The sequence below is a fragment of the Cucumis melo genome, chromosome 6 (genome assembly GCF_025177605.1).
Source record: "Cucumis melo cultivar AY chromosome 6, USDA_Cmelo_AY_1.0, whole genome shotgun sequence".
Lineage (NCBI taxonomy): Eukaryota > Viridiplantae > Streptophyta > Magnoliopsida > Cucurbitales > Cucurbitaceae > Cucumis > Cucumis melo.
In genome coordinates, this window is record NC_066862.1 from 21923449 (window position 1) to 21995537 (window position 72089).

Sequence of the window (72089 nt, forward strand, 5' to 3'; positions counted from 1 at the left end):
TTTTGAAAAAAAAAATCGTTTAGATTTCGGTAGCCAAATCTAAACGATCGTGTAACCAAATCTAAACGACCGTGTAACCAAATTTAAACGATTGTGTAAGTCAATCAATTAAACGATCGTGTAACCAAATTAAACGATAGAATTGGAAAAACAAATCTAAACGATCGTGTGCCAAACAATAGTCAAATCTAAACGATCGTGTACAAAATATATTACGCGCATTGTTGATGGGGTATTTTTGGTATTTTTCATGGCGAGCATGTGGGTTTTTTACGTTTTTAGAATTGTTCTATACAGTGTAAATATTTTGCTGTTTTATTATATTTTTGAAAAAACTTTCTATTTAAAACTAAAATTGGGTTAAAGAGTGATCATAAAAGATAAAATAAAATATTTAAAAGGAGGAATAAAATCAAGAGACGTTTGTAAAAATAGCAAAAGAATTTATAATAGTAGCTAGCATCGATGTCACTACATTTTTTAAATTACAAAAATAGAAAATTTAAAAACGGATAACTCTCTAATAATACTTTGATAAGCATCTAATAGTGATTATTTGTGATATTTGTAATAGGAAGAAAAGGGATAGTATATAAGGTGTTTATTTCATTTGTTTTAGCAATATATGTTGAGGAGGTGCCACCCCGCGGTGTTAATTCCAGCTTTGGTGCAGTGTCAATTTGGTACTAACATTAACTTTTGTTTTTGTTAATTTTTTCTTTTTATTGTAAAAAAGAAAATGATAGAAAAAACGGTTTCATCGTTTCTTTTTCCAACACTTACATTTTCAAAGTTCAAACCCACATGTTCTCATAGATTCCATGAATCTATCCTTCAAACTTATTTTCCTCATTTTTTAATTCAAACTTTGTATATACTAAATATATTTCAAAACTATTTAAAAATTTAAATCCAAATACTAAATACTAAATTATATTGTTTACTAAAATAAAAATTTAAATATATGAAAATAACAAAATTAAGTAGTACATTTTATCAACTCACTTTACTCCTCCCTTCTTCTCTTGTTTGACAAGTATCATTTTCACACTTCTAGAATCAATTCCAACGACCATTTTTACGAACCCAAGTCTGAGCTCTGATGATAATTCTGACAATCAATTCTGATAGTCAATTTCGAGCTTCGACTATTAATTCAATGACAACCATCATGACCAATTTCGACAACCAATTCCAGATTCATCGAGAATCACTCTAATGACAACTTTGGCGACCAATTTCGATGACCCAATCACCAGCTCACAAAATTACTTCAGGACAACTTTGACGACCAATTCCAACAATCAATTATCGTCTCCGACAATCATTTTGATGAAAACTTCAGTGACCAATTTCAACAACCAATTATGGACTCCAATAATCATTCTGATGACGCATTCGACAACCACCTTTGCATAGTCAGCTCTTATGATGAATTACTAACGCCAACATCCCTTTTTGACAACAACGCCTCTATGCGACTAACTCTAATGGCCAATTTTAGTCTCTATTAGATCTATTCCTAACAGAACCATCAAACATTTTTTTTTTATATAGAAATACTATAAGATCAACATTAGACGAGGAGGCCTGCCTCAATTATATCAAATGATAACTCAATTTATAAGCACTCTTTACTTTGAAAATCTCCTTTTCTTTTCATCTAGCTATAAATATGGTTGTCTATATATATATATATTTGAAACTTTTAAGAAAACAGCCGTAGAATTTCATAAAAATCATTTACCAAATAAATAAAAAATATAATACTTTCTAGGCAAGTTTTAAATCACCCTTATTTGTAAATTATCCTAACTGATATATTATTTTCTTTTTATTGCACATAAACCTACATCCCTTCATTTTTATAAATTATATAAATCAAATATTTTTATCAATCAAATATTTTACTAACTTTTATATTTTATATGTAATTATTTTATTTTTGTGCTATATATTTTATCATTTTTATTTGGATGCCATTTTATGCAAATGGTCCACAAAACATATCCCGCGGCACTAGGGATATCGACGTGGCGATGATGAGTCTTCCCTCACGTGTCAAGTTTGGAGTGTCGCGACGCTCTAGGGTAGCACCATGAGGCAATGGACTTTACACAGAATCTAACTATTATATTCTATAGTTCTGCACATAGCATCGTTGGGCGCTACAGACAAAAGCTAATAAGCTCCAATCTAACTTTGAATTGCTCAAAACCTACAAAATAACTAATTAGGAACGTAAAATCAAGGAACAAAACTCGAATTAAGTGGAATATGACAACGTATTTCCAAATCTTTCAATGTGATTGAAAAAGCTACATGTTTATTAATTACTACCTAATTTTAAGATATCATAGTGTATTTCACAACACACTAGTAGTGCCACCACAAATCTTGATTGAAACCTGCAAAAGAATTTACATCACCATGGTTATGAAATCGACAAATAAAAATACAAAAACGTAAAATAAAGAATAGATTTACGTGGTTCACTAACAGTGTTAGCTATATCCACGAAGCATAGAAAGTAATTTTATTAGAGAGAATATTATAGAATACCATAATGATGGTAGTTGTAGGGTTAGAGATAAGAGCTTATATATAATGTACTTTTCCATACTTGATGAACAAGACCACGTACTTGGTCGTTCAAAGAGTTGTGTAGCAAATTCAAGGCATTCCAACAAGTGTGATGTCTATTAGAGTACACTCTGATGTCTAAGTTTAGTACATGAAAATGTAATTTGACTGAAGACATGACATATTGCTACCCATTAAAGTGATGGAATGAGACTATCCATAAAATCTATAGTCAGACATCCATTTAGGACGTGCAATGTTAAATGTGCTAGTAGAGGTATGATTGTCAAAATTGTTGGGTTTTAGTTAGTGAGTTTGCCTCAACCATTCTTATTCATGTGAAACTAAGGGACTTGACTAGACCAACTCACGATATGAGGTCACATCTTTCCTTTGTAGGACACATGGACTCTTGTTGGACCTGGAGATGCCCATGAGTCTGTATACATTCCAAACATACTTCTACACATAAATTGATGAGTGAGAACAAATCTAGTAATTTTACGAAAATTTATCTTTTTAATCCAAAAGTTTTAAAAAATATATATGTTTGATCTTTGAGTTTTAAAAATATACCTTTTCGTCTCTAAATTTTTTAAAATAGATTTAAAAGTTTACTTTATAATTTTATTTAATAATCATATGATTCTTAGAAATTAGTCTAAAAATCATATTATGTCTAAAACTACTATTTTCTAATTTTAAATAACATATAATTATTTTGAAAAAATCAAACAAAAAAAATTTAAAGACCTTTTAAACTTATTTTTAAGAACTAGTGGACTAAAAATAGTACATTTTAAAAAACTCTATGACTAAATAGGTCTATGCTTATAAACATAAGACTAAAAATGAACATCTTTAACACTTAGGAACCAAACACAGGTATTCATCAAAACTTTAGGTCTAAAAAGATAATTTTTCTAAAAAATTTACAAGGGTTTCAATTTAGGAACCATGTTTTCAAAAATTGCTCACTAGTTTTTGTTTTCAAATTAAGTTTTCATGTTTTCAATTTGAAATTATATCTAAATTCCAAATTTTAAATTTAAATTTCAATCGTTTTCGGTTTTCAAAATTTAACTTAAATTTTTGAAATAATTTTGGAAAAGTAATAATCAAAGAAAAAAAATCAAGATAAAAAAGGAAACTTTTGTAAATGTAACAAAATACCAAACTATTTATGGTCCATGTAATAAAGCCCATAAAGTTAGTCATTTTTTAAATATTCCATGTTTGTCCTTCCATCTTTCTTCTCCTCCTCGCAATGAAATTGTCTTTCTCTTGCGATTTCTTTCATCTTCCTCTTGCGATTTCTTTCATATTCCTCTTGCAATTTCTTTCATCATCTTTCTTCTTTCTTCTTCTTTTTTTTTTTCGATTTGTTTCCATCATTTTTCTTATTTTTCAATTATTTATTTACGTCCTTTAATCTATCTTCCTTATTTTCCTCTTCTTTTTTCGATTTCTTTTCATTGTCTTTCTACTTTTTCTCTTTTTTTTTTCACTGCGATTTTTTTCTATCATCTTTCTTCTTTTCCTATTTTTTTACGTCGTTTACATTTGGTTAACCAAATCTAAATGACTGTGTACAAAAAAAATAGCAAAATCTAAAAGATCGTGTATAAAGAATCTTGAAGAAGATCATTTATATTGGAGTAGTCAAACATAAACGATCGTGTAAAAAAACAAAAAATTATATATAAAGAATATTGAAAAAAATCATTTAGATTGGAGTAGCCAAATGTAAACGATTTTTATCAATTTTATACTTTTGAAAAGATCCCAAATAAAAAGCAGTGTTTGTTAACTTAGTTTAGAAAAAAAGAAAAGAAATTGGAAATCCTTATTTGGATAAGTATTGGTTTTTGGTTTGGGTAAAACAAAATTTAAAAACCTTACATCTGCTCATAATTAGTTTTTTATATATATTTTTTATCTCCTACAACTACAAGCTTTTTCTTAAATATATATAAAAAATTAAGGTTACTTATAATTTTTGTAGTTTGTTTTTCTCCAATATATTTAAAAATAAACTCCAATTTTGAAAAGAGAAAAAAGATTGAAAAAGAAAGTATTTTTTGGAAAAAAAAAAGTTAAAAAAAAAAAAAGAAAAAGAAAAAACAAAAAAGGGTGTAATTAGATGTAATTGTGAATAGTTAAGAAATAGGATGGAAAATATGTATAGGTAGGTGTAGACAAATTTTAGAAGATAGAGTGAAGACCAAGGGAAAGTCGCAAACTTATTTATTTAAGCTTGGAAAATGTTGATTCATACATAGCCTCACAAAATCTTATATCATAATGTTTTTTTTTTCTTTTTTCTTTACACATAGATGCACTAATAATAAATTATATATAAGTATACTGCACCTAATAGTCTTATAATGCCACGTCGTATACTTATATCACTCTAAACCTTTCAAACTAATTACCAATCAAAAATCGTCTAATTTCTTTCATAAATAAATAAAAACAATTTATGTATTTCAAGATGATGTTTTGTTAATTTTCATACAAATAACCCATCATACTTCTTTTTTTTTTTTTTTTTTTTTTTTTTTTTTTTTTTTTATAAATATTTCCAATTTATCCTTTTCTTTATTGTTCTTTTTCTATTTCTTTTTACGATTTTTTTTCATCTTCTTTTTTTCTGTAATTTATTTAGATATTTCTATTTTCCTTTCCTTTCCATCTTTTTTCTTCTACAATTTTTCTTTTCCTTTCTATCGTTTTTCTCTTATTCTGCAATTTTTCTTTTATTTTTTTTCAATCAGTTATTTGGTTTAAGATCGTGTATCAAATATAAAAGACATATTTTTTTAATTTTTTTTCAAATGATCGTATACAAAATGTAGTCAAATCTAAACGATCAATGTACGAAATATAAACGTGAGTCATATCTTTTTGAAATAAAACGTTTAGATTTGGCTACCGAAATTTAATACCAAATCTAAACACTCAGCATGCCAATTAATCAAAGGGCAGTTTTGGTATTTTTTTTATTATGGACTTGTGTGAGCATGTTTTATATTTTTCATTATAGGCCTATGGACTTTTGACATATTCGAAATTGTTCTATATAGTGTAAATATTCCCCCGTTTTGTTAGATATCTTAGAAAACCTCATGTTATTATTTGTATTTTTTTTAAGAAAAATTATAATTATAACTCTAAACATGGGTTTTATCAATCTTATTAAATTATCCTCAAATTTAAATAGGGGTTTTTTAAAAAATATAACAAAGCGGCAAAATATTTACGCTGTATAGAACAATTCTGAAAACGTAAAAATCTCACAGACCCATCGTAAAAAATACAAAAAATACCCTATCAACCACGCCGTTAACAATGTGCGCATAATATATTTGGTACACAATCGTTTATATTTGACTATTGTTTGGTACATGATCGTTTAGAATTTCTATAGAAAATAATGTTCCCATTAATCTTACAATGGTCAATCTTATATCGTCCATTATTTTATAAATTATTTATATTATAAGAAAATAACTTTATAAGGTAATTATAGAAAATATCAATGGCATAAATGGTAGAAAAAACAAAGTTGCACCTTCTTTTCTTTCTTCCATAGATAATTATTTTAAATGGACTTATTGCTATAAATATTTACAAACTATATGACAAAATATCACGGTTAATTGTTGATGAACAATAACAATTTATTATATATTTGTAAATATTTTGATTTATTTTACTATATTTGAAAACCAACTTCTTTTAATCTAAGAATAAAATTACAATACCCATATAATGTTGAGGTGCATATTGATATATAGACTTATGAAATTAATTTGACTTTTGGAATAAAATAACGTTGTTTTTCAAACATAAAAAATTCTACTAAAATATTTTTTATTGAATAGAGTAAAATGTCATAATATATAAAAAATATATTAAGATTAACTATAATAATTTATTATCTATAACTATTAACATATAGATAGTCGTCTATTATGATTATCATTAACTAATAATATAATACTCTATTATATTTATAAATATTTTTAATAATTTGAACATTGGAAGGTAAAAAAAAAGATGCAATTTAATAAGGTTTTACTATTTCTTTTGATAAATGGACTTCATATTAAAATTGCTTTGAAAAATGTGCCCGTACACATCCAACACCTCGCATCCTCAAGCTAATAAATCAATTACTTCTTTTTTTTTTATTTATTTATTTATTTATTTTTAACATGAGAAAAAGAAAAGTGGTTTAGTTTATGCATAATACTCTGTCATATTCTAAATGTTATATATGGAATCAAGAGTTATAATAACATAATATATTAAAAAATTAAAATTCCTTTCTTTTTCCCATATATTTAATATTTGAATTTGTTTAGTATATATATGATGACTTTCCAGGTACATTAGTACAAATTAATATAATACAAAAGAAAAGTTTAGGATTTAAGGATTACAATAGTTAATCAATTGTAATTGCAAAGAGATTCAAATATGTAATAATTTGTGGGATATCTAAGAAAAGTTTCTTACATAAATATGATACAAAATCTTTATCCCATATAAAATATTTGCGTTTTTGTATGAATATAAATTTAGGCTCTCCTGGATTCATTGACCGCAGTTCAACTATTTTAGTCTTCTTTCATATTTCTTATCAACTCGTACACACTAAGATCACCAGTAGATCTTCAGTAATTTGTCATCACAAAGAAGGTAATTGATGTACCTTCGAAACATTCTTCCGAAAGAATGCTTCCAAATTGAATGATCAGTGATGCCACCACAAACCTAGCTTAGAGCTTCAATATATAGCTATTCTATCTGTAACGACCCAACTTTTCGGACTAAGCTGAGGTCACTACCAAACACCAAAACTCGACCATTCAACATAAAATTTAAAACGGACCAGTTACGATTCATTAAAACATTAAAAATCTTACAAAAGACAGTTTCGGGCCCTATTTTAAATAATCAAAAAGTCACAAAATAAAATATCAAGTCACCAGTTCAAAATCACAAGTCAAAATATTCTGACAAAATACATAGCGGAAGCGATAAGAAAACCAGACGCGTCCATATGGCCTTCACGCATCCTTCCTGCCTCTCGTCGGTCTGCCCCTCGCTGTACCCCTACCTGAAAAGTTAAAGAAGAAAAAGGGTGAGTATAAACATACCCAGTAAGGGACCCACTACTGGGCCCGTTAGGGGACAACAGTTAACTTCCTATTCGGGGGTACCCTACATAACAGTCTAGTGCTCCCGAAGGATGCACACATCAGTCTAGTGCTCCCGAAGGATGCACACATCAGTCTAGTGCTCCCGAAGGATGCACATATCAGTCTAGTGCTCCCGAAGGATGCACATATCAGTCTAGTGCTCCCGAAGGATGCACATATCAGTCTAGTGCTCCCGAAGGATGCACATATCAGTCTAGTCCTCCCGAAGGACGCACATATCAGTCTAGTGCTCCCGAAGGACGCACATATCAGTCTAGTGCTCCGGAAGGACGCACATATCAGTCTAGTGCTCCCGAAGAAGGCACATATCAGTCTAGTGCTCCCGAAGGATGCACATATCAGTCTGGTGCTCCCGAAAGACGCACATATCAGTCTAGTGCTCCCGAAAGACGCACATATCTGTAAGGCACACTACCCCATAGATGAAGCTAACCGTTACCCCTCAGTCCAAACTAAACTGTCTACATCAGTCACATCCCAACGGCATTCATATCACAGTCCCGCCATAGGCTTTGTCAGTCAGATAGTATAGGTTTAAACATCTACACCCTCAGTTGCTATATGCATTACCGATTCGCACACCAATAGGGAAAACCCTAGGTCCAATCGACTAACCAACCAAAACCGGACTCACTGTCCATCCCCGTCCAAATTCCATGAACCACATCCAGACCAGTGTTTTACTACATACTGAACCGTAACTTCAAGGTCCATCAACATAAAATCTCAATCCACAACTCGCAGTCACAGTATATTTACATCAGACAAATATAATAACAGTACTTAACAGTCAACACGCATACAGTTATTCAGTACAGTCACTAACGCGTAATCCCCTGTGGATTACTACGTTTCCAGCCTGGACTCGGGTCCAGTAGTAGGAAAACCCTTACCTGATACTCGGTTATGCCCCTCGATCGAAATCCACGCTCGACAGATCCACCTAACGAAACACGAAAGTTTTAGTTGATGACTTTAGTAGAAGTCGTTTAGAAAAGGTCGGAAGCGACATCCGTTGACTTACCCAAGGAAAGGAAGCTATCTCCAACTAGGCCTGCCGCGGAACCCGAGAACTTAAGCGTCAACTCTGTACTACCTTCAAGGGAGAAAAGTAGGGCCATAACTTAATCCAACATTCAAACTCGAATCGGACGAGGTAACATTAGGGAATTCATCAAAACAATCCTTACCGAAGACTCACCGTGAACCGAAGTGGAGGAAGGAAGGCTTAGGTGGCTCGGCTCGGCTCGGCTTGGACTCGGCTCGGCTCGGCTCGACTCGGCTCGGCTCGGCTCGGCTTAACTCGGCTTGGTTCTCGGCTCGGCTCGGCTCGGCTCGGCTTGGTTCTCGGCTCGGCTCGGCTCGGCTCGGTTCGGCTTGGTTCGGCTCGCGGCTCGGCTCACTCGGCTCGCGGCTCGGCTCACTCGGCTCGCGGCTCAGCTCACTCGGCTCGCGGCTCGCTCGGCTCGGCTCGCTCGGCTCGGCTCACGCGGTTCGCTCGGCTCGGCTCGCTCGGCTCAGATTGGAAGCGGTTTCGGGTCGGGTCAGCTTGGAACCGGGTCGGGTCTTTGCAGCGCGAAACGGGCAACCACACGCGACGGATTTCGGCGTTCGACGACCGGGATGGAACGCAGCTTGTCCGACGACTGGCCCTACTTCCACGCGGCGGAGAGCGACGGCGGATACGGTCTGACGGAGGGTGCACGGCGGCGTTTGGTTGTTTGAACCCGAGAGGAGATCCGAAATGGATGGTCGCGGCGGCTGCTCGTTTTTCGGAGACGGAGACGACGACGGAGGAAGAGATGAAGGCGGACACGGACGGAAGGAGAAAAGAATGAGGAGGAAGAGATGGGCTGTGTGCGAACGGGCGGCGGTGGTCAGGCGAAGGATGGAGGAAGAAGAGAAAGTGGATGGGCGGCGCGCGGTGGAGAGGAAGAAACGGAAGAGAAGAAGAAAATTTGGGGGGGGGGGGCGGCGCGAATTAGGGTTTTTAAAAAAAATTTATTATATATATATATATATATAATTCTTAATAATTATATAATATTAATAATTTAAATTAAATAATAATATATATATTAAAATATTAAATATAAATAATAATAATAATAATAAAGTAATAATAATAATATATTAATAATATTAATATTAAATAAATAATAATTTATTATTATGTAATAATAATGTTTATTGTTTTAGAAATAATAATATTTCTATAATATTAATTAATAATAATAATTATAATATTAATATTATAACAAATAAAATAAATATTAATAATAATAATATAATTAATATTATATTATTATTATATCAACTTGCACTTTACATAAAACGAGAAAAATTTTACCTTAAATTTTCGGAGCGTTACATTCTTCCCTCCTTAGGGAACTTTCGTCCTCGAAAGTTTTATTTCTCGAACAGTTCGGGATAACGGGATCTCATGTCGTCTTCACGCTCCCATGTAGCCTCTTCTACCCGGTGATTCCGCCATAAGACTTTAACTAGGAGAATTTGTTTATTTCTCAACGTCTTCACCTCTCTAGCAAGCACCTCAACAGGTTGTTCAACATAGCTCAAGTTTTCATCAATCTCTAGTGGCTCGTAATCCACTACATGGGATGGATCTGGCACGTACTTCCTCAACATAGAAACGTGAAACACATCATGGACTGTCGAGAGTGATAGAGGCAACGCCAAACGATAAGCTACAGGGCCAATCCGCTCCAGAATCTCAAACGGCCAAACAAAACGGGGACTCAACTTTCCCTTCCTTTCAAAAAGCAAGACACCTTTCATAGGTGCTACCTTTAAGAATACCTTATCCCCTATCTCAAACTCAAGGTCCTTCCGCCTCACATCTGCATAACTCTTCTGTCTACTCTGAGCGGTATGCATGCGTGATCTAATCTTCTGAATCGCTTCGTTAGTAGACTGAACTAACTCAGGACCCATCAATCTCTGTTCACCTACCTCACCCCAGCAAACCGGGGATCTACAACATCTGCCGTACAGGGCCTCAAACGGTGCCATGCCAATAGTAGCCTGATAACTGTTATTATAAGCAAATTCCATCAAATGTAAGTGGGAGTCCCAGCTACCTGGAAATTCCAATGCACACGCTCGCAACATATCCTCTAAAACCTGGTTCAGACGCTCAGTCTGACCGTCAGTCTGTGGATGGAAAGCCGTACTAAAGTCCAACCTCGTGCCCATAGCAGTCTGCAAACCCTTCCAAAATTTGGAAGTGAAACGGGCATCTCTATCAGAAACAATCGACACTGGCACTCCGTGTAATCTCACTATCTCAGACATGTACAACTGTGCCCACTTACTAGCAGTATAGGTGGATTTACCCGGAACGAAGTGCGCTGATTTAGTAAGTCTGTCCACCACAACCCAAATCACTGTAAATCCCCTCAGAGTTCTCGGTAGCCCTGTAATGAAATCCATGGACACGTTCTCCCACTTCCATTCCGGTATGCTCAAGGGTTGTAATAAACCCACTGGTTTCTGCCTTGGTGCCTTAACCTGCTGACACACCAAGCATTTACTAACAAATTCTGCTACTTCTCTCTTCATGTTACGCCACCAATAAACCCGCTTGAGGTCCTGGTACATCTTCGTACTACCTGGGTGCATAGAAAATGGGGAATTGTGAGCCTCAGCTAATAATTCTGTCTTAACCGCACTATCTGACGGAACACAGAGGCGTCTCTCAAACAACAGTCCACCATCAGAGGATAGCGAGAATTCAGCCGTTTGCCCTGCCTCTGCTAGGCCGCGTTTCTCAACCAGATAAGGATCGTTACTCTGAGCATCAATGATCCTCTGCCTCAAAGTCGGCTGTACCGTCAACTGGGCTAACTGCATAGTAACTGCCCCCACTGACACTGCAATCTCAGCCCGCTCGAGATCCCGATGCAATGGGGCCTGCCGGGTAATAAGTGCTGCTGAATGTGACACCTTCCTACTAAGAGCATCAGCTACCATATTTGCCTTGCCTGGATGATACAGTATCTCACAATCGTAATCCTTCACTAACTCAAGCCACCTTCGCTGTCTCATATTCAATTCTTTCTGAGTAAAGAAGTATTTCAAGCTCTTATGATCTGTGAATATCTGTATCTTTTCACCATATAGATAATGTCTCCATATTTTCAAAGCAAAAACCACTGCTGCCAACTCTAGATCATGTGTAGGGTAGTTCTGCTCATGACTCTTCAACTGACGAGACGCATAAGCGACCACCTTACCCTGCTGCATCAAAACGCAACCTAAACCTTTCTTGGAAGCATCACTATAAATCACAAAACTGCCAGAACCATCCGGTACAGTAAGAACCGGTGCGGTAACTAGCTTCTGTTTAAGGGTCTGGAAACTGTCTTCACATGCCTTGCTCCAAACAAAAGGAACTCCCTTTCTGGTCAACTGAGTAAGAGGAGTAGCTATACGAGAAAAGTTCTCCACAAACCGTCGATAATAGCCTGCTAAACCCAGAAAGCTACGAACCTCACTGACTGTGGAAGGTCGGGTCCAACCGGTGACTGCCTCTATCTTAGCTGGATCCACAGAGACTCCAGCCTTAGAAACCACGTGGCCCAGAAAGGACACCTGCTTCAGCCAAAACTCGCATTTCGAGAACTTTGCATACAATTTATTATCCCGAAGTGTTTGCAAAACCATACGTAAATGCTCCTCGTGTTCGGCCTCCGTCTTGGAGTATATCAAGATATCGTCGATAAACACGATCACAAAAGTATCTAGGAACTCCCTAAACACTCTGTTCATCAAGTCCATAAATACTGCCGGAGCATTCGTCAAACCAAAAGACATCACAATAAACTCGTAGTGTCCATATCTGGAACGAAATGCTGTCTTCGGTACATCCTCATCCTTAATCCTCAGCTGATGGTATCCCGACCGAAGATCAATCTTAGAGAACACTGTGGCTCCCTGTAACTGGTCAAATAGATCGTCAATCCTGGGCAAGGGATATCTGTTCTTCACGGTTACCTTATTCAACTCCCTATAGTCAATGCATAGACGCATCGATCCGTCCTTCTTCTTAACGAATAAGACTGGCGCACCCCAAGGTGACACGCTCGGTCGAATGAATCCCTTATCAAGCAATTCCTGGAACTGTACCTTCAGTTCTTTCAATTCTGCGGGGGCCATTCTGTAAGGGGCTCTGGATATAGAAACCGTGCCCGGCTCCAACTCTATGGCAAACTCAACCTCCCTGTGCGGAGGTAACCCTGGAAGTTCCTCAGGAAAAACGTCCGGATAGTCCCTCACCACCGGTTCTGACGACAGGGATACATCGACCTCTCTAGTATCCACCACGCTTGCTAAGATACCCCAAGTACCCTGACTGAGCAGTTTACTGGCCCTGATGGCTGAGATTACCTGAGGCAACGACTTTGACCCTCCTCCCTTAAATTTAAAACTGGCCATCGAGGGAGGGTTAAACGTTACCTCCTTACGTGAACAATCTATGCTGGCGTGGTAAGCGGCCAACCAATCCATACCCAGGATTACATCAAAGTCCAGCATATCCAGAACTATCAGCGTTACTTCAATCACATGGCCTGCTATCTCAATCTGGCATGCCTTCACCTTTTCTTTCGACAACATACATTCCCCGGAAGGAGTAGATACTGACAGAACATGGTGTAAGGGCTCTACCTCTAAGCGGGCATGCGACACAAATGCGGAAGAGATAAAAGAATGTGACGAACCCGAATCAAACAAAACTAAGGCGTAATGCCCCAACACTGGGAGCGTACCTGTCACTACTGTGCCTGCCTTCTCAGCCTCAGTCCTGTTGGTAGCAAAGACTCTACCCTGATGTGGAGCACCTGCTCCCTGATTCTGCGCGATCCCCGTGAGTCTCAACGGGCATCTATCAGCTGTATGACCCTCTTGCCTGCACTTAAAGCAGGTCATGGTCCCGAATAAGCAACGGCCCAGATGGTGCTTCCCACAAGTGGTACACAACGGCTTTCCTCTAGCAGCCTCCCCTGCCTCAAAAGGTTTCTGCTGGAAGCTGCGAAACTCACCACCTGGTCTGAAATTCCGCTGTGGCACTGGAACAGGTTGCTGCTCAGCCTTCCTCTTCTGTCCCGATGTCGAACCTCTACCAGCGGTCTTAGACGAGTTGGCCCTCTCCTGTAAACTGAGATCCACTGCCAGGCGCAGTGCATCGGCATGAGTAGCGGGTCTGAAAGCTCGGACCAAACCCTGAATGTCCAGTCGGAGGCCTCTAACAAACTTATCAGCTCTGGCCGCCTCGGTCGCTATCATCTCGGGAGCGAAGCAGGATAACATGTCAAACTCCGCATCATACTGCTCCACTGTCATGTCACCCTGCTCTAAATTCAGAAACTCCTGCCGCTTGGCATCTCTCAAACTAGCGGAGAAGAATTTCGCATAGAAACTCTCCTTGAACTGCTGCCACGTGATCTGACTCACATCACCACCTAGCATTCTCTCTGTAGTCTCCCACCATGCAGTACCTCTGTCAGTCAACATAAAAACAGCACACTGAACCTTCTGATCCTCAGGGCATTTCATGTAACGGAATATGGTTTCCAAGGACGATAACCACATCTGAGCCCTGGTGGGGTCCTCCAAAGACCCATCGAACGTCGTGGGATTATACTTCCTGAAATCCCTCAGATGCTTAGCCTCTGCTGACAACTGATCCGGCACAAACTGGGGCGCAACTGGTACCGGAGCTGGAGCTGGAGCTGGAACTGGTGCTGGAGCTGGCGCTGGAGCTGGCGCCGGAGTTGGCGAGGCAGGCTTCTGCTGCTCCCGCATCTGCATAATCAAATCTCTAAACCTCTGCTCCATAGCGGCTAGGTCCGCATGAGTAACTGGCGCAACCGGGTCAGGGGCTTGGGCTACAGGCTGCACCTCAGGCTGAACGCGTCCTGCTCCCCTTCCTCGGCCTCCTCGGCCACCCCTACGTGCACCTCTCCTTGGTGGCATTCCCCTAACAACCACCAAACGATTCCTTTAGTCATAAATGGTAATTGAATTTGCAGTTTAACTTAGGTAAGGTAATGCGTGTAGAGTTATACATATACTTTCATGAGAGCGTACCTGACGAGCGGCAAGGATCGTTTCAGCCATAGGCACACAAAACACAGACTCACATTATAAGTCAGTCTACAGAACCTAAAACTTAGGCTCTGATACCAACTGTAACGACCCAACTTTCCGGACTAAGCTGAGGTCACTACCAAACACCAAAACTCGACCATTCAACATAAAATTTAAAACGGACCAGTTACGATTCATTAAAACATTAAAAATCTTACAAAAGACAGTTTCGGGCCCTATTTTAAATAATCAAAAAGTCACAAAATAAAATATCAAGTCACCAGTTCAAAATCACAAGTCAAAATATTCTGACAAAATACATAGCGGAAGCGATAAGAAAACCAGACGCGTCCATATGGCCTTCACGCATCCTTCCTGCCTCTCGTCGGTCTGCCCCTCGCTGTACCCCTACCTGAAAAGTTAAAGAAGAAAAAGGGTGAGTATAAACATACCCAGTAAGGGACCCACTACTGGGCCCGTTAGGGGACAACAGTTAACTTCCTATTTGGGGGTACCCTACATAACAGTCTAGTGCTCCCGAAGGATGCACACATCAGTCTAGTGCTCCCGAAGGATGCACAGATCAGTCTAGTGCTCCCGAAGGATGCACATATCAGTCTAGTGCTCCCGAAGGGTGCACATATCAGTCTAGTACTCCCGAAGGGTGCACATATCAGTCTAGTGCTCCCGAAGGACGCACATATCAGTCTAGTGCTCCCGAAGGACGCACATATCAGTCTGGTGCTCCCGAAGGACGCACATATCAGTCTGGTGCTCCCGAAGGACGCACATATCAGTCTAGTGCTCCCGAAGGACGCACATATCTGTAAGGCACACTACCCCATAGATGAAGCTAACCGTTACCCCTCAGTCCAAACTAAACTGTCTACATCAGTCACATCCGAACGGCATTCATATCACAGTCCCGCCATAGGCTTTGTCAGTCAGATAGTATAGGTTTAAACATCTACACCCTCAGTTGCTATATGCATTACCGATTCGCACACCAATAGGGAAAACCCTAGGTCCAATCGACTAACCAACCAAAACCGGACTCACTGTCCATCCCCGTCCAAATTCCATGAACCACATCCAGACCAGTGTTTTACTACATACTGAACCGTAACTTCAAGGTCCATCAACATAAAATCTCAATCCACAACTCGCAGTCACAGTATATTTACATCAGACAAATATAATAACAGTACTTAACAGTCAACACGCATACAGTTATTCAGTACAGTCACTAACGCGTAATCCCCTGTGGATTACTACGTTTTCAGCCTGGACTCGGGTCCAGTAGTAGGAAAACCCTTACCTGATACTCGGTTATGCCCCTCGATCGAAATCCACGCTCGACAGATCCACCTAACGAAACACGAAAGTTTTAGTTGATGACTTTAGTAGAAGTCGTTTAGAAAAGGTCGGAAGCGACATCCGTTGACTTACCCAAGGAAAGGAAGCTATCTCCAACTAGGCCTGCCGCGGAACCCGAGAACTTAAGCGTCAACTCTGTACTACCTTCAAGGGAGAAAAGTAGGGCCATAACTTAATCCAACATTCAAACTCGAATCGGACGAGGTAACATTAGGGAATTCATCAAAACAATCCTTACCGAAGACTCACCGTGAACCGAAGTGGAGGAAGGAAGGCTTAGGTGGCTCGGCTCGGCTCGGCTTGGACTCGGCTCGGCTCGGCTCGACTCGGCTCGGCTCGGCTCGGCTTAACTCGGCTTGGTTCTCGGCTCGGCTCGGCTCGGCTCGGCTCGGCTCGGTTCGGCTTGGTTCGGCTCGCGGCTCGGCTCACTCGGCTCGCGGCTCGGCTCACTCGGCTCGCGGCTCGCTCGGCTCGGCTCGGCTCGCTCGGCTCGGCTCACGCGGTTCGCTCGGCTCGGCTCGCTCGGCTCGGATTGGAAGCGGTTTCGGGTCGGGTCAGCTTGGAACCGGGTCGGGTCTTTGCAGCGCGAAACGGGCAACCACACGCGATGGATTTCGGCGTTCGACGACCGGGATGGAACGCAGCTTGTCCGACGACTGGCCCTACTTCCACGCGGCGGAGGGCGACGGCGGATACGGTCTGACGGAGGGTGCACGGCGGGGTTTGGTTGTTTGAACCCGAGAGGAGATCCGAAATGGATGGTCGCGGCGGCTGCTCGTTTTTCGGAGACGGAGACGACGACGGAGGAAGAGATGAAGGCGGACACGGACGGAAGGAGAAAAGAATGAGGAGGAAGAGATGGGCTGTGTGCGAACGGGCGGCGGTGGTCGGGCGAAGGATGGAGGAAGAAGAGAAAATGGATGGGCGGCGCGCGGTGGAGAGGAAGAAATGGAAGAGAAGAAGAAAATTTGGGGGGGGGGGGCGGCGCGAATTAGGGTTTTTTAAAAAAAATTTATTATATATATATATATATATATATAATTCTTAATAATTATATAATATTAATAATTTAAATTAAATAATAATATATATATTAAATATAAATAATAATAATAATAATAAAGTAATAATAATAATATATTAATAATATTAATATTAAATAAATAATAATTTATTATTATGTAATAATAATGTTTATTGTTTTAGAAATAATAATATTTCTATAATATTAATTAATAATAATAATTATAATATTAATATTATAACAAATAAAATAAATATTAATAATAATAATATAATTAATATTATATTATTATTATATCAACTTGCACTTTACATAAAACGAGAAAAATTTTACCTTAAATTTTCGGAGCGTTACACTATCCAATCTTTGAGATCTTCTTAAAAGATATAGATAAAAGATTCTTACTTATGAAGAAGATCTTTTATCTTTTAAAACAAATATCTTTTTAACCTCTTTATTAAATAATCCTTAAATAATAAAAAGAATCTCATATTCTTATTTATGAGTAAGACATTTTATCTTTCAAAATAAATATCTTTTTAACTTCTTTTTCAAATAATCCTTAAATAATAAAAAGAATCTCGTTAATTTTTTTTGATAAAAAACTCAACAAACTCCTCCTTTTTGTCAAAAAGAGAAGAATTTTTTTTTTTTATGTTCAACTAGATGCCCCCATAATAAATATCATCAATAGGAAGCCAAAGTATAGATATAAAATCATCTTGAGACGCAAAGACTTCCAGAGGCATATATCAACAAGAACTCAACAAGAGCTATCAAATTGACTCTAGTCAAAACTAAAGCCATTGCAAAAGTCAAAGCATACATCACTAGAAGCATCAAAACATAGGGCACATCACAGAGACAAAATATACTGCTTTTTTGACCCAAAACAGAATAAGCACGTGTACCACAAACTTCTTAATTCATTAAAAAACAAAATCTGCACAAAACTCTTCTCCCTTTTTAAACATAAAAAAATGTCTACTCTTGAGACTGATCAGCTACATTGGAAGCATGCCACAAAGGAAACCAGTTTGTAATGTCAATCTTATGGAGTATGACCTTATTTAACACTAAGGGATACAACAAAAATCTCATTCACCAGACAAACTAACAATGTTCCTCGAGATAAGATAGAAGCCAATTCATCATTAGATAAATGCGAAGTTTGAAAGCTTGCCACCACAGTGATCCCTAGAAATCCATGATACTCAAACATGAATGATATTCATCTGATACATTCACTTCATCAACAATGCGTCTGATATTCTTTAAATAAATGATATGAATGATTATTATTAGACACTTAGTGATAGCAATTATCAATCTGTTTGGTGGCACTCGTAAGAACATTGTTATTAATATCACTCACAATGCATTCTTCCTTCCTAAAATTAATAGCATAGCCTTGATCACATAGTTGACTAACACTAATCAGATTAGCCTTGAGCCCTTCAACATATTTAACATCTTTCAGACATGGGAAATCTTGTTTTACAATATTTTCTTTTGCTACAATTCTGTGTTTTGCACCATCTCCAAACATAACATTTCCATATGAACATTCTATTAACTCAGAGAAGAAAGGTTGATTTCTTGTCATATGTCTAGTAAACCCACTATCAAAATACCATGCGTCTATTGAGGACTGAATCGTTGTAAAAGCAATACTACACTTTTCTGATTGCTTTACTCTCCAAACCTTATAACTTCTCTTTCCATTTTGATTAAAGGAATTAGATTTATGCTTCTGTGGACGATAACTACTCTTCCGATGATGAAGTCTGTCTCTCTATAACGAATAATAGAAAGGTCTAATATGACCTCTCTTACGAGTAATGGCAAACCCGGCTAGTTACTTTTGATGAAGAGCTAACAACCTTAGTTTCAACTGGTTGATCAGTATTTACACCTACAATAGTAGGAACAAATTTTTAGTTTGACTGGTTCTTTTTTTAGATGAGTCAAAACCAAGACCACATTTGTTTGAACTAGACTATCCTGAATTCAATATTTGATATAGATTTACAGTTCCTGAATTTAACATTTTGACTGACTTCATAGTTTGATCATACTCTGTCTGGATCTCCCTCAATTTTTGTTTTAAGGAAGATATAACTGATAATAGCCGTTCATTTTCTTCCATAAGATTCTGTATTTTTTCTTTCCACACTACTCTAGTTTCTGAATCTTCTTTCCATTTAATCTTCAATTGTTTAAAGGACAGGTTGTCTTCACTTTCTTCTTTAGAATCTTCAACTTCATCTGTAGATAAAATACTAATAAAGGATTTAGTACATTCACCTTCTTCATCACTTTCGTCTGTATCATCATCAAATAATGTAGCACTAAAACTTTTCTTCTTTCTTCTCATAAAATTATGATATCCACTTGATGATGACCTACCTTTAACATTCTATGCACTTTAAAGATCTGTCTACTTTGACACCAATTTTAACAATATCCTTCCAATAAGCATTAATTGTGTTATCTAAAACTGGATGACGAGTTGTTGACCCCTTTCCTAATCGACGCCAATAAAGACTCAATGAATCAGTGTCAATCCGCTCTAATACCAATTGAAAAACGGTGTGAGATAATCAAAAGTCTTTTAGTTAATTCTGAAGTAAATAACAATCGAAATAGTTCAGTAAACAACAGAAGAAAAATAACACAGAGAACTTTGGTAACCCAAATTCGGTGAATACCACGTACGTCTGGGGAGCTGCACACAGCTCAAATAAGAATTAATATTAAGATTCACAATAATCAATATAAATTAATACTATAAGGAACATGCTTCTTATGTATATGACTATCTTTAAGTACAATATTAACTTAAAGGATTCAAGCTCCCCAAATTTTATGGATGAATCTTCTTGAAGATAAACTCAGGCTCCCCCTGAATTCTTTAATCGAAGTTCAACTATTTTAGTCTTCTTTCATATTTCTTATCAACTCGTACATAGTAAGATCACTAGTAGATCTTAAGTAATTTGTCATCACAAAGAAGTTAATTGATGTACCTTCGAAATCTTTCTCTAAAAAGAATGCTTGCAAATTACACTGAATGTTTAGTGATGCCCACCACGAACCAAACATAGAGCTTCAATATATAGTCACTCTATCAAATCTTCGAGATCTTCTTAAAAGATATAGATAAAAGATTCCTACTTATGAGGAAGATCTTTTATCTTTTAAAACGAATATTTTTTTAACCTCTTTATTAAATAATCCTATTTATGAGGAAGATTTTTTATCTTTCAAAACAAATATCTTTTCAACCTCTTTTTTAAATAATCTTTAAATAATAAAAAAAATCTCATTAATTCTTTTTGACAAAATTCTCAACATTGTAGATTATATAAAATCAATTTTAATTTTTTTTTTCATGAAGAGCATGTTTGTTCATACTTTTCTTTCTTCTTTTATGGAGATGTTTTTCACATGATAGTGAATAGATTTAACGATGTTGCATTCATGGTTATTAAAAACAAAGAGGAAAAGGAAAAGAAGTTACAATGATAATTGGTGCAGTCTCAAGAAAACTGAAAAAAAAAAAAAGATTAGGAACCATTATTAGTTTGGAAATCAATATCGTTAAGACTTCTAGGTCCGAAATATTTGTTGATTATTATATTTAAAATATATTGCATGTGACTTTGAGGCAGCAGACTTTATCGGTTACATGTTTGTTGGGATTTTTGTTTTGGAATATTTAAAGTATTTCAAAAGATATGGCTATTAAGATTTTCCTCGTGTGTTTACTGCATGAACAAAATATATATACGGATAGTTGAAAATTTGGTGGTGGTTGTTGCAAAAATTATCCCGTAACACAGGTGAAGGCAGCAACACAGTACTGCATGCAAGTGTACCTGGGAATGATTCAAAATATGAAATTGTATTGAAATTGATTGTCGAATATAGGCAATTCTCAATTCTTATAAAGATTAGGTACAACACAATCTAATGTACAGACCCTGGTTGGATGATTGATGAGATAGTAGATCAAGGGGGAGATCTTCATCGTTAACTTACTTAATCAAGAAGTAGTGATTAAATGCGAGATTTTGGTTCGGTTTAGAACAATTAGAGACTTAATTATAACCAGTTAGTGGGCTTTCTAACAAGAGTAATTTTGTATAGAGTGAGGAACATATTGTAAACTCTGTATTGTTAATCATAAGATTGCTTATGATGTATATCTGTTAGTAATAAAATCTCCTATCTCGGGTCAAGTACCACCTCAGACATAGACGCAGTATCATTAAACTGGATTAATAAACCTATGTAAACTATATGTGCTTATTGTTGAATCTAATGTAGTTGAGCGTGTGTTTCACCTATCTACAGACACAGTTGTTGACTGTTTCATCATTTTTCAAATATGGAAAGTAACAAGTATTGCTTTTGAAAATTGAGATTTGCTCGGTTTAAATAGAGAGTTGATTATTGAGGAAATTCATGAAATGATATATAGGGTTTCATCACTTTTAATTTATGTGATTGTGCATGATCTGAGCCCAAAATCTAAATCTTCAAATTTAAAAAACACAATTTTATTTTTGGAGTGGGTTCTCATAATTTAAAAAGAACCACTATTAAAATTAATTAAACAACACAAATAATACTTAGGAGTACGTTTTCTAAAAAATATAACAAATCGGTAAAATACTTACACTTATAGAACAATTTTGAAAACAGAAAAAGCTCATAGGCCCATAATGAAAAATACCAAAAATACCTCAATCAACACGTGATTAATCGACCACACGCCCGTAAGTAATCTTCTTCTAAACGATTGTATACGACAGTCTAAACAATCGTAGACCATTCGTTTAGGTCATGATACACGATCCTATAGTTCTTTTTAATGATGAAAAAAAGGCTTCAATTTTAAACGATCGTGTTAACTATGGTAAGCAATCATTTAGATCATATTCACCCGATCGTGTAGTTCTTTTTAAACGATGAGAAAATGACTTCAAATAATCTAAACGATTGTGTTTGACTATATAAACAGTACTTTAGATCATATCAACATGATCATGTAATTCTTTTTAAATGATGGGAAAATGACTTCAAATTAAAATGATCGTGTTGATCATAGTAAACAATCATGTTCGCAATAGTAAATGATCGTTTTGACAATGGTAAACAGACGTTTAGTTCATGTCAAAATGATATTTAAACGATCTTGATATTCTCAAATATGAGGAAGATGAAGTAGTTTCAAAAAATTTATCGAAAATGGATGAAATAGAAGATTTAAACAGAAGACTAAATTGTTTAAAAAATTAGAAGAAAATCTTGAAGAGGAGATGAAAAAATCTAGAAGATCAAAAGAACTCGAAAAGAAAGAAAGAAGAAGAAATAGAAGTGATGCAAGGACAAACTTAAAATTACGAAAATATTTTGCCCGACTTCGTTGACTTTTGTTTTTTTGTTATATTTGCCGTAAATTTTTTTTTTTTTGTTATATTTAAGTAAATTAGCCTATTGTTAAGGCGTATATAGTTATTTTAAACTTTTACAAATCGAAAATAAAATGGTCACTTTTTTAGAAATATAGACTAAAATAGAAAAAGTTGGGAAGTATAGTGAAAGTGAAGAGGCAAAATTAGAAGTAGATAAATGAAAAAGTAGTATTTAAGTTATTTTATATTTCTACTTTTGTGACTTTTGTTCGATGTCTTATTCTTTGACTAAATTATACAAAGTAAAAATATATATTTATCATTAATGAGGAGAAGAAAATAAAACTTTAACATTGCAAATTAATGAATTCTTTGTGGTGGACTCCATAATGAATTAAGTCCAATAGACATTATCCATTAATTGCATGCTATAAATTAGGATAAGATAGCTAGGCTTTGTTCCCTTTTCTTCTTCTATTAATCAAATCAATTTTTATCCAAATTATTAAAAATAATTATCACCCATGTTTAAAATTTCCATTTGACGTATGACTAATAATAATTAAGGTTTAAATTAATGTCAATTTTTAGATTAATTTCAGTGGCCTTTTATTAATAATAATTAAGCATTTTGATTTCTGTTTATTTGTGTATTAGTCATTATGTTATTATCTTTTTCATAGTTACTATTGTATGCTCTAACCGACTATATATATGTTATTGAAACGAGATAACTCTTCTACACATTTTTTCTTTTTGTAGAAGATTTTTTGGTATCAAAGCTTCTGACTTACATCTTCTTGCCACACGTCGTCTATCTTTCCTATTTTCTTGCCCTAATTCTCTGTTGTCTCTCTTTGTCAATGGCTTGTGTTAAAAATTGTTTTACAAAAGAACTTTGATCACCAATTTTTCTTCTAAAAAATATTTGCAATCTCATTTAAATCTGACTTGATTCCATGAGAACTTATTTTCTTTAACAAAATTTCATATTACATCTATTTAGAAGGCACCCAAGTAATTATCGTGTTCATTGATGCATGATTCAAATGTTGCATTCGCTCCAACTATTTCTCTGATAACTATCAATACAATTGATGATGCTAAATACACAAAAACTCATTTTGATAACATTCCCTCAAGTGCCAGGGCCAGATATAGTAGCTTCAATGTCCCTTGGAGATCGATTTGTAAATGTTTGGATTGGTTTAATATTCACTACAAGGAATCGAAGTTCTCTTGATGCATAAAACGACGTTGGCGAAAACAACATCAAAAGACAGGTGTTTCCTTGACGCCATATCCCCTACATCGGTGAAGTTCACATATCCCGACGTTATGAAATTGATAACGGGCTAAGGTACCCATATCCCGATGCCAGTAACATGAACGTCAGGGAACGTATGACAGTTAAATATATATTCAACTTTCCCGAACGCCTTTCGAGAGACGTCGAGATAAGCTTCTATATTTTTTACGCTTGTGAACCAGGCGTCGTGGAACATCGAATATATTATTTAATGGTCACACTTTTTCCAACACCATGCAGCAAACGTTGGAACTTGGGCTCCAATTATCGATGTTTTTAGAACTAGCATCAGAGGATAGGGGCTAATATATTCTGACACCGTTAGTAATGCATCGGGATTATTGTTCAACAATACCGACGCATTACTAATGGCGTCGAGAATGGACATCTTCTCCCAACGTTTTCGTGGTGCTTTGAGAGTGTTCTTATAAAAACAACTCTTTGAGTTCTGTAAATCACATAAACGAAAGATAAAGAAAGATTTGAGAACGAGAGAGGTCGAGACTATTTACGCGTTCGTCCACCTGCCGCTTGCCGCCGTTCACCTTCTTTGCCACTGCCACTCCTAACTCCGGTAAGTAATTTAGATTTTTTTTTTACTTTAGGTTTAGTTTAGGTTTTAGGATTAGATTAGTTTAGATTTAGGTTTAGGTTTTGTTTGAAATTAGTTTTATGATATAGAGTTTGAATTTGTTTTGTGATTTAGTTTTTGAATTAGTTTTAGGATTCAATTTGAATTTTATGTTTTTTATGGATTTAATTGAAAATTTGAGAATGCTGTATATTGAAAATTAAATTGAGGGGTTGTGTGTTGAAAATTTGAGGGGTGGGGGGTTGTGTTTATTTTTAAGGATTGAGGGGGGTTGTGTTATATAATGGGAGATGTTTAATTTTTTAGGATTTAGGAAAGGATTGTGTTTTGAAAATTTGAAGAGGGGTTGTTTAGTTTTTAGAATTTGGGGGGGGGGATGAGTTGATTTGAAATCTTTAGGAATGGCCGGTTGACTTGAAAATTAAAGGGGGTAGTATTGAATTTGAGGAATGAGGTGTAATGATTTCAATATTTGTCTTTGTGAAGGCTGTTATTGTTTTATAATCACTGTAATTTGTGGTTGAGATTTGTTTTGGCTATCTTACAATTATGGTAACCTTTAATTTAAACTTAGTTGTTTTTTTTATTTTTTCGTAGTTTTGTTTGTTGGAATTGTTAGGTAGCTTGTAAAGATTAAAGTAATTTGTTGTTAATTTATTATGGCTATCCTGCAGTTATGGTAGCCTATTCAGTGCGAACGTAGTTTTGAATATTTCTGAGGGTTTGAAGTTGTGTTAGGTAACTTGTAAAGTATGTTGGAAGGATTTGATAGGTTCAAAAGATTAAAGTTGTTTGTGCTTAGTTTGTGGTGACTATCTTATTGTTACGGTAGCCTATGTAGTTTAAATTTAACTTTAGTGAAAAGTTTGAGAGATTGGGCACAGCTTATTCAGGGGAGTAAATTTAGGGTTTGAGCGGAGGAATATACTATTAATCAAACCTATTTATGTTTTAGGTCTTTAACGATGGACAAGGGTTGAATGAAATTTAGGAATAAGTTCTCCATTGAGTATAGAGAGGGAATGACCCAATTTTTAAAGGTTGCCAAGTTTCAAATCAATGATTATGGATGAATAAGATGTCCATGCAAGAGATGTATGAACTCAAATTGGAACTCATTAGAGGGTTTAGAGCGACATCTATTATTAACTATTGGAATATCCCCTTCCTACATATAATGAGTGTATCACGGAAAGTCAGTTAACTTGCATAGAGGTGTAGAAAGCTTTGATGAAGGAACTAATAGTAACCTTTTTAATGAAGAAACTAGTAATAGTCATTTTCATGAAGAAGATGAAATGTTTGGTATGTTGAATGAGTTACAATCTCCGATTGAACACAAAGAAGAAACGGAGCAAGGTTTGGAGAATGAGATGTTTAATATTGGGCTAGATATAAAAGAAGAGACAATAAACATATTTCAGGACTTATTGAATGAAGCACGTAGTGAGCTATACCTCGGTTGTTCAGAATTTTTCTCCTTGAATTTTTTGGTTAAGTTAATGTATGTCAAGGTTCTCAACGGTTGGAGTAACAAGTCATTCGATATGCTGTTAGAATTGTTAAGAGCAACTTTTCCAATGTGTAGTACTACTATTCCTAGTTCATTTTATGAAGCCAAATAAAAACTGTGTGACTTGAGCTTGGGGTACGAGACTATTCACGCATGCAAGTACGATTGTGTAGTGTACTAACAGGAGTTTGGCAATTTGCATCATTGTTCTACTTGTGGTGAGTCTCGATACAAGGTTACTCCTAACAGAGGGAAAAAATTTCGCATAAGGTATTGCGCTACTTTTTGTTGGTATCAAGATTACAACGCTTATTTGTATCGCAAGAAGGGTCTGCTGACATGAGATGACATAAGGATAAATGTGATGAAACAGAGGATGTGTTGAGACATTAAGCTAATCCGAAGGGATAGAAGCATTTTGATTGTGAATTTCCTGATTTTGTTTCAGATTCATTGAACGTTCTTTCGAGTTAGCTTTAGATGAGTTTAATCTGTTTGGTCATATGAGTACCTCATACAGTATGGGATCTGTGGTGTTAATTTCCTACAATTTGCTACCTTAGAAATGCATGAAAGAGTCAAATTTCTTCATGTCATTGCTCATACCCGGTCCTAGATCTCTTGGTAGGGAAATTGATGTTTACCTCAAACTATTCATTGAGGAACTGAAAGAGTTATGAAATTCTGTTGTGCATACGTATGATTCTCTTACTGGTTAGTTCTTTTAGTTGTATGCAGCCTTGTTGTGGACAATTAATGATTCTCGATATATGGTGACCTATCTGGGTGGATTATGAAGAGGTATTAGGCATGTCCCATATGCATGAGAGATAGATAATCGTTTGTGAGATGGTCCAAGGGTATATTTATCGTGGAGATGATCCAACATAGACTCAAGAATCTTTACCTCAACCCAAACTAGTGTGTTATGTGCAAGAATGACAAAAGACCTATATGAACACATATATTCTATTAATATCAAAGACCAAAGAGGGGTTATTCGTTACTATTTGCTGGTGGCAATGATTTGGGCTATTTGGCTGGAAAGGAACAAAAGAATTTTCAACAACCAATCTAGCATTGTCAATAATACTTGGGAAGACATTTGTAATCTCACTGGATCGTGGTCTTCTAAAAGAAATCTTTTCAATAATTATTCTCTTTGTAATATTGCTCTAAATATTATTGTTTTCTGTTGATCTTTTCCTTGGGCCTATCTCTAGCCTATTCTGTATTGGACTATGTATCCCCTGTGCTTTATTGAATATATATCGGAGATGATGAGGGTGCTATAAGGGTGTCCACCTAGTAAGGATGCTTGGGTGCACCTATTGACCAAACTGTATCCTTTTCTAAAAAAAGACTATCAATACAATTGCTACTTCTCCGTCAACTTTTGTTTGTTCTACTGCTTTATCAACTCATGTTGTTAACCCTCTATATGAAGATTTGATCTCGATAGATCAAACAAGAATGAGACTCTTCTTAATACCATGCTCTTTCAATTGATGCATCGTGTCAAGGTTGGCTTGCCGAGACACCAAACAAATAAATTTGTAAACTGCTCCTAAGAGCTTGGTAGATAGTGGGAGCAAGTCGTCTCTACATGGAATCTTGAGATGTCAAAACCTATTGATGGATTCGAGTTGTAATATAACATAGGAGTTCTGAGAGTTGTTTATGCTTGAATGTAAAAGCATGAAAAGTAAAGCATAATTGAAAAAGGATGTCTCGATTCGTTAAAGGTCGTCTAGCTTAGGATTTCAGCATTCCTTCATCTGGTTGGTCACTTAATTCTACTCTTGGCTTGTTAATCATAACAACAGATCAAAACTAGTTGAATTATTTAACATTTTAATTAGTCTTAATGATAAAATAAAGCCTTTTAACATCACATTAAGCCTAGGTAATCTAACCATGTTTTGTTAGCATACGAAAAAGCTTATATTACTAACAAATATTTGAAAAATGTTAATGCTCATGGTGAGGATAACGAGAAGCTCGTTTCCCCTCCTTGACGGGTTGAAGAATTCCTCATTGCTACCACTTCATCAAAACCTCCTTCCCAAGGTTTTGACTTTCTAGATGTGATTCATGAGGTTGATGTCGAGAATACTATAGCTACGATTATTGCAACTGATGAAATGAAAGATGTATTAATGACATGTGTAACGACCCAACTCCTTATACTGAATCGAAGTCATTACTCAATATAGAACAAGTGGTTTAAGTCATAAAATTTTATTAAAAGCATACGGTTCACGAAATTCATTTATAAAAGCATAAACAAGGTAGTCATGCAAAAATGTAAAAACGTTCTGAAATCCTACTCGGGCCCTATCTACATAAAAGATAGTGAAAAATAAAAAGTACTCAAACTCAAATGCTAAAATCTGAAATAAGAAATAAGCGGAAGCGGTAGTCCCTATGGCCCTCCTCGGTCTCACTTCGGGTCGCTCGCCAGCTTGCCCTTGCCCTTGCCTCGTCCTCTACCTGAAAACATAAAATGGAGAGAATGAGTATAAAAATACTCAGTAAGGGACCCACTACTAGTCCCACTAGGTGCCTGTTAACTTCCTGTTAGAGTCCTGATAACTGGTACCCAATCTCTGGCACGTTCCCGAACACGTGCAATCATGCGCTCCCGTAGGAACGTAACTCTGGTCTTCGGTGCCCGGGGACACCTAGGACAGTCGGGATGCGAGGACCCCGTCGAGTCACTCGAGTCATGTCTAAATCATGCTAGACTGGCGTCCCGTCGGACCACACAGTCCTCAATAGGTGGTGATCCCGAAGGACACCCATGCAGGTACGACTCTAACAGAAATCAAGCTAACAGGTACCCTAATTGCAGTGAACATACACATGGCATCAGCATATAACATGTCACATAATCATTTCTACACTCTCCGTCCCGACATTCGTCGTAACCATAATAGATCTTGCCACACATAACAGGCTATAGCACAACTGTATCGTCATTTGCATCATACTAGCGTTTATTTCAGGCATCATACTGTCAAATCCTCAATATGCAACATAGGGCATACACAGTCTCATACTTCAAACATGAAACTAGTAGTAGAATCTCTTACCTGGAGATTCACTCGACGAGTCCTAACCGCAAGACACGTGTGCTTTCCAAGCAACGGGATCCTAAATATTTAATAACGCCAAAGTTCGTAAATAAGTCACCAACGGCTAACGGTTAAAACTCGGTTGAAATAACTTACCCCAGAAAAGGTTGCAGTGGTTGAGCCCCTACTGAAGAAAATCTCCCGCTGCAGCAGTTACTCGGTCCAAGACGTTCCTTAGGAAAAATAATTTAATTTAGTCCAAATTAAATTATTTAGCGCCCAAAACATTGGGTCGTATTGGGGAAATGCCCAAAATAAATACTTAATTTACCAAAAATAGGTGGGAGGAGCCAAAATAAGCTTGGCGGCTCGGCTGGAAAATAGGGCAGGAACCGGCTCGGCTTGGAGGCTGGAGATCGGCTCGGCTCGCGGTGCAGACAGGCGCGGCTCAGCTTGGACAGGAACTACGCGTGCGGCTCGGCTTGCAACAGGAGGGAGACGCGGCTCGGCTACGCAGAAGCGCGCGGCGCGGCTCACACGCGGGTGCACGCGGGCGCGGGTCGGTTTCCGGAATACGGCGCGCGTTGGCTCGGGTCGCGGAGCGGGTCTTCGGTCGGGTCTGATCTTCGCGCAGAGTGACGCTGACTTCCGGACTCGGGTTGCGCGACGGGTTGCGGTGGTCCGGCTTAAATGCGGCTTCGCTCGGCGGCTGCGGACGGGGGCTGCTCGGCGTCGAAACGAAGCGACGCGATTCGGCTTCGGCTGGCCGCCACGATTCGGCTTGCAGACGCGATGGGCTTCGGCTTCGGCTTGCGACTCCCGACTGAAGGCGGCTTCGATCCTTGGCGTGCGGCGGCTTCGATCCTTGGCGCGCGGCGGCTCGACGTGGACCGATCTTCGACGCTGCTGGGAGACCGGCGTGGTGACCTACGGCGGTTGACTAGCGGCGGCGGCGGCGGCGGCGGGGGAGATTGGGATTTAGGGTTTTCTTCTTTTTTTTTTTTTTTTTTTTTTTTCACTTCTTGGGGAAGAGGTGAACTACACGCTTTCCAAAGCCCCCTTTTTATAAAAGAATTAATACTAAATAAAAAACATAAATATTATTTCTTTTATCTTTTTTTTTTTTTCTTCCTACTTTAGTCCAAATAACAACCAACTTAACAAATTAAATCACCAACAAAAATCTCTAAATCTTCATTAATCACAAGTAAAAATTTCCTCAATTCGAAAGAAATTTCAAGAATTTTACTCTTAAGACGATAAAAAGGGAAGACAAATTTGGCGGGGCGTTACAATCTCCCCTCCTTAGAAAACTTTCGTCCTCGAAAGTTCTAATCCTCGAACAGCTCGGGGTACTGGGCTCTCATGTTCTCTTCTTTCTCCCACGTGGCCTCTTCCACTCCATGGTTCTGCCAAAGGATCTTGACCAGTGGGATTTCTCGACTGCGAAGCTTCTTGACCTCTCTTGCCAAGACCTCGACAGGCTGCTCCTCGTAGCTCAAGTTCTCGCTAAACTGTAGTGGCTCGAAGTCCACCACGTGTGTTGGGTCTGCGACATATTTCCTCAGCATGGAGATATGAAATACGTCGTGCACTGCAGCAAGGGATGGGGGTAGCGCCAAGCGATAAGCCACGGGGCCAATCCGCTCCAGTATCTCGAACGGCCCTACGAAGCGTGGACTCAGCTTCCCCTTCTTCGCGAACCTCAGAACACCCTTCATGGGTGCAACCTTCAGAAAGACCATATCTCCCACTTCAAACTCGAGGTCCTTACGTCGTACATCAGCGTAACTCTTCTGTCTGCTCTGGGCTGTCAGCATACGAGCTCGGATCTTCTGTATGGCTGCGTTGGTCGTCTGCACTAATTCGGGGCCTAGCATCCTCTGCTCTCCAACCTCGCCCCAGCAGACAGGGGATCTACAGCACTTGCCATACAGAGCCTCGAACGGTGCCATACCGATGGTAGCCTGGTAGCTGTTGTTATAGGCAAACTCCATTAGGTGCAGATGGGAGTCCCAACTTCCTGAAAACTCTAGTACGCAGGCTCGCAGCATGTCCTCCAAAATCTGGTTCAATCTCTCTGTCTGACCATCAGTCTGAGGGTGGAATGCCGTGCTGAAGTCCAACCTCGTACCTAATGCAAGTTGAAGTCCTTTCCAGAACTTCGATGTGAAACGGGCGTCTCTGTCTGAAATGATGGATACGGGTACTCCATGTAGTCTCACAATCTCTGTCATATATAGCTGCCCCCACTTACTGGCAGTGTAAGTGGATTTCCCTGGCACGAAATGGGCCGACTTCGTGAGTCTGTCGACCACAACCCAGATCACCGTGTAGCCCCTCAGGGTCTTGGGCAGTCCCGTAATAAAATCCATCGACACACTCTCCCACTTCCACCCTGGCACACTCAAGGGTTGCAACAATCCTGCTGGATGCTGCCTAGGTGCCTTCACCTGCTGGCACATCAAGCATCTACTGACAAAGTCTGCCACATCCCTCTTCATGCCCCTCCACCAATAGACACTCCTTAAGTCCTGGTACATCTTCGTACTCCCAGGGTGCATGGTAAACGGGGAACTGTGAGCCTCAGTCAAAAGCTCCGTCTTAACTGCGCTGTCTTCCGGCACACACAGGCGTCCTTCAAACATAAGGCCATCGTCAGAGGATATGGAGAAGCCTTCACCTTGCTCTGTCTCTACCACGCGACGCTTCTCTGCCAAATAAGGATCATTCAGCTGAGCAGCAATGATCTTTTGCCTCAAGGTTGGCTGAACTGTCAACTGAGCCAACTGTGCGGTAACCTCACCTACTGAGACTGCAATCTCTGCCCTCTCAAAGTCCCTGAGTAAGGGGGTCTGCTTGGTGATTAGCACTGCTGAATGTGCAACTTTCCTACTTAGCGCATCAGCCACTACATTCGCTTTACCTGGGTGGTATAGGATCTCGCAGTCGTAGTCTTTCACCAACTCAAGCCACCTCCTCTGCCTCATGTTCAACTCCTTCTGGGTGAAGAAGTACTTCAGGCTCTTATGATCGGTGTAAATCTGAATCTTCTCACCGTACAGATAGTGCCTCCATATCTTCAGTGCAAAGACTACAGCTGCCAACTCCAAGTCATGGGCAGGGTAGTTCTGCTCATGGATCTTCAACTGGCGGGAGGCATAAGCAACTACCTTACCCTGCTGCATCAGGACACAACCTAGTCCCTTCTTGGAGGCGTCACTATAGATTACAAAGTTTCCCGAACCATCGGGCACTGTCAGGACCGGTGCAGTCACTAGCTTCTGTTTGAGCTCCTGAAAGCTCCTCTCGCAAGCTGGGCTCCAGACAAAAGGGGTTCCCTTCTTGGTCAACTGGGTCAACGGGCTGGCTATACGTGAGAAGTCTTCCACGAACCTCCTGTAGTAACCTGCCAAGCCCAGAAAACTTCGAATTTCACTAACCGTGGACGGTCGAGGCCAATTGGTCACCGCTTCAATCTTTGCGGGATCCACTGAAACTCCTTCACTGGAAACCACGTGGCCAAGAAACGTCACCTTCTTTAACCAGAATTCACACTTGGAGAACTTGGCATACAGCTGGTTGGCTCGAAGAGTCTCCAACACCTGGTGCAAGTGCTCCTCGTGCTCAGCCTCGGTTTTCGAGTAAATCAGGATGTCGTCAATGAAGACTATGACGAACGAGTCTAGAAATTCCTTAAACACCCTGTTCATCAAATCCATGAACACTGCAGGAGCGTTAGTCAAGCCGAAGGACATCACCACGAACTCGTAATGTCCGTACCTCGATCGAAAGGCCGTCTTGGGAATGTCACCATCCCTAATTCTCAACTGGTGATAGCCTGATCGCAGGTCGATCTTGGAAAAGACAGTGGCTCCCTGCAACTGATCGAACAAGTCATCAATCCTGGGCAAGGGATAGCGGTTTTTGACTGTCACCTTGTTCAGCTCTCGATAGTCAATACAAAGGCGCATCGACCCATCCTTCTTCTTCACGAACAATACTGGGGCTCCCCAAGGTGATACACTGGGCCGGATGAAGCCTTTGTCCAGCAACTCCTGTAACTGGACCTTCAACTCTTTTAGCTCGGCTGGAGCCATTCTGTAAGGGGCCCTCGAGATAGGGGCAGTGCCCGGCTCTAACTCGATGGCGAAGTCTACTTCTCTGGGCGGCGGAAGTCCTGGAAGTTCGTCTGGAAAAACGTCGGGGTACTCTCTTACCACTGGTTCGGAAGATAGGGAAACTTCCGGCTCTCTCACATCCACTACGCTTGCCAAAATACCCCAAGTACCCTGGCTGAGTAGTTTACTAGCCTTCATGGCTGAGATGACCTTGGGTATACATACCATGCCTGCCCCCCTGAATTTGAAACTAGCCTCGGAGGGAGGGTTGAAGACAACTTCCTTGCCATAACAGTCTATATTTGCATGGTTGGCTGATAGCCAATCCATGCCTAGTATCACATCAAAATCCTGCATGTCTAACACTAGCAAGGTCACGTCTAACATACGATTCGCTATCTCTACCCGACATGCCTTTATTTGTTCTTTGGATAACAGGACCTCCCCAGATGGAGTAGAAACCGACAAAACACTACCCAAAGGCTCTACCTCTAAACCCACATGCTGAACGAAAACGGAGGATATAAACGAGTGGGATGACCCAGAGTCAAATAGCACAAAAGCATAGTGCCCCAAAATTGGGAGCGTACCTGTCACCACAGTGCCAGCTCGCTCGGCCTCCTGCCGGGTAGTGGCGAAAACTCTCCCCTGCTGGGCCGCAGAAGGCTGGGGCGGTGTCGTCTCAAAGGGTTTCCGAGGACACACATCAGCAGTATGCCCCGGCTGTCTACATCTGAAACAGACTCCACTTCCAGCCAAACAACGACCTCCGTGGACTCTCCCACAGGTAGTACAAGCGGGTAGCTCTCTCAGCGTCCTCCCGGCTGCTGCAAGCTCCCGTCGGTGTCTCTGGAAGACACCTCCTGACCTCAGTGTTCGCTGCGGTGCTACGTCAGGCTGCGTCTCAACCTTTCTCTTCTGTCCCAAGGCTGACCCTCTGCCGGCAGCCTTAGACGCATCGGCTCTCTCAGGCAGGCTCAAATCCAGTGCTATACGTAGTGCATCAGCATGCGTGGCTGGGCGGAGAGCTCTGACAATGCCCTGAAGGTCTAGCCTGAGTCCTCTAACAAATTTCTCCGTCCTGGCAGCCTCATCTCTTACCATATCGGGAGCAAAGCGGGACAGCATATCGAACTCGGCGTCGTACTGCTCCACCGTCATGTCGCCTTGCTCCAAGTTTAGGAACTCTTGCAGCTTGGCGTGCTTCACATTGGCGGAGAAAAACTTAGCATAGAAGTTCTCCTTGAACTGCTCCCATGTTATTTTGCTTACATCGCCCCCTAGCATTCTCTCCGCGGTCTCCCACCAGGCGGTGCCCCTGTCCTCCAAGAAGAAGACTGCACACTGCACCTTCTGGTCTTCTGGGCACTTCATGTACCGGAAAATAGTCTCTATGGACGTCAACCACATTTGGGCCTTTGTGGGGTTGTCCATGGATCCGTCAAAGGTCTTGGGATTATACTTCCTGAAATCCCGTAAGTGTTTCGCCTCGGCCGACAGTTGAATTGGTACTGGTTGAGCTTCCTCAGGGGCTGGAGGAACAACGGCTTGGGCCTGAGCAGGGGCGGCCTGGGTCTGAACAGGGGCGGCCTGGTTCTGCTGGGCGGCCTGGTTCTGCTGGGCGGCTAGGAAAGGCGCCAAAGCAGCTTGCAGCATGTCCTGATAACGCTGCTCCATTGCGGCGAGATCCGCCTGGGTGACCGGTGCGTTTGGGTCGACTGCCGGTGCAACAGGTGGCGCCTCCGGCTGGCCACGACCGGCTCCTCTGCCTCCCCTACCACCTCCTCGGCGTGTACCCCTACGTGGCGGCATTCTCCCTAAAATTTACCAACAAACTTTTCACCACAAGAACTTAACGCCCTATATCTAGGTCTTAGACTATTCAGGCAAAATTGTAATCTTAACATTAGCAAGGCTTTAGACATACCTGGCGAGTGCCGAAGGACCGTATAGCCATAGGGTGAAGTAAAACCAAAACAAAAAAAATGACTTACATCGTAGGTCAGTCTACAGAACCTAAAACACTGTGCTCTGATACCAACTGTAACGACCCAACTCCTTATACTGAATCGAAGTCATTACTCAATATAGAACAAGTGGTTTAAGTCATAAAATTTTATTAAAAGCATACGGTTCACGAAATTCATTTATAAAAGCATAAACAAGGTAGTCATGCAAAAATGTAAAAACGTTCTGAAATCCTACTCGGGCCCTATCTACATAAAAGATAGTGAAAAATAAAAAGTACTCAAACTCAAATGCTAAAATCTGAAATAAGAAATAAGCGGAAGCGGTAGTCCCTATGGCCCTCCTCGGTCTCACTTCGGGTCGCTCGCCAGCTTGCCCTTGCCCTTGCCTCGTCCTCTACCTGAAAACATAAAATGGAGAGAATGAGTATAAAAATACTCAGTAAGGGACCCACTACTAGTCCCACTAGGTGCCTGTTAACTTCCTGTTAGAGTCCTGATAACTGGTACCCAATCTCTGGCACGTTCCCGAACACGTGCAATCATGCGCTCCCGTAGGAACGTAACTCTGGTCTTCGGTGCCCGGGGACACCTAGGACAGTCGGGATGCGAGGACCCCGTCGAGTCACTCGAGTCATGTCTAAATCATGCTAGACTGGCGTCCCGTCGGACCACACAGTCCTCAATAGGTGGTGATCCCGAAGGACACCCATGCAGGTACGACTCTAACAGAAATCAAGCTAACAGGTACCCTAATTGCAGTGAACATACACATGGCATCAGCATATAACATGTCACATAATCATTTCTACACTCTCCGTCCCGACATTCGTCGTAACCATAATAGATCTTGCCACACATAACAGGCTATAGCACAACTGTATCGTCATTTGCATCATACTAGCGTTTATTTCAGGCATCATACTGTCAAATCCTCAATATGCAACATAGGGCATACACAGTCTCATACTTCAAACATGAAACTAGTAGTAGAATCTCTTACCTGGAGATTCACTCGACGAGTCCTAACCGCAAGACACGTGTGCTTTCCAAGCAACGGGATCCTAAATATTTAATAACGCCAAAGTTCGTAAATAAGTCACCAACGGCTAACGGTTAAAACTCGGTTGAAATAACTTACCCCAGAAAAGGTTGCAGTGGTTGAGCCCCTACTGAAGAAAATCTCCCGCTGCAGCAGTTACTCGGTCCAAGACGTTCCTTAGGAAAAATAATTTAATTTAGTCCAAATTAAATTATTTAGCGCCCAAAACATTGGGTCGTATTGGGGAAATGCCCAAAATAAATACTTAATTTACCAAAAATAGGTGGGAGGAGCCAAAATAAGCTTGGCGGCTCGGCTGGAAAATAGGGCAGGAACCGGCTCGGCTTGGAGGCTGGAGATCGGCTCGGCTCGCGGTGCAGACAGGCGCGGCTCAGCTTGGACAGGAACTACGCGTGCGGCTCGGCTTGCAACAGGAGGGAGACGCGGCTCGGCTACGCAGAAGCGCGCGGCGCGGCTCACACGCGGGTGCACGCGGGCGCGGGTCGGTTTCCGGAATACGGCGCGCGTTGGCTCGGGTCGCGGAGCGGGTCTTCGGTCGGGTCTGATCTTCGCGCAGAGTGACGCTGACTTCCGGACTCGGGTTGCGCGACGGGTTGCGGTGGTCCGGCTTAAATGCGGCTTCGCTCGGCGGCTGCGGACGGGGGCTGCTCGGCGTCGAAACGAAGCGACGCGATTCGGCTTCGGCTGGCCGCCACGATTCGGCTTGCAGACGCGATGGGCTTCGGCTTCGGCTTGCGACTCCCGACTGAAGGCGGCTTCGATCCTTGGCGTGCGGCGGCTTCGATCCTTGGCGCGCGGCGGCTCGACGTGGACCGATCTTCGACGCTGCTGGGAGACCGGCGTGGTGACCTACGGCGGTTGACTAGCGGCGGCGGCGGCGGCGGCGGGGGAGATTGGGATTTAGGGTTTTCTTCTTTTTTTTTTTTTTTTTTTTTTTCACTTCTTGGGGAAGAGGTGAACTACACGCTTTCCAAAGCCCCCTTTTTATAAAAGAATTAATACTAAATAAAAAACATAAATATTATTTCTTTTATCTTTTTTTTTTTTTTCTTCCTACTTTAGTCCAAATAACAACCAACTTAACAAATTAAATCACCAACAAAAATCTCTAAATCTTCATTAATCACAAGTAAAAATTTCCTCAATTCGAAAGAAATTTCAAGAATTTTACTCTTAAGACGATAAAAAGGGAAGACAAATTTGGCGGGGCGTTACAACATGATCACTCCATGAATTATGATGATAATGAGGAAAATGTGCCTCTTGCTTAGCTTTGCTCTCAATATATTAACGTTAAGCTTGATGTTCGTACTTCCCCTAAGTTTCCAGAGACTAATTTTGCAAATGATGGTTCTGATCATGATAGTGATTCCAAATGGGTTTTTTAGGAAGACTTTGATGCTGAAGTAATTGAAAAGGTCAGAGTTAATGGATTGGTTTATTTACAACAAATTATGAAACTCTTTTAGGGTTGTCGAATTTGTTTATCTAAGACGAACATGTTTATTGTACAAACTACACTGTATTCTTTATGCAAGCTACAACTATTCTTTGAGTAAAAGTCATTCATACCACCGTTGTGTTTTTCATTGTAGTCACTTGTTGCTTACCATGTTCTGCTATAAGTTCTTCATCAGATGTTTTGCAACATATTGGAGAGTAGACAAGTTTAGTGGGAGCCTAAACCGTTGTTATCAAGAAGAAATTCTTAATTTTATGGGAGCCAAAGACTTCAACACTATAAGGGATTTTCTATCTTAGGAGGAGCTTTAGATCTTTCAGCAAAGGGAGTCCTACATTCACCAAGGGAAAGCCTAAGTGAAGACAATACTATTGCTATATTTAGGTGGAGCGCGAGTATACATTGAGTGGGAGTCTCACATCTAGGAAAATTTTTGGTGGTTATCTATTCGTATAAAACCAACATCGTAGTCTGATCTTTAATATCAATTTAAACTGACATTGAAGATTTGCTTTTAAGAAACTGACATTATATCTCTCTTTTTAGTCTTTTCCTTCTGATATCAATACTCATAATTCTTGTACTGTTTAGTTAAACTTGATGAGAGTCTCTTTATGATTATTATAAATAAGTATTATGTTGAAATTTCCTTTTAACACTTTGATATTCTTAGATTTATCATTACTAGGCACATTGCTCTCCCAAGTAGGCAGTATATCATTGAACTGGCATATTGAACTTTTAGTTTCCTTTCAAAGTCATTGAACTGTTTCTCATTTATAAGGCAAGTTGTTTAATTTGCACAACATTTGGCAATGTTTCTTTCGATCATGATCGACATTATCATATAATGCTCTAGCACACTCTCGTTGCCGTTTAATTGATAAAAAATGATCATAATTTCACTACTTTATCATCTTCTCCAAAGCTTTCTAATAAAGTTTAGAAAGATTTCTTTTCATCTATAGTTCTATGACTCATTATCTTGAGAGGCTAGAGTGATCAATCTATTGGTCTGTTGTAGGGAGAGGATTCCTCAAGAAGAAAACTCTTGGGTAATTAATTTCTTTTTCCTTTAGTTTTGGACTTATTCTTCTTTAACTTTTATCATTTTTATTATATATTCATTCAACTCAAGTGCTAAAGTACAAGCTCACAAGAGTTGTCACGTGATAAATTTTTCCAACATATGAAAATTGGTGTAGCAAACTACATCTAAAGATTACTCTTATTATTTTGATATTGGTACACACAACAATATCATATATGAAATGAAAAAGATATGACCAATAATCCAGTTGAAGTTTGAAGCTTTGTAATTTGTACATATATATATGTATATTAAATCACATGGTTTGAATGTTAACTTTCCTATAACGACCCAACTCTTTATACTAAGCTAAGGTTATTACTAAAAAGAAACAATAACAAGAGACATTTTCTTGAAAGGAGAGAAACTATATTTTCATTAAAAACGGAATAGTAAAACACTGATATGCAGAAGCAAAACTGAGTCCCCATATGACATGTCACAGATCCTTCTATGTCGCTCGCTAGCTTTCCTCTACCCTTACATTTACCTGAAATATTAAACATAGAAAGAGTGGGTTCCTTACTGAAATATTAAACATATGTTTATACTCAGTAAAGAACCCACTGCTAGTTCTGCTAGGTATCTATTAACTTTTCATTAGAGTCTTGTAAAAAAGTACCCCTGAACTGGCAATTCAACTCCAACAACACTAAAAATCTACAACTTTTACTTAATCCTCTTAACCTACCATTTAATCAAAAACTCAATAAATACCACATGTCAAAACCTCTAATTAATTAAATATTTATCCAACAATTATTTAATTAATTTCAATTCCCACAAAAATCAAATAATTCTTATTAAATGAATTCAAAATAACGACCAATAAATTAAATCTAATTAAACAAAATTAGAATAATTAACTTCAAAATTATCTTAATTTTTGGGCTTTACAATCTTCCCTCCTTTAAGAAACTTTTGTTCTCGAAAGTTCTAATCTTTGAACAACTTGGGATATTGGGCTCTCATGTCTTAATTAATAATAATTTTTAACGAACTCCATAATCTTTAATTAAATATACACACCCGTGTTAAATCAAACACAAAACACCAAATACATCCCTTAACTTCGAATTTTAATTAAATATTTGTTTAACAATTATGAAATGAAAGGTTAAATGTCATCCGTATTTATATTGATAGAGCAAGACTACATGTGCTGAAGTTGATGATCCATTCGAAACATCTTAAACTTAGGTAGTATATGGTAAATTATATATATATATATATCAATATTTTTAATGTTGTCCTCCCTCTCGAGGAGTTGATAAAATTCGTTGAAAATGACCGAAAATATACATGTGGAAATCAACATTAATAAGGAAGAAAATATAATGAATGATAGTAAGAAAAGTTGCAATATAGGAGCTTGTGGCGCGCGCGCACATATATATATATATATATATATATATATATATATATATATATATATATATATATATATATATGTTCTAATTAATGCCTCACCACTCCAATCCAAATGTAGAAACGCATAAAGTATAGTTAATTAATTATTACTATTACTATTAATATTAATATTAATATTAATAATTGAAAGAAAAAAAGAAAGGAAAAAGAAGAATTGAAATGGTAAAAGAAAAAAGGATATATAGATGGAAGAAGAGAAAGGAGGAAGAGACATGCAATGGATGAAGAAAGAAAGAGAGAAGGAAAGTGAGAAGGGATGATATATTATATTATATTATTATAGCCGCCGCACGAATTCACTATTTATCGAATGAATGTTTTTGACAAATCCCCAGAAACACACACGTGTGCGCCCTCTCTTGTCTTCTTCAATATATTATATATATTTAAAATTTATTAAAAAGAAAAACAGTCCAAATGCATCTGCTCCTTTAGCCTTTTGACTCCACACCACCAATTCCATCATTTACACACAATTCCTTCCATTTTCTATAACTAATGGAATAAACCATTTTATAGCAACCCTTCAGCAAAACCTTCTACTTGCATATATGCCTAGCCCACCTTCTTCAAAAACTCTTCATAACCTAAATTATTCACTTTGTATCTGTTATTTATTTTTCTCTTTTTTCTCTTTCAAATATATATATATATATTTTTTTCAAACTCATACAATAATATTCTATTTAATACAACAACTTATTAACTACTACAAATATTGGGTATGATTTGTACCTTTCATATTTAAATAACACAAATAAACTATTCTTAATTATTAAAATTTTCATGTTTGATATAATATAAACAAAGAGTAATCATGCCGCGTCACCAATATAAAAGTTACATGCACAAAAAAAAAAAAAAAAAATCATGGAAAATTGTGAGAACCTCTATAATTTTAGTGAAATTCGACTGTTTTATCGTAGCAATCATAGAAAACTTATAAATTAAGATAATGGTTAATTAGGGGAAAATTTAAGTAAAAGGTTAAAAGAATAAATGAGTGAAAAACGTAATTAAGTAGGTCAAGTAATTTTTATGTTTGGACAAACATTTAATTTGATTAAATAAAATGTAAGTGATGTCCCTATCGGATGATGAAGCCGCCACCATTTTCAAACCTTTCTTTCCTTTTCCTTCTTGACCATTGCTCCACATTATTTTCCCCTTTTTCTCTTTCTTCTTATTTTCTTATTCCCTAATTATACATTTTGTTTTCACCTTTTTTATTATTATTATTACTACTTTATTACTCTTTTTTTCTTAAAAACAACATTCTGAGTTTAAAAAAAAAAATCATTTTCACATGTAAATTCGATTTTGACGTAGAGTAAACTTGATTTTTATTATATCGTAAATTTTTTTATAAAACATAAACATAAACAACAAACAAGAACATCAATAGAGTAAATATAATATAAATAGAAAAATGTTAATTTAACTAATTAAGCCTGATGTTAATTTAATATTTTTTAAAAAATACGTTGATTTATTAATTCGAATGTTTTTTTTTAATGGTTTGTTCATATAAGTATCTATCAACATCAATATCAATATTTTTGATATTTTTATGAGGCAATTCAAATATTGTAAAACATTGAAACTATTTATAAAATATAATGAAATCATGAAACTCTTCTGTATCCATTTAAGTCTTTAAATGTATGTACTAGACATTTTTATTCCTTTTGAAACTTTTACAAAAATTTTAACAAGCACTTGGTCATTGGTGTATTTCTTTGTAAATTTTGTTAAAAGATAAGTGAAATCTAAACATCCATATGTTTTTATTTTGAAATTTAAGTTGTTTATCAGTTTAATGTTTATGATTGAGTAGTAGTGAAGCAAACAATTCCAAAGCTTTATTTTCTCTCTCTCTCTCTCTCTCTCTATTAAGTATTATGTGCATTTCGAAAATTATTAATGTCCAAAATCAATCAGCCACTTCATCTTTAAATAATACACTAATAATATAGAATTGAAAATATTCATTTGTTTTTTCAGAAAGACATTCTTTTTCATAATACACATATATATCATAAAGAATTTAATACAAAATAATGTCTCCTTCTTTTCACTTAATTTTACATGTACTTACATTCTTATTTCCCACCTGCCATTGCTAACAATAATTATCGTATATAAACTATGATCTTTTGTTATATTTCTAAATATAATTTGGTTCATTTCCTTGAACAAATTTATGTCCGGACACAATTTTACTTTATATATATGTATATATGTATATTTATATATATACATATATTTTTTTTAACTTGCTTAAAAATTCTTCAGTATAGAGGTAAAATTTAAAAATTTATTATCCCTTAGGTAAAGAGATAAAGTTTAAAAATTTATGACCAAATAATTATAAATTGTCTTTAAATATAGAAAAATTTTAGTATCTATTATTTATAAAGATCGATAAGTTTTGTCTTCTGGAACAATGCAATGTCCTCGTTATAAACTAGGCTTAAAAGAAAATCGAAGTATAGTTTTTGAATATAGTAAAATATAAATCAAAATAAATATAAAATATGCAAAATTTCAAAATTTAGGGGTAGAAAATATCTCAATTTTGAGAAGTTTTGGGAAGAAAATAAAATTGGAGAAGGTAGAGTTAAAAATAGTGAGAAGAAGGTAGGTCAAAATGTAAATGAACATAATATTCCAATGAGAGATGAAGGCATTTTCCGTGGCGTCTACGGCACCAACGGCAGCTATATATTTACTGTTCTTCCTCTTCCATTTCTCCAAATTTTTCCTCCCTTCTCTTCTTTTCTTTTCTCCCAAATTTTCACTTTTTTCTTTCTTTCCAAGATCCCAAAAAAACCAACAATTAAAGCACATATATCATTAGATCACACAAATTCCTATTTTGTGATCATCTCATCCGGAAGCAAAATTCTTCATTATTAATTAATTTTTTAAAAATATCTTGATGGAGAATTATCAGATGTTTTTTCCTTGCTCCGATGGCGGCGGAGGACTGTCAGCCTATCATCATGCGGACATGTCATCCGGCGGTGCTTCTGATATGTTCGGTAATTTTCAGGGTGGCGATATGGAGGCGGTAAGTGGGTTTTTGGGGATGAAAAGAGAGGTGGATGGGGCGACGGTGGAAGCAGAGGGCGGTGGGAGAAAGAAGGGAGAGAAGAAGGTGAGGAAACCGAGATATGCTTTCCAGACAAGAAGCCAAGTTGACATTCTTGACGATGGGTATCGTTGGAGAAAATATGGTCAAAAAGCTGTAAAAAACAACAAGTTTCCTAGGTAACTCTATTACCCCTTTTTTTCTTTCATCTCTATTTCTTTTGGATCCACCTTCAGTTGGGCTTCAAATATACGATTCATTTCTTTTTTTTTCTTTTTTTAAGAGAGAAAAGTGTGATTGATACATGTTTACATAATTCAATTTACTGGCGATCAATTTTCCTAGAAATTAAATTTCATGATTTTGTTTAAATTGTTATTTCTTGTCGCAAATGAAAAGTGTTCTTTTTTTGGAGAAAAAAAAACTATGCATGTCAAGTAAAAATAAGTTGAATCAAATGATTAAGATTGAGTGAGATGATGAAAATTAATGAAACATATATTATTTTCATGAAAAGTTAAGATTATGTGGTGTAACATGAAGGGAATTTGAAGTATATAGGACATTCCTGAATAGTGAAAAAATTAAGAGAATGTTAACTATACTGTTGGTTAAATGGAAGAATTAAGATCAGGTGTTTATGGGTCTATTAATCAAAACAAATATATCTTTCATGCAAAATTAAGGTTTTCTTTAGTAAAAATGAAACAATTTTTCCTCGAATCAATGATTAAGATTAATGAAAAAACCATTTTTCTTAACTATAATGATTTTGTTTAGTTGTTGAAATTAATGATTGGTTATCACTTTTTTATATTATGTATTTGAAATTTTAATCAAATTTCAATAACTATAACAATTGTTTTGAAGAATAAAAAACTATTTTTCTTTTTCAATTTTCAAAATTTGGCTTGGATTTTGTTAGTAGAAAATAAATTAATAATAAGCTTGTTTTTTGAAAATTAAAATGAAATTAAGTGATCAAATTGAACCAAAATGTGTATTTAGTGAAAAGTTAAATTGCACTTTGGAAGTGAATGGCTCTAAGATTGCGTTTTATGTGCATATCAATTAAAAAAAAAACAGCTCATTTACATGCAAAATCAAGATCATGAATAGTGAAATAGAAGTTAGATTTGAGTACTTGAATTGAATATCAAAATTAAGTATTATATATAAATATATATGTATGCATGTATATATTTGGTTAAAAATTCACACCTTCTAGTACGTAGCTTGTTAGTTTAAGCTTTGAAATTTGAAGTTAAAATAATGTATAATGAATTATTCTCTACCTAGCTTTACCTCTAGCCTATAGTATTTAATAGAAAGATTGATTGCCCTCATTAAGCAATCATTGAAACTTTTGATTTCCTAATTGAATATAATATTTATACTTTAAGACTACCATAGTCTTTTATTTAACCCACATATATGGTATTAAGAATAGGAGAGAAATGAGGGTGTTGACTTTTATAATAATCTTCTCATTCTACTAATATTGAATAAAATATAAAATTCTCATATTCTTATGTATATTCACTATTTAACAATAAATACACACATAATGTAAAACATACGCAATGAAGATGCGGGAATTATTATATATCTGAATCTTTAAACATAATTGGTCTCTTCTAACTATCATAGATGTTACTACTAACTAATTAAGAAGTCATGAGTTTAATTCATAGTATAGCTATTTATCTATGGATAAGTTTTCTATGAGTTATCTTAACATCTAAATGTTGTAGAGTTAAATGGGTTGTATTGTGAGATTAGTTGAGATGTGCCTAAACTAGTCAGGACACTCACAGATATAGTATATACACATATATAGATAGAGATATATACACACATAGATAGAGATATATACACCCTAGATAGAGATACGCATATAGATAGAGATACACATAGATAGAGATATATGTATGGTATCTTCTCAATCATGAGGAGATTATGTATGACAACATATCCCTGCCAACTATTCTTTTTTTAATTATTATTTTAATAGGCACATGGGTGTTTAACTTTCAGATGGTTTTTAATGGCTTTAAACACATTTGTTACATACTACTAATCATATGAGAGGGGTATAATTAGCTTGGGTTCAAAGTACTCTCTATGTGTGTCGTTCTTGTCCAAATTCGAAAATTATATAGAAGGTGATGATTGATATATTTAATTATGTTGTGTGTACATATAGGAGCTATTATAGATGCACACATCAAGGGTGCAATGTGAAGAAACAAGTGCAAAGGCTAACAAGAGATGAAGGGGTGGTGGTGACAACATATGAAGGAATGCACACACACTCCATTGATAAGCCAACAGATAACTTTGAACAAATATTGAGTAGAATGCAGATTTATAGTACTCCTTTTTGAGATTCTTCCATTTCATCATCAACCACAAAACAAGGAGATCTCAAATACCAATATCAATATCAAATCACACATATTAATACTTGTTCACGTGAATTTGAACAAAGCCTGATCCTGTTCTTTTTTCTTTTTCTTTTTTTCTTTTTTTGGTATTTCCTTCATCACCTTTTGTGCTTTTCTTTTCTTTTCCCCCTCTTTTTCTTGTAGAAATTAATAAAGTTTGCACAAGCAGCTGATGAAATTCATATATCCGTATGTCTTAGAATAATTCGTTTATGTCCCCCCTAAGTACTGAACTTGAACAAACCTGGTTGTAAAGTGGAAAGGGGGTAGAGCCTTAGTAAACACATCAACTAATAAAATATTTGACTTCAGAGACTCTTTCGGTGTTCTTCGTAGAAATAAAATGATAGTTGATTTTATAAAAGAAACACAAGGTTAATCATGGAATGTATTCGTTACGGATGCTAATTAACTGTGGAAATAACACGAGTAATAGTAAGGAAGGAAAAATGACACTGTTATGTGTTTGGTAACCCAGTTTGGTGTAAGGTCGTCTACATCTGGGGGTTTATTGTCTAAGTGAGGAAATCATATATTAAATTCAATAAAGTTCATAAGTACAAAGTTTATCAGGAACAATATCCTTAAGATATTCTTGTCTATATGAAACTAGGTAGATCTAGGACTATTACGAAAATTTCCCCTAAATTGGATAGCTACTCTATGATTGAACTCTGCATCTCATAAGACAGGCTCCCTCGAGTTGGATTCTTCTGAATTTACTAGTCCGTTCGGCTTCACCCAACAATAACAATCTCCACACTCTTGTGCACTCCACAGTCTACTCTACAATCTACAACCTGTGGTACAACATACACACTAAATGCATGCACAAATGTTAATCACTTTTAGCACTCACCAATAATTTGATTGAACATACCATATTTGACTGAACAAAGTCTACGACAAAAAGCACCACACACACTAGTCTAGTAGATCACATATAATTAAGAAGACACCTTGCACGGAGTCATGCATTACAGGCAGAATCTAGTGAAACAACCAAATCACCCTAAATTCAAAAGAACCGAATCTCCTCAAATTTCTCAACAAAATAAAGGATTAAAATATTGTATCTTTAAATTTATCCAACAAATAATTATCATAATATAAAATAAAGAAAATTGAAAATCAAACATCATAACAGCTTCCAGTATCACTTATCCATTAATAAAAACATGGGCATCAGTGTTGGAAACGTAATAGGCCCACACAATACAAATCAAGAAACAAGAGAAGAAGATTGTTCTCTTATTCACACAATTGAGAAGAAAGAAATTGAATAATATTTTTTAAACTTGAATTTCTTACTTTCTTTCTTGCATACAAATGATAAACCTTACACATATTTATACTAGTAGAAAAGTATATTAAAAGTCATCAACAATAAATATCAATATATGTGACTCTTCATATATCAATGTATTTAGTGATTAACTATTTCATGTTGAAGGGGAAAAAAAAACAGAGATGACATGCACAACGGAAGAAATAGATCATGCTTTACTCTATATGCATCTAAACGATTTAGAAATTAACATGCAATTACTACACGATAGACCTAAACGAAGAGTATAAAAGGTAAACGATGAGTTTACCTTTGTAGTTCACAGCTACTTCTTTGTTCCAAAATACTTTTCTACCTGAAGATCACGAGCAACTGACAACCACTAAGTTGACCTACTAATCTCAGGACCAAGAATCGAGTTATGGGACTCGTTTTTGCGAAGGAAAACGTTTTGAGAGAAGGAAGGCAGTTAGGTATATCGTTTAGGTAATCTTTTTGAGAAAACATCATCCTTTACTCATTCTATAATGAGAAGTTTATATATGAAAATTACATGTAAATTGCATGCAATTTATTTCATATAATCTCAACACCTAATTAATCCATTAACTCTTTAATGGAATTAGTGGCTTCTAATTCACAATAAGCTGCCACATTACCCACTAACTTTTAGTTCATTAAGAAATTAGTCAAATGGGCAATTTGGTCGTTTGACCAAATAAGTCAAAGTCAAACTTTGACTTTTCTTAGTTAAAAATCAAAATTTTGACTTTTTGCTATTTTACCCGCATTGACTAATTCTAAACTCCCGAGTATGAATCCGCATTCATTTTTCTAAAATTCAAATCATATTTGAATATAAATTCTAGTCAAAGTTTGGTTTTTCAAAGTCAAAAGTCAACATGTTGACTTTTACAACTTCGACTCTTTTAAAACTTACCAAGCTTTTAAATATGAATCTATATTCATATTTATTTGAATCATATTTAAACACAAAGCTTCAAGTTTATATCTACTGACTTATATCTTATATACTTGTCGGTTTCTCTCTCTTTTCCTAATTCGAACAATTCGAATTATTCCAACATATTGTTCTTATTGTTCTTAGTTGAATCCATAGGAGTTAGTAGGGGAACCTAATGGAACTATAGATCATGGACTCCAACGATTCGAGATTAACTGGCTAAACTCTTTTAGACTAAGCTTAATCAACATTTGTTAACTAATGAGTCATTTCACTAAAGACTCATAGTTGCACTCCCCTCACTATAGATATATTTCTGTCCATCTGATATAACCATGATGAGTAAGTTGATCCTTCACAGGTTGTTTGTAATATTGGTTGGGTCAAAATACCGTTTTACCCCCCGAGATTACATCTTGCTCCTTAAGACTCATTGATCCACTATTGAATAATTGGTTTAAGGTCCAACCTATAAACCTGAATCCTTCTCGGACCAATGAGAAGGTGGGGCCCCTTGTTCAAGACTTGGATTCAGTTCTTAAGGGAACTACCGATCTATTATCCCAGAAGTGGGTAGGAGTGAATTCCGTCTTGCACCCTATGTCCCTAGCTATCCACTCGGTCTTATCCCTGAAATAAGAGGCTTATTGGACCAACAATGATGAGTTGTCCTCACCTATGCAGATCTAAGGATATTACCGAATGAACAGAAGTTCATAGTTAGCTCAGGATTAAGATCAAGTAACCTAGGTCATCATAATTGAAATAGTCAGTTTATATAGTTTACAGCGTTATAACTAAAAGTGACTATTTCGTGGTTCCAGTTCTATGCAAACCATTTACGTACATAAGATGCCCCCACTCCATGTCTCTACATGAACGATTCAGGATTACATCATTTGTACTAACTACGGAATGGGCTGCATCCATAGTGTTTTTCTAGAATAAGGCGTCCAACCTTATTCATACATTATAGACTATTTAGGCTATTAACTCGAACTTAATCCATGTTTATGTCTCTACATAAAGTTCAAGTGTATTGACAAACTCAGTAAAATAGCCTCGGGACCTTAATTTATTGGTTTCAAGATTATAGCATTTAATAATAAATTTTTATTGAATCAAATAACAAAATACGAGTTTTAGAACATAAATTCCAACATATGTATCTCAACTATTCGTGCATATTTAGTAATGCAAATTCATGTATTAAGTTTAGATTAATTTAATTTCAACATCCTCTCTTAATCTAGACTTGAGCAAATCCAAGTTTTCCTCTGAATTTAACAAATAAGTCAAACTTGAGCACCTTTGTAAAAATATCTGCCACTTGATCTTGAGTCTTGCAATATTTTACTATCATTTCTCCATCTTTAACCAAGTCCCTGATAAAATGATATTTGATTATAATATGCTTGCTTCTTCCATGGAAAACTGGATTCTTTGATAATGTTATGGCAGATCCATTATCACAAAATAAAACAGTTTCACTTCTTTGAGTACACTCCAATTCTTTTAACATCCACCTAAGGCATAAAGCTTGACATCTAGTTATAGCTAACGAGATATATTCTGTTTCGGTTGTAGAAAGGGAAAAAATAGATTGTTTCTTTGAAGTCCATGAAAAAACACATGAACCCATACTAAAAACATAACTAGATGTACTTTTATGATCATCCACATTACCACCCCTGTCACTATCACAAAAATCAAACAACACTGATTCTGAAACTTTCTTGTAATAAATTCCAAAATTAATTGTGCCAAGAATGTAACGAAGAACTCTTTTACCTACTTCCCAATGACTTCTTTTTGGGTTTGTCATAAATCTGCTTAACATACTTACATCAAATAAAATATCAGGTCTTGTTGCTGTCAAGTACATTAAGCTTTCAACTAAGCTTCAATACAAACTTGGATCAAATGATTCTCTAATATCATCCTTACACAGTTTCAAATTTGCATGCATGGGACTGTTGCAAGGTAAAGAATTTTCCATCTAGAATTTTTTTAGTAAATTATGAGCATACTTTTGTTGTGAAATGAAAATTTCTTCTTCATTTTGATTAACTTCAATTCCGAGAAAGTAGTGGATGAGACCCATATCACTCATCTCGAATTCCTTTTTTATAGAATTCTTAAAATCGTCACACAAAAATTTATCATTTCCAGTAAAAAGTAAATCGTCAAAGTAAAGAAAAACGATGAGAAATTTGCCATACTTGTCTTCTTTGACATAGAATGCATGCTCATATGGACACCTTCAAAATTCTGTCTTTAGAAACAAAATCGTCAATACGACTGTACCAAGCTCGCGGAGCTTGCTTCAATCCATACAAGGTCTTTTTCCACTTGTACACTTTTTCTTCTTCTCCCCTTTCACATAGCTAAAGGTTGTGCAACAAATATCTCTTCCTTCAAGTATCATTTCAAAAAAGCGGATTTTACATCCATTTGATAAACTTTCCATCCATTTTGAGCAGCCAATGACAAAATCAATCGAATGGTCTCAATTCTTGTCACATAGGCAAATATTTCTTCATAATCCACACCATTGCTTGTAGCCTTTTACAACAAGTCTTGCCTTGTATTTTTCAACATTACCATCTGACTTCAACTTTATTCTGTACGCCTATTTTACTCCAAGAGCTTGTTTGTTTGTCAGAAGCTCCATCAACTTCCATGTTTCATTTCTTCTTATCGCATCAATTTCTTGATCCATTGCAATCTTCCCTTTCTCATCTTGGATGGCTTCATCAAAAGTTACAAGATCAACACTAGCAAACAATGCAAAATTAGCAAAATGATCATCATTAATTTTGTTAGTAACATTATAAATTTCTTGAATACTCCTCCTTCTCCTTGGTAAGATTTCATCATCACTTGTGGAAGATGACGTTGAAGATGAAAATGACTCCACCACTTGAATTTTTGATTGCTCTAATTCTTGAGCAACTTTATTTTCATCTATATTAACATGAAATGGACTTTTAGCTTCATCAACGTCGTCACTCCAGTTCTATGATTCATGTTCATTGAAAATCACTCTCTGCTGATAATAATTTTTCTTAACACAGGATTATACAATCGATAAGCTTTAGAGTTTTCACTATAACATACCATAATACATGTTTCAGATTTATCATCAAGCTTGCCTCTTAGCTGATTTGGAATAATATAAGAATAAGCTATACTCTTAAACACTCTCAAATGACTAACTGATGGTTTCTCACCACACCATGCTTCATAATGAGACATACCTGAAATACTCTTTGTTGGAGATTGATTTAGAATGTAAACAGTACATGCAACAACATCTCCCTAAAACTCATTTGACAGTTTTTTTGCTTTTAGCATACTTCTTGTCATTTCCATGATTGTTCTATTATTTCTTTCTGCAACTTCATTTTATTGTGGAGTCATTCGAGCTGTCATTTGATGATGAATTCCTTGCTCCTTGAAAAATTACTAAAAGCTATATATTGTTCACCACGGTCGGATCTCAAAGTTTTTATAGTGACCACTTTGATTTTCAGCAAAAGCTTTAAAGGATTTAAAACATACAAGTGCTTCACTCTTTTCTTTCAAAAAATAAATCCACAACTTTCTACTGAAATCATTGATGAAGGTTATGAAATATCGATTACCTCCATTTGTTGTTGTTCGCATAGGACCACATAAATTTATATGCATTAACTCGAGAGGTTTAGAGGCTCTCCAAGCTTTCTCAGTTGGAAATGAATCTCGATGATGTTTTGCAAGAATACACTCTTCACAAATATCTGTCTCATGGTTGATATTTTGTATGCCTATCACCATATGATTTTTACATAAATAAGATAGTGATCTGAAGTTTAAGTGACCATATCAAAAATGCCAAAGCCAGGATGGATCCTTTAATATGCTACTGAAGCAAGATATTTGACCATATGTAAAGTTAAGAGGAAACATCTTATTAGCATTCATTTTTACCTTGGCAATAAGAACACCGATCTGATCTTTGATTGCACATATTTGACCTTGAAATGAAGCTTTTAAACCTCGCTGAAGCAGTTTGCCAATAATCAAAAGATTATGCTTTAGACCTGGAACATAGAACACATTTGTAACTTGTTTTTTGCCTTTCTTTGTCTTCACAAGAATATCACCTTGGCGTTTGACTTGTAGTTTGGTATTATCACCAGTCATCACTTTACTTTGGAAAGATTCATCCAAAGTAACAAATATACTTCTATTTCTTGTCATGTGGTTACTACAACCACTATCAAGATACCATGTAGGCTCTACAACATCGTCTTGAACACTACATGCAAGGAGTAGAATGCCTTCATCATTTTTCTTTTGTTCTTTATACATATTCATGGTGGTATTTCCATCTCAATTTTTTACTGTCCAGCAATTTTCTTGGAAATGATCATACTTTCTGAAATTAAAACATTGAATGTGAGAGAAATTACCACGATCACCTCCTTGGTTTCTACCAAAGCCTCTTCCTCTTTCGCTTCCGCTTCCTCTTCCTCGAGATAAAGAATTTGCACCGCTTCTATTATCATAGTTTCTTCCACCTCCTCGTCTTCCATGACCACCACGTCTTCCACGTGAACCGCCTATGAATGAAGTTTGCATTTGAAAAGCTTCCTCAGGGTTAATATCAAATTGTTTTAATCTTAGCTTATGGGATTGAAGAGAACCCATCAAGCTATTTATAAACAACATAGATAAGTCTTTCGATTCTTCAATTGCAACACGATATGCTCAAATTTTCTTGGCATACTTCTAAGAATCTTTTCAACAACTCTTTGGTGGCCTAGTTCTTCACCATTTGATCTAAAACTATTGACAATTACAAGAATACGATTAAATTTTTTTTTCAATAGTTTCAATTTCTTTCATTTTAATGCAATCAAATTCGGATCTAAGAGCTTGTAACTTTATCATCTTTACCTTATCTTCTCCTTGATAGGTAGATTTTAGAATATCCCAAACCGCCTTTGCCGAAGCAGCTGTTGAAATTCTCTAAAAGATAAATTCATCAACAGCTTGATAAATGAAGAATAAAGTCTTCTTGTCTTTCTTACGATTTTCTCTTAACTCAACAAGTTGTTGATTTGTGAGCTCACTCTGATTCTCAACTTCAGTGTATCCTCTTTCAACAATATCCCACAATTCTTGAGTGTTATATACACTTTCATTTGAATACTCCATTGATTAAAATTCTTCCCGCTGAACCTTGGAAGTTGGGGTTGCAACATATTACCATTTGAAGTCATATCTAATCGGAGCTCTGATACCACTTGTTGGAAATGTAATAGACCCTCACAATACATATCAAGAAACAAGAGAAGAAGATTGTTCTCTTATTCACACAATTGAGAAGAAAGAAATTGAATAGTATTTCTTAAACTTGAATTCTTACTTTCTTTCTTGCATACAAATGATAAACCTTACACATATTTATACTAGTAGAAAAGTATATTAAAAGTCATCAACAATAAATATCAATACATGTGACTCTTCATATATCAATATATTTAGTGATTAACTATTTCATGTATCTCAACTATTGCTGCATATTTAATAATGCAAATTCATGTATTAAGTTCAGATTAATTTAATTTCAACAATCAGTTGCAATAGAGCAATAATGACTTGATTGTCACAATATATTGGTTAGTGAATCCAAACTAATTTAATGCACGATACTCAACTTATGTAGAAGATCAAGAGACCAATATGACTACTTTTTTAATATATTTGTAGGAAATCAACGAGTCTCAAAAGAATTACAAGTTGGTTTAATTAGGGTTTTGTTTTAATCAACATCTAGAGAGGCATAAAGTTGAAAATCACATGTTTGTTTTAATAGGACACTTTGTCCTATAGATGCTATATAAGAACTCTCACCGAGTGATAAGCTTCCTTTAAAATGATTTGTGGAATGCTTTTGTAGATATTTACTAGCTTAACTAGTACTATACTAGAAAGTACATATCGGGTTTGAAAAATTTGCAAATAAAGTAACGCCCAATTAGTCTTCGATACTCAATAGTAGTTTCATATGTTACCAAATTCTTTCCAGAGAGATCATAGACGAATGCAAAAAACTAAAATCAGAATGTAAAAGATAAATTAGTTGGTAATCCAGTTCGGTGCAACACCACCTATATGTCTATGTAACAATATACCTTTGGAAAGATATATTCACTAACATAAAGTCAAGCAGTGTACTTATTTGTAAATAAACGACAACTACAGTGACACTCAAATAGTTCAACTTGGAGAACGATCACTTAGACTCTCCATAAGTGTGAGATCCCCTCATCTTCAATAGTTGAACTTAGTCTCCCGCTAAATATAAGGATATTATTAGTGAGTGAACACTTAGGCTTCTCCTACGTGCAAGACTTCTTCTCTACTTATATCTTTCCACCTCTCTTGACTCTTCACATTATGGACTTACTTAGACTTCTCTCAAGTTAAAGAACCTCTTCTCAAGAGATCATGTCTTAGGCTCCCCTTAAGACCAATCAATCATCTTTAAAGCACGCTTCAAAAACAAATAGTCACACAACTTTAGATCAACAAGGATTTTGAATCAAACTTCAACCACCACAAACAGTCCTCATTTTGAACCAAACAATATGATCTAGGGAATCACTCAAGACCAACAATGGCAAAAATTCCACAATCTTATTGATTGACACACTAGTGTTGTTTGACATACACATATGACAATAGCTTGAATATTCTTCAAAACGGTCAACCCTAAATTCAAAGTTCTTAAATCATCATATATATTTTGTAGCGTTGAGAATATATTAAAGGAAATAATAAATCAACCTTTTTAGGAGAAATATGGTTCATCACGAAATCTGGAAAATTAATTATGTTGTCAAATTAGGAAAGAATATTTTGCAGACTTTTCTATCTGTAATGTAACTGTGTTCTTGATAATGTCATAACTTGTTGTATGACATGTTGCAAATGACAAGAAGGCACACTAACAAATATTCATCACGCTCATCAACATTAAAGTGACTCATCTCAAGGCAGAATTAGCATGACACATAACATGTTACATAAGCCAATCAAACTTCAATAACAAATACCTTAATAATCTCCCCCTTTGGTTATTATTTAAGGCAACACAAACTATCTCCTCCTTTGGTTATTTTTTAAGGCAACACAAACTATATATATAACAAGACACACTGAGTTTAGTACAAACCAAATAAGACTAGATCATCCACAACAAAACCAGAGAAGATTAAGAACGAAAGTACTAGTGTGTTGAATGTTGAACCAAACTCATTCTACCCCTTTTGTTTGACTTACAAAATAGTCAACAACTAATAATCCCCCTTATAAAGCAACAAAGCAATCAACAAATAATCATAACAATTAGAATGCTCTAAATAATCTATCCCCACAACATGTATATAAATTGAGCCATTAGATCGAGTATGAATCAGCTTACGAAAGCCTGATACTTTCAACATTTTGCTCTAACAAAGATAACTTATTTTCACAATTAGCAGACATGCACCCTCATATTACATCAATTTTGTATCGAATAAGAACAATTAAGGATCATGATTAAGAGATACAAAAAAGCATGACGAAAGTTCCAAAATGAGGATAAATATGAGGAGCTCCACTCAAAGACATCAATATCATCATAAAGCAAAATAATCATACTAATGAAATCAATAACAAACTCTCCTGTAGTGGGATGATGGTCTAACACAAATACGACATCTTCACTCTCTGGTAGTTGAGTTATCACAAACAAGAGGATGACAAAATAGTGATCCCTTGTATAAACTCTTTTGAAATTAAAAGATTTACAATGAACTTATGATCCAACTATGGGTAGCAGGGGTCAACACTTAAGAAAACTCTGATCAGGCCAACTTTAGCAATTAATTCAACAATCTCTTTAATGTCTTCAAACAAGTGTTCAACATATGAAGCAACATTTTCTTTTATCTATTAGGAGTCATGTATATTTTCAGATACAAACATTTGATAGATCGCAAAACTTTTTGTACCCACTAAGAACTTCCCAAACAAAGCACTATCTCAAAAATTCTTTTCAATAACATCATACTTGGGAGAACAAACTTTAAAAACACCATAAGTAGGGCTAGGAAAAATATAATAACATACACATGAACCACAACAAACAAATTAGGCAAACATTTAATCAAGTCACAACAAACATCTTTTTTAGGTGAATCATATTTCATTTAAATCATATTTAATCAATATTTTATTTAAATCATATTTAAATGAATATCTCTCATATAACCTATAGTTTTAATTTAATTAAATTAATTAAATCAAATTAAACCAAACTATTAATTAAATTTTTAACTAATTAATTGCTAAATTAAATATCTTATACTAAATTTAATCGAAATATGAATCATGTTCAAATATAAATTTCTCTTAATTATGACCTATAATTTTAATATTTATCATAAACATATTAAATTTTAATCTATAGTTTTAATATGAATATAATTCACATTAAATTAATATTTGAACTAATTTCAATATTTTATATCTCATAAATTAATTTTGAATTATATTCAAAATTAAATTCATATAATAAAGTTTAATTAAAATATAAACTTTATATTATAATGTATCACCACACATTATATTAATTCTCAAAGTAAATTTGAATATTTCAAATTACAACCAATATTAATTAATCTTATTACCCTTTACGAGCTAGGAAGGGGACCTAATGGACCTACAAATAAGAAGTTATAATGATATGAGATTGATTGGCTAAACTCATTACCCACATTAATCAATATTTGTTAACTGTGTGTACATTCCATTAAAGACTCCTAGCTGAACTCTTCTCACTGTAGATATATTTCTATGTCCATGGATATAGACCAATAAAAATAAGTTAGTTCTTCACAAATGTTTGTAACACCAGTTAGGTCAAATTATCATTTTACGAATCAATGCTCCTCTAATGAACAACCTGTTTATGGTCCAACCACTCAACAGAAACCCCGCTCGTGCCATAGAGAGGGTAAGGTCATTTGTTCAAGTCCCGAAGGCACCATTTAAAGGAAAACTCATCTACTTACCCTAAAGTCGGGAAGGAGTGAATTTCATCTTGTGTGATTATATTTCATTAGTTGACAATCTGGCTACTCTCACCCTATAAACCAAAGGACAATCTTTCGTGAACATGAGTTCATAATACACTCAGGATTAAAACTAAGTTAAGTAAGTCATCCTAACGAAATAGAAACCCAACTAGTTAACGAAGTTACATTTAGTGGTTATTATTTTGTGGTCCATTCTTATTCAAACTCATTGCATAGGGATACTCTCCCTTGTATGTCACCTACACGAACATGTTGAATCATTGCGTTTGTATCAAATACAAAGTGAGTCATATCTATAGTATTACCAAAATAAGGTATCCATCCTTATCTCTATACTATAGATCCTTTAATCTGTATCTCGAACATTGATCCCTGTACATCTTTACATACTGTTCAAGACTCATAAAACAACTTAGAATGTTAATTTATTCGATTTAGGTTATTAAGACAAAACTAATAATATTATCAATAAAACTTATTAAAATTATAATAATAACACTTTATTAATAATGATAACGATCAATGAATTATATTTACTATCTATGAGTTTTAGAACATAAAACCTAATAGAAGAAACATTAACATAAGGAGCACGAGGAGTGTCTTCAAACATCGTGGTTGAAGGAGACACACCAAGATTGGGAACAGACATAAAGAGACCGACAGTAGGGCATCGAGGATGACGTAGTAACTCTGACAAAGGAATATGGTCATCATCATTAGAATTAATATTGACCATTTCAATAAACACAGTTTCTAAAGTAGAATCCCTAGCAGAACTTATTTGAGAAGACTGAGACGAGCTAACATGTTTAGTGGGTAAAGCAAACTGGGAACCACAAGAAATATTCACACATTTAACAAGCTTGGAACCATAAGAGAGATGAGTATTAGACACAAACCGAACAGATGAACCACCAAACTCATCATGTAAGGACTCAAAAATCATAGAAGATTTAGACTTGAAACTGTGTGGAGGAGATTCACGAATATCTCGTAAACGACATAGACACTTTAATGGACTTCAAACATGGACCATCTTGGTTCTTTTAGAATGTGAAGAAACACAAGTATGAGAACAAAAGGAAACTGAAGGCATGGAAGGAGAAGAGACAGTGTAAGCGAAGCGATAATGGGCTTTGTGAGTAGACACCATCATAACAACTAAAGAGGCTAAATAATCTTCGAGGATTAAAATACGAAGCAAATGACAAGACTGGTAACCAGTGCAGAGTATCATAACTCAAGGAAGAAGAAAAAATGAAAGTAAATATAAGGGAAACAAAATAGAATTAAAATATTTTCCTTATGGGTCGGTAACAAAAAATAAGCCTAAACATAAATATTAATGCCATAGTAGAGCCTAAGAAAATACAAAAAAAAAAAATGTAATTGCTATGCACTGAATTTACACACATCAAGCCCAACTCATGGATGGTCAAAGGCCTTAGCCTTCAAAGGATTAGTGAGTATAAAAGCCAGTTGAACACAATTGCAAACATGCTCAAGAGTAATCACTTCAGTCTCAACCAATTCACATATAAAATGATGTCGAATGTAAATATGTTTAGTTCGACCATGCTGCACAGGATTCTTACATATGTTGATGGCACTCATGTTATCACAATAAAGAACCATAGAGTCTTGATTAATGCCATACTCAAACAACGTTTGCTTTATCCATAAAGGCTAAGCACAACTACTTCCTACTGCGACATACTCTACTTCAATTGTTGATAGAGAGGCACATTTTGTTTCTTACTAAACCAAGCAATGAGATTAGTTCCATGAAAGAAACATCCACCAAAGGTATTCTTACAATCTTTAGAACATCTAGCCCAATCTGCGTCACAATAACCCACTAACACTAAGGTAGTGTCAAAAGAATCACAACCCATACCCTACGGTACCCAAGACATACTTTCATATTCCCTTAGCATAATAAAGATGAGATGCATAATGATTAACCTGGTACCGAGCACAGATACCAACAGTAAATGCTATATCAGATCTACTAGTTGTTAAGTATAAAAGACTACCAATAATACTCAGATATAGACTTCCATCAACTTTGTCCCCCAAATCATCCTTTGAAATCTTGAGATGAGAAGTGATAACTTGTAGAAATACAAGTAATTATGGTCTTTTAGGTAAAACAATAGCGTTAAAATGTGAGATATGTGATCAAAACGTGTAGTTTTTTATGCAAAATTGTAATATAAAAAGAATGCACTTTATATAAGCCTTCACATCTGATTAACTATGCTTTTAATTATTTTCAACGTAGGATGACAAAAAAAATGAACCGAGAATCATACATGAACTCAGTCATGAACAAGAAGCCTAGCAATTCACGCATCGTAAGGTGAGATGTCACCACATCACTACGCGAGATGATTCGCTAGAAGACAAGAGTGGTAGTTGAGAATGATGTGACAAGAAACAATTACTTTCTACGTTGACATTTGTAGGCAAAGACAATTTTGCAACATAGGCAAGGACGGATGCATGTGCAACATAAGCATTTATTTTTCCACCAAAGTATGTCGATAAAAGAAGCCTAACTCCACCATGAAATAAAGAAAGGAGGTCATCCCTTAAGGATGTCGGTGAATGATCAGTTTTAAAGTCCTTTACCATTTGTAGTAGTTTCTCTTCCTCCATCCTTTCTTCGATCAGCATCTGAGTGAAAGCTCATAGAGAGATTAGGAGAGACATACTTCTTTCCTCCAAGGCTTTCAACTTATTTAGGACTCATTAGATTCATATGAAAATGTTCAAGGACACGATTTGTAGTAAACTACCCAACAGACTTGTGAGATGTTTTAACTTGTTCTCCAGTAGGAGATTCCTCACAAAAAAAATTTTGAAGCATTCGTCAATAAAGGAATTCCTAATACCACTTTTGCCTTAATATTCTTGCATAAGGTAGAAATACCTTATATGACCAAGACGTTTGTGCCATAACTCAGCTTCATCAGACTTATATAAATTACGGATATAATTCTTTAATCAGTGTTCCAATGATAACAATTATCAGATAATCAAGTGCCATTCATTACAACTCGTTTGATTTAGAACTTTACATTTTTTCTTAGAGAAACTGATAGAGAATCCTTGATCACAAAGTTGATTGATACTAATCAAATTTCCCGACAAACCCTTTACAAGCCAAACAGAATGAAGGACGGGTAATCCAAGTCTAATTATGCTTATTTTTTCTATGAATTTGACGACCTTTACCCCATCACCAAATGTCACATGACCAGCATTGCATTCCTTTAATTAAAAGAAGAACAAGGAGTTGTCAGTCATGTGTTTAGAATACCAACAATCAAAATACCAATCATCTAAGTTAGTTGCATGAACCGAGGTATAAAAGCCATATTACATAAGTTATGCTTCTTTTCGCTCTTCACTCTCCACTCTGTTTTAGTAGGGAGACTTGACTTACTGAGCAAGACTTTTCTACTACTTTTATCGAATATATCCATGAAGCTCATAACAAAATGGTCGAATATAACCAACTTTTTCACAAAAATGATATATCCATATTTTTTTAAGAACTTTGTCTAAGCCCATGTTAACTACTTCTATCATGCATAACTCAGCAGATTATTCACATTTACTCTTGCTATAAGAGTTTCTAACAAACACGATTAAGAAAACTCCAGCCCTAGAGCCCTTTTTCAAAAAAACTAAGACCTTTTTTATCTGCTTTAATCTTCCCTTCATTCAGAAGATTGTTTAAACATTGAGTTCAAAAGGTGAGTAATTTAGACAAAGATTCAAATTCACTATGAACATCCCTCAACTCCATTTTCAGAGTGGAAACCATAGTTATCAGTCGGTGATTATCTTCCATAAGATCTTGTATTTTCTCCTTCTGTAGTTTCAAAATTTTCTGATCTTCTTCACACTTCATCAACAAGTCATCATAACTAGACTGACTAAAGCTAGTTTTTTTATCATCTTCGTCAATTAATTTTAGATCAGATATACTCCCAGAGACTTCTGATTACTTTTCCGTTGTACAACTTATAAGTGCTCCACCATATTCTTCTTGATCACTATCGAATGAGGATTCCTCATTGGACAAAGTAACAACAAAGCTCTTCTCACACCCTCTCTCGAACTACCTGCTAGCTTAGCCCGAAAGACGACATGAAGCTGACTGGCATCACTCTCCTTTAACGATACCTATCGACTTTGTTGAACTCTTCAGCTTGATAAACATGCTAATCTTGTATATAAGCTATTTTACATGCAACACCTCACAACGGAACCTAGACCAATCATAAACATACATGAAATAAAGCTCTGAAATAATTGAGCAAGTAAACTTGATGGAGACACCATAATAAAAAACATAACCAACAAAGATTTACACAACTGCAATACCTATAGCTTACACAAACTATAGAGTATCTATATCTTACAACGACATATACAAAATAACAAAACAGGCTCTATGTACAACTCCAACCACGTATTGGCAATCGATATGGGAGTTTCAGTAGACTAAGGCAATTTATCAGACACTAAGAGCTCGATATATACCTGGAAAGTGGGAACAAACATTTTGGAAGGGTAAGCTATAAAACTTATTGAGTAACTTAGTTTAAAACTTTAAATCTATAGATGAGAGCACGCGAAAGCCTTACACATATAAATCTGTTTAATCAAACCATAAATATAAACGTATAATAATAATAATAACAGCTTTATCAAATACTCAGCATGTATGTCACTCAAATCTAGCAATGCATATCAAGTATATCAAAACATTTTAACTAACATGACAAATCAATGTTGTGTAGGGCACACCCAGTACAACCAACGTTTACTAGCTCTACGATGTAGTAGGACCTGTTCAGCACTTTCATCATCTTTGTCGTAGTGGGACCCACCGAGCACTCACGATAGCATCGTTGTTACGGAGTACACTCAACGTCAACAACAAAATCTAACTTGTATGCACAAGGTACCATATAATCTCAGGCTCAATATCTCAGTCATGTAGTTAACAAAAATCTCAGGATGTCATATGAAAACATTAAAACATGTCTATTACTTTATCTTTCGTAAAACTCATGCTTACTCAGATGAAAACTTATGCTTGAAACAATTCATAGAAATCATTAGTTATTCATAAAATCATATTCAAACAATAATTCATAAATAATAGTTTAGAAATTAGTTTAGAAATCCATTTTTCACTCACATCATTAGGCTAGTTGCCTGGTGTGTAGACTCGGCTTATTTCCTCTTGGTCTATCAAACAAACCAAAACCGAGCGTCAAAACTTTATATAGTCTTGTATCTTTATACTAACGTAAGATGACGCACAAAACATGACATTTAACAATTCCAAACTTAGACATAAAAGAATATTTCACCTATTTCCTCAAAATTTTCCAAATTCAACAACTTAACTTCAAACATTCATAACTTTCTCAATAATTCACCAAAATTAATGTACTTTATATCAAATTCTTCATTATGAACTTCTCTACAACTTATTTGAAGTAATGAAAATAAGATTCTCAACAGATTACTATAGAAATGGCCCAAAATAGTGAGAGTAAAAAATCTAGTCTTCTGTTATCCCTTGACTTGCTATTTAAAACAACATTCTCAATAGATTGCTACAGAAATGCCTCATGATTTCTTCATAACAGTTGTAGAAAATTTCATAAGCTTTTCAACCATACTTAATAGTGCTTCTAACTTCCTCTGCACAATTTGAAAAACTTGAAAAACCAAAGGTTTCACGAATTCACACACCAAACTTATGACCTGAATGCCTCTTCGAAAAACACCAACCTAACATAAGAATTTACTCATGCTTCCTTCTCAAAACTGATTAGAAATCGAATAAAATTTCCAACAAAACAAACCTTACCTTTTAATTCCCCTTGAGCAGTGCAAACTAACTCATAAACTAAAGTACGTGTGTGTGAATTCAATTTTTCCAGAAAATTACTTGAGCTTGTTGTTTTCTATCTTCTTCAACTTTCAAATTGTAGATTTTTTGCTTCCAATCTTCTCAAATCACAAAGTGATGAGAAATGGGAGAAGAAAGACTTGGCAGTGGAGAAGAAAATTGAGAACCAAATCACACCTTCAATGAACCTCTTTCCTTTCCAATTTATTTTCTTTAAACCTATTTTAAATAACAAATATATGTATATATATATATATAAGAAATATATAATATTATTTCCCTTTACTTTTTTCTTTCTTTTCTTTTTCTTTCTCTTTTTCTTTTTTAATTTTTTAAAATCCAAAATGATTAACAAAAAGCATTATCATTTTCTTCAACTTAAATCTCACTTCCTATATTATATGACAATAGCAAAGAATCCAAAGAGAATCTTGGGTTTACAACTCTTTCTTTTTCTCTTTACAAAGGTAGGACATTCTGCTTGGTAATACCGAATAAACTGTGACATTCGTGACTTCTGAAACTTCTATCATTCTGTAAGATGTTGAATTCTAATCACTTTTATCAATATCTCTACGCTTATGAGTTGCATAAGAACTAGAAGAACTTGATCCTGAGTTTCTAAAATTATTGAACTCTCTGTTAGATTGATTTCTGTAATTACCAAAACTTTTGTGAAACTGGTTTCTAAGCTTCGAAATTTGCTTAGTTATTAAGGCTATCGACATGTCTAAATTATCATCATAAGTATGTTCCTTGCTCAATTGAAGAGGGTCCTCATTAACAGCCCAGAGAGCAATACTTTTCTTCTTAGGTTCTCCATCTCTTTAAGATTCAACTCAAACGTTCTCAGTGATCCAAACAACTTACTAATTTCATGGAGGTAATATCATTTGCTTCCTCAATAGCAGTAACTTTCATACTGAATCGAGGAGGAAGAGATATCAAGACTTTACGAAATCTGAAATATTTTTCCTAGGACAAATGATTCATTAGCAATGTCAAGAACATGCACATTAAAGTCAGTTATGGACTCATCTTCTGATACCTTGAGCGCTTCGAATTTTAACGTCAAGAGCTACAACCGTGACATTTTCACTTTATAAGTATCATAAGCTACTTCCAAAATACTCCAAGCCTTCTTTGTAGATGTACAAGTTTTGATCAGTTTGAACATGTTTTGATCCACTCCATCAAAAATAGCATTCAACACATAAGAGTGTTTTCCAGAGATGCTTCATCTTCTAGACCAGGAGATTTCTAGCTTCAAAGAAACTTTACCAGAAGCATTAATTATAGTAGGATGTTTCCATCCAATAACAACAACCTTCCAAGTTTTGATATCAATTGATTTCAAAAAGGCAATCATTCTAGCTTTCCAGTAAGCATAGCTAAAACCATCAAGAATAAAAGGTCTTGTAGTAGAGCTTCCTTCACAAATAGGTTCCATAAGACACACAGATTATGTAACCTGCTCTCGTACCAAATGAGAAAAATAAAACAGTCAATACGAAGCTTCAAGCACACAATTCAGTTAATAACTGAGGAAACAACTGAAAGAACAATAAGAAGAAATAACATATGGAACACCAGACATTGTTAACTCAATTCAATGATATAGCATCTATATTGAGGGGTCATTGACCCACAATAAGAGATTATGTATTGCCTTGTGATATAATTCTTGATTACATATTTATGACTGTCAGTACAGAAATCTCAACATATGTTCAACATTCTGTATTTACTCACACATTCTTACAGACCAATGAAATAATAAAAACATTCACTAGTGCTTTTCATAGACACAACAAAGGAAAACCTCCCCCTTAATCAAATATCACTTTCAGCAATCAATCAAGCAACCCTTGATCTTTTACAATCTCGAAACTTATTTCTAATTCTTGATCATAAAATCTTTTTCATAAAACATGTGACTCACCACAGAGTTCGTTGTCATATTTTTTTCTCTTCAGAAAACAATCTGTTAAATTTGTCACCAAACTAGGAAGAAAAACCATGCCAGAAACCAAACAAAACTGCAAACTTAGGAGCAAATCACAACAACCAATTAAATCTCAACAACACAACCAGATAAATAATATTTACCTAAAATAAAATAAAATGATTAAATAAAAGAAAGTCGAACCACCCACTCAACAAAGTCAAATTGCAAGATTGGAACAATAAAAACGTAGTACATTCTAAAACATGCAACATCTAACTCAACATGTAGACAAATTAGTTTATCGAGTCTGATATAAACATGTAAAATTCAGAGAAAATGTCACACCCCTCCTAGACCACCTACTCTCGGCTTGAGAGACAACGTGAAGTCAATAGATATCGTTCTCCTCTCAACAGTACCCGTTGACCCTACAAATAAGGTATAAGCTATTTTTTCAAAGTAGTTTACGATTAAGTGGGCAAATTAAGAAGAACCTCCAAATAACTCAAACTAGTAAGTTGGTTTGTTTAATTTGATATTACCCTGCATTCAATCATCTCTTTGACATTGTAAAAAACAATGAGTTAGGACATGAGTATTTCGATACAACATTTTTAATCTTAAAAAGACAAAGATACAACATGATGTAAGATTCTATTTAAGGGAAAAGTAGTGAGAATTATTGCAACATGTAAATTAGGGTGTGAGAATAATTGTTATACTTTTCCATCTTTTAAAAGGAGACATGTTATTATTATAATTATTATTGACAATATACATATATTATGATATGGAACAACGAATCCCAAATTAATAATACATACAAAATTTTAGTTGAACTATATGACATCAAAAACAGTAATTTCCAAAAATGTTCAATCAGCTTACTAAACCACCCAAAAGTACAATAGGCTGCCCACCACTACTCTACAATTTGGGGAATTTTAATCCTTATCTATATATTAAAGAATATAATTAAAAATGTTTGAAGCACATTATCATCGTTTTTAATATTGTTCGTGAGAAAAGGTACCTTCATGCTTATTTTGTTTTATTTAGTAGAAAATATTATGAAAAGATTTAAGATAATGTAAGAAAACATGGTATACTTTATGGAATGGGTTTAGTAGTTGTTTAATAATTAGAATCCACTGTGATACAAAGAATAAGAAGGTCAACTATTGGGCCTCATCATTTGGCCCATTTCAAATATCTTTTTTAGAATATAAAATTTTGTTATATTTTTTTTTTTTTTGTAAACATTTTGATTTATTATTTTATATTTAAAAATATTTCTTTTAACACATTTATTATTACTAATGGCTTTTTCTTGTTTCTTTTTTTAACTTGCTTATACATAGGAAATAAGTCTAATTTTTTTGTGATTTTTGACTATAATAGTAAATTATTGTATCTTTTTTATTTTTCTCAAACAATATCTCGATATGTTCTTGTAATTACTTAATTCACATTTACTTTCTTGTAGAGTGCAATAGTAACATGAGACCATGAAATTCAACTAATCTACATTTACACATGCAACGTAGTTGTGAGATAATGTTAAGGCTTATTAACAGGTATTTTTTAGGAATTAATATTTATTATAACATACTATTGCAACTCACTTCTTAATTTTCTTTATTGTTTTCGTGGACATCCATCAACTTAGTTAGCTATTGACGACTTCCGCCATCATGTCACTCACGTCCTTTTTTCACACATGTGTTTATATGCTGCCGTTTTTGCTTTAGACACTGTTTTTAACGGTAACGTTTTGTGATTGATAGTTTTTAAGGTTGGCCTTCAACATCCATTGGATAGGCCTAGTCACATGGATTAATGAAGAAGATGATCTTCTTCAACTAGTTTGGTGCCAAAATCTTAATGTGTTATCTAGCAAACTTCAAGCACCATATATTTTGAAGTTGTCCCTTTGCATTCTCATTATTTATACTCAATTTGGTTGTTTTGTAGGATAGTTCGGTCATTTACTTCTATTTAAATTTGTTTTGATATTTTTTACAATTTTGAAACTTTTTATTGTCATATGTGGAAATGAAACTTCAAAATTTTGTTATTTATCTCATCACCCCTTTTAATTTTATATTAACCAGTCCTTCAACCTAATTGCCTTTCTCAATCTTTAAAATGAAAGTAGCAAAACTAAAATAATTGGTAATAAAATATCAGGAGAAAAGAAAATTCAAGAAATTTGCATTTAAAATAGAGAGAGAAATCACAATAGGTGACAATTTTAAAATGGGAATTTGCAAGCATGTCTTTCATATTTCAGATTTTATAAATATGCCAAAATAAAAAAAAAAGTTTTTGAATTCAAGAACTTTATTGACTTTTTATTAAAAGATTGCCCCAGCTGGTAGCCAAAAATTAACCTTTTTGGTTATTTTTTTTTTTATATTTGTGGTGACAATGGCTGGTGGCACCAATGGAATGGAATAATAATATTGAATTAAATCTAACCCTTCTCTGCCCAAGTATGCTATCAACTGGCCTTTAATTGTTTCCTTCAATTATTATGATTTCCTTCATCTTGTTTTCCATGCGACAAAATACATTTTGTAACTTAACTTAACTGAACAGCATCTGAATCAAAGAAGAAACCCTTTGATATATACCTATCTTCCACCTCTTCCTCCCTCCTTTAATTTCCATATCTCCTTTTCAATGAATGTCTTGGTCCCCGTGAAAATTTTCTAGTGACTAAAGTATCACTACTACAAATTTGGGTTTTTACGACCCAAATTTTGTGTCATAAAGACTTTAAACGACACAATTTTTACTTCATTGAAGTTACTGTCAAAAAATGCTATTCAACGACACTTTGGATAACATATCATTAAATATGCTTAGATGACACCAAAATTGTGTCATTAATACATTTACCTTGACGTAATAAATATGTCTTCATTATCTATAACTCGACACCAATATATTGTCATCAATACCCTTACATTGATGCAAATCATGTGTCACCATTATCTATACCTTGACACTAATATATTGTCATTAATACTCTTACATTGACGTTTTAAATATGTCAACGTTATTTATTACTTGACACAAATATATTGTCATTAATAATCTTATATCGAAGCTTTAAATGTGTCACTGTTATCTATACCTTGACACGAATATGTTGTCATTAATACCCTTACATTGACACTTGAAATGTGTCACTGTAATCTATCAATCGACACAAATATATTGTCATTAATACCGTTACATTGACAATTTATATGTGTCACTTTTATTTATCACTCAACATGAATATACTGTCATTAATACTCTTATAACGACGCTTTAAGTGTGTCACCTTTCAATATAACTTGACACTAATATATTGTCGTTGTAAATGTTTTGTTACACAAAATTGTTGTCAAGAAATGTGCTTTGATGACACTGTTTCTGTTTAATAAAGGTTTATATGTCAACACATGTTTGGTGTCGTTATTCTTCATTTTCGCAACACATATTTTTCTGTCATATATTTCTTCTTTAAAAAAAATTAAATACTAAATTTTAAAATTACCCACGTATGTTTGGAAAAATATTTATATTGATAATAAAAAAAATATAAATTACATTGTCGGTAAAGGTTTTACAATAATCCAAAAGATAAATTAATTGTAATATTACATACATGTGTGACCTAATCTAATCAAACTGACGCATAAATGAGAACTTGATCGATACCATGGTCCATGAATTTTTCAACTGCCTGCAAATTTAAAGAAAATTAACCTTAACTAACATTCATTACGAAAAATGTATAAGCATAAGCATAAACATTAAGTACATATCAAACAAAAATCACCTTCTTAATAAGCAGACTAATAAACTTTTCAAAATAAGTGCCCAAAGTTCATACAACCAAGCGCAAAAGATATAAAAAAAAAAAAAGAACACCGACTACATAAGCTAAGCATAGTATGTAAATGTTGTAAATGTAAGTTTCAATTCAATCTTTATAGACCAAGCAATGTTATAGTTTGCATCAAGGTGAAAGTTAGCATAAACTTACCCTTAGCCTCTCCTCCCCGCCCCGCCCCTCAAAAGCTATTACAAAACAACATGATTCCTATAATATATGTTTAAGCAGATCGAACAAAATAGTTTTTCAATGACTACCATAAATGCAGGATAGTCAACGCAACAAAGTATCAAGTTCATAAGTTCATATCAACACGATTCCTAAAACATATGTCTAAGTGGATCGCACAAAATAGCTTTTCAATGGCTACCACTACAGGATAGTCAAAGTAACATTCTCAAGTACATGTTAACATGATTCCTAAAACACACTACTACAAAAATAGATTCTCTTGATGGTTTTAAACTGTCAAGAATCATTATTCTTGACGACTTTAAAACCGTCATTGAAGCCAGTGTTAAAACTGTCAAAGTTCTTGACAGTTGGTAAAATCGTCAAGAATAGTGAACGTTGACAGTTTTAAACCGTCAAGTATATAAATTTTTATGACAGTTTAAAACTATCAAGAGTACAAATGTTCATGATAGTTTAGAATCGTTAATAATATGACAAAAACCAACAAGAATATGAATATTTATGACATTTGATAACCGTCAAGAGTATGTTTTTTCATGACATTTAATAACCGTCAAGTAAGTGATTATTTATGACATTTAAAAACCGTCAAGAATGCAATTGTTTATGACATTTTAAAACCATCAAGCATTTTTCTATTTTTTTTAATTGTAATTCGATTATATTTTTTTTCCTGTATTATGCTTCCATTTATCCTGTATAGTGGTCTAACAATTGTTCTATAAATACATATAAACGACAATATTCATCAAATATAAAACCTTTCACCATATCATTTCCAAAACTTTGCAAATATTCCTATTATTTACAAAACCAATATACAATTTTTATCAGAGTTTCAGAATGGCTACAACAACAAAGTCCAACCAAGAAGCTAAATCCTTCAAAAAAACCAAAAGGGGGCAGAGAAAAAAAAATTAAGAAGGGCAAGCCAGAGAGCAAAAGATAAAACCAAATATATAAACGAAGTAAATCAAAAGAGTTAAAGGGAGTTAGTCCAAACGTACTGATCCAGACCAATTCCACAGCAGGAGAAGGGGCGAAAGGCCATGAAAACAGAGGCAAATCAGAGGGAAGTTAGTGTGTAGAAAAACAAATTATATCCAATGTTAAAAAAATTATATTTGTGATATAAAAACATAAGAACACACTCGGTGCTCCCCACATGATCTATTTAATTATGCTATAAGATACTAAGTTTGTTTCAGTAAATCTACCCTCTGTAAAATATAGCTACAAGAACATGTTTTTTTTTAAAAAAAAAAGCAAAATTTTCCAAGAACATGTTAAGAGCATTCCCTAAAAAAATTTGCTCATGATTTCTTTCAACAAATAATTGGTTATTATTATTATTATTATTTAACCAACAACAAAAGTTAAATATCCATAACCATAAACAACAAAAAGTTATCAAAGAATTTCTTGTTGTCTGTGTTTTATTTATTTATTTACTTATTTATTATTATTTGTTATAAGGATGCCCTTTTATTTGTTGTGGGGAAGACTTCAAATTTGGAAATTTAGTACTATTAGAATCTGACTTGAGAATATAAATCTTGGGATGTTCTAGTAATCTAAACAGATTTATTCTCTTAAATATTTGTTAAGAAATTGTATATTTTAGGAGTTTAAATATTTTGTAGGTACTTATATTCAACCTGAAAGAAACCCATTCCATCGCCGAAACATTATGAAACCAAGGCCTTGTATAGTCATCAATAAGACCAAGGTTAGTTTTGAGAAATCTATCTTCCTAATTGAAAGCGCGAATAGTTGCTGCTCCTACCAGGAATTCTGCAAAGTGGTGGAGGATTGGAGTACGTTGTATCCGATAAACGAGCAAGTTCTCGTGCTGTAGATGTGTAATATTGCTGGCATGATAAGATCTTAAATTATAAGTCCTATACTCAAAGACATTATGAAAATGTAAATATAAAAATTTATAGGGGTTTTGTTACTCACTTGGAACCAGATGCAAGCTGCAGTAATAGGAATAAAAGTAGCAAACACTTCCCATGCTACCTGAGACATGAGTACAATGGTGCCTGTATCTGAATTATTGCAAGTGCACACCAAACCAACCTTTTACTGATGATTATTAAGATATTCATCAAACATGTGGGGTTTGTTTTTGATGTTATTTTCTTTGGTTTGTTGCTTCAATAGAAAGTGAAGCTTCCAGCAATTTTTCATAACTACCCTCCGCCTTTTTATAAAAATTCTTGACGATTTTTCTTTTAAATCACCTCTTTCTTTACGTTTTTTCAAAAATCATCAAGAAATTAAAAATACAACCGTCAAGAAAGACTCTTTTCTAGTAATGACAAAATAGTTAAGTTACGTTACAAAACATAAAGCACGCTTACCTCTTTCTTTTACTAAATCCCCACCCCCACATCTTGATTACCCTCCACAAAGGCTTCTTCTTTCTTGCAAGTTCGGAAGCCCTAATAATGAATAGCAAACTATGTAAGTTATACAATTATTATTTCATATTCAACATATTAACTCATTATTTGGTTCCTAACGGAGTTGATGATAAATTAGGTTAACATCATTCTCAAAAGTTATTCCAAGAACAAAAGTTGCAACCAATGTTATGAGAAAACAACAATGTAACAAATAACAAACACTCTAAAAATTTACATCAGAAGGTAACTCCAAAAATCCAAATAATATATAAAATGCAGTTGCAAAATAAGTAAGTTTCAAAACTTTCTTACCATGAGAATTGAGAGAAGTGTTGCTATCAAAGATCTCTTGTAGTTCTTCGTCTATCAAATTCAACCTAAAAAATCGAGTAG

General features: G+C 35.5%; 1 protein-coding gene across 1 annotated transcript; it reads left to right on the forward strand.

The window, feature by feature from the left end:
* Nucleotides 1–43132: 43132 nt before the first annotated feature.
* On the forward strand, nucleotides 43133–46230 carry LOC103491801 (probable WRKY transcription factor 75). Its single transcript, XM_008451897.3, has 2 exons — nucleotides 43133–43646; nucleotides 45674–46230. The coding sequence occupies exons 1-2, from the start codon at nucleotides 43315–43317 to the stop codon at nucleotides 45852–45854; spliced, it is 513 nt and encodes a 170-aa protein (XP_008450119.1). The 5' UTR covers nucleotides 43133–43314; the 3' UTR covers nucleotides 45855–46230.
* The last annotated feature ends 25859 nt before the right edge of the window (nucleotides 46231–72089 follow it).

What these genes read in the sequence shown, in the direction of transcription:
- LOC103491801 (XM_008451897.3), top strand. Translation starts at nt 43,315, where the DNA reads ATGGAGAATTATCAGATGTTTTTTCCTTGCTCCGATGGCGGCGGAGGA. An exon ending in AAAAACAACAAGTTTCCTAG is followed by an intron (nt 43,647 to 45,673) that starts GTAACTCTATTA and finishes GTGTACATATAG; the next exon opens with GAGCTATTATAGATGCACAC.